General features: G+C 38.8%; 2 protein-coding genes across 2 annotated transcripts; both read right to left on the reverse strand.

The window, feature by feature from the left end:
• Window positions 1-27400: 27400 nt before the first annotated feature.
• Window positions 27401-28770, reverse strand: LOC149197399 (membrane protein PM19L-like). The gene is made up of 4 exons (XM_089403907.1): window positions 28562-28770; window positions 28218-28437; window positions 28001-28046; window positions 27401-27877 (listed from the first exon to the last, which is right to left on the reverse strand). The coding sequence occupies exons 1-4, from the start codon at window positions 28686-28688 to the stop codon at window positions 27701-27703; spliced, it is 570 nt and encodes a 189-aa protein (XP_089260033.1). The 5' UTR covers window positions 28689-28770; the 3' UTR covers window positions 27401-27700.
• A 20783-nt stretch (window positions 28771-49553) lies between these two features.
• LOC149197400 (membrane protein PM19L-like) lies at window positions 49554-51015 on the reverse strand. Its single transcript, XM_089403908.1, has 4 exons — window positions 50682-51015; window positions 50338-50557; window positions 50121-50166; window positions 49554-49997 (listed from the first exon to the last, which is right to left on the reverse strand). The coding sequence occupies exons 1-4, from the start codon at window positions 50806-50808 to the stop codon at window positions 49821-49823; spliced, it is 570 nt and encodes a 189-aa protein (XP_089260034.1). The 5' UTR covers window positions 50809-51015; the 3' UTR covers window positions 49554-49820.
• Between the last annotated feature and the right edge of the window lie 21074 nt (window positions 51016-72089).

A 72089-nucleotide genomic window follows, 5' to 3' on the forward strand; every position in this document is an offset into this window, starting at 1 on the left:
CTGGAAATATCACTCAGAATTTGTTTAATTACACTCTGTTTTGCACAATTAGTCATTTGCATGTTTTCCTCTGATACCCAGATTTGAGAACCCTTGATTGCTCTCCCATCCCGATTGACTTCTTTCATTCCTTCCAAAGTCCGGCCTAGGGAATCCTTAATTTCTGCCTAGATCTGATTTGAAACCATTCCACCATTTAGCCTTTGAGATCTGCAGTAACTCATCTATCTCTCCCTGTAGACACTGTTTTTAGAATTGAATCCATTATTATTTGTTTGGCATTAGACTCCATAGCCCAATGGTAGAAGAAAACCTCTTTTCATCTAAGTAAAGTGATCCCACCACCCAATTTCAAAACAAAACCCAAGTGCAAGCAATAACTAGCATAAAATCATCTTAACTAGAACAAAGTTCAATTATAAAGAGAGAACCCTCTCTGAGCATCAGGAAGGCTAGGCCCTGATCTCCAAAAGTGGTTTGTGGTTACCTTTGACTTTTCTTTCTTCATTAACTTCAAAAGAAATATATGAGTGATAATAGTCGGTAGGCCTGCACAATGGAATACATCTCTTTTTCATAAGTGGAATACTTCCAAACTGTGTTTGAAAGTGTCTCACTGTGATATGCCACTAGATGCCCATGTTGAGTGAGGATTGCCCCAATAGCATAGTCAGAGGCATCTATCTCGATCTCAAATGGTTGTTGCAAGTCTGGTAATGTGAGAATTAGTGCCGAGCAGAGGCAATGTTTCAACTCTACGAATGCCTTCTGTTGAGATTCATACCAAAAGAATTTTTCTTTTGCTCCTCCTTTTGTGACTTGACTCAAGGGCCAAGTGATATGAGAGAACCCCAACACAAACCTGTGGTAGAAATTGGCAAGACCTAGAAAGTTGCGGAGCTTCGTCAGAGTGGTTGGGGCTGGCCAATCCCAAATGACTTGGATCTTGGCTGGATCCACATGCACCCCCCATTCATCAATAATGTATCACAGATACTAAACCTATGTCATGCCAAAAGTGCATTTCTCCAAATTTGCACACAGGTTGCGTTGCCGTAGTGTTTGAAGAACCTATCGAATGTGGTAGAGGTGCTCTTCCCAACTCTGGCTGAAGATCAGGATGTCATCCAAGTATACCACTACAAATGACTTAGTGAATGGCCACAAGATGTCATTCATAAGCCTCATGAAGGTTACAGGCGCATTCGTCAACTCGAAAGGCATAACCAACCATTCGAAAAGGCCCTCCTTGGATTTGAAGGCAGTCTTCCACACATCAGAGGGTTTGATTGGTACTTGGTGATATCTAGACTTCAAGTCGATCTTGCTTAAATATTCCCCCCCTTGAGTTGGTCCAGAAGGTCATCAATCCACGGGATCGGGTACCTATTCCGAACAATGATCTTATTCAGCACTCGATAGTCAATACCAAGTCTCCAAGTCCCATCCTTCTTTTGTACCAACATGATCGAGCTCCCACAGTGTTATAGACATTTTTGTGCCTCGCGTCAAGGAGCATGGAATGTCAATAATTATAGGGATCCTCAGTCCCTAAACATGTTGTTCTTACCCCTAAAAGAACAAGGTCATCAAACAACAGCACTTCCAATCAGTTCTCCACCTGAAAACACTTCAAAACAGGCTTATTTTGGATCATGTCAGCTGCTCCACTGAGTTTCTGCGCTGGAATGCAACTGTCCCTCCTTGTACCTGCGCTGGAAGTCAAAAGTAATGAAGGCTACCTGCGCTGGGCGAGATTGGCCAAGTGGCACAGTCATCCTGCAAGGTGTCAACTGCCCAGGAAGCTTCCAAACTGACACTTGGTTCATAAGATTCGCCCTGTGATGAGTAAGAGGTACTTGATCACCATGTGTAACCAAGAATCTCCAAGTGGACTCAAGAACTAAAGATGAACTGAAGAGGGAGAGGACACAAGGCAGCTTCATGTCAGTCTCAAGCTGACTCATCCTCTCTTCTTCTCTCCTATATATAGAGCTCTTCTATGAGGTCTAAGGGGGCTGGAATTTTGTGTTAAGCAAGGAGGTGCTGTTGGATTACAGTTAGAGCTATTGGGTGATTGTTTTACTAGAGGTGAAGAAGAGAGTTCTTGCTGCTGGGGAGGTGCTGCTGGATTGGAGCCATCATTGGTTGTAACCTTCTCAGAACCCTGTTACTTCTATCAATAAAGTTTTGCATGTTCTCCTATATACTTGTATTGCATTGATGTATTGTATTTACATGTATATTTGATTCACCCTAATCCATGCTTCAGTTATGAGTACATGTATCTTGTAGTTTCCTCTCTTGTTTTGTGCAGGATCTGTGTGTAGCTGGACCGGCAAAGAGAGCAAGGAGCTGGGGACAAGAGACAAAAGAGAGAGGACAAGGATCGACTAAGCGAAAGACACCAGGTTGGTTGACCTTCTTTTCATCTCTCTGTACTTTCATAAAGGAAATCATCAAAGCTTTACTTTCAGTTGTTGCTAAAGACTGTCACCTTTAGAGTAGGGATAGGGTCATCCGCATCGAATACTTTTCCCCACAACAAACTGGCGACTCCGCTGGGGAGCCTAGTATCTTGTTGGTGTTTGTAGTATTTTGCTATTCATTTCTTGAAGAAAAGAGTACCAAATCGAAAAGCTTTTGACTATATCAAAAGCGAAGTAGAGGGACTGCTACTCTTGCTCATTTGCTGAGCAAATTCAAGATTTGAAGAGCTTATCTACAAAAGACTCTTTACTCTTTGTGATAGATCTTCATCCTCTTGATCATCCCTTAGCCTGTACTTGACCTATAGCTTTTTATTTCAGCAAAAACAGTGCATTTTTTAGCTTTTTATGACCCGGAATTCTTTGTAGACGAAACTCTCGTGAGTCAGTGCAGGCTGTCCACAGGCAGCCTGCATTACAGCGCAGGTGCTCCCTTCGGGAACTGCGCTGAGAGTCAAATTGGCAGACTAGAACCTGCGCTGGTCCAGTTAGCCATTGTCTTGCTCAGCTTTCCCTTTGTGTCTTGGCCCTGTTTTCACTTGTTTTTTGCTGATTGCTTGCTGGTCATTGTACTTGCTGTAGACCATTCTCCTTGACATTATTCCGCCTCAGTTGTGTGATGAAACTGTGAATGTTCTTTCAGTATTTCTTGTTTCAGTTACAGTTTCCCATTGTGAAAAGCGAACCAGTATAGCTGTGGCCTCTTAGATCCTGAACTGTAAAAGTGTCTTTGTGATCTTATGAGCTAGTTTTATTACTGTTCATGGCTGTTTGAGTTTGTTTGTTTTTCACTTTATGGTTTGAATTCATATATTTTTAGTGTTGAAACAAGTACCTGTAAAGCGTCTTTTCATTTTAGAAAAAACTGGTTTGTTTACGCTTCAAATTGAATTCGAAAGTCATACAACAGTTTTCCTTTTGTCTACATCAACATTAAAGGAAAAGAAAAGAAATACATGCATCTTGTATTTGCATTTTGATAAGTTTGGGTGTCTGATCTAGGAGAAAGTGCATTATTTTGTGCTTGGTGCTCTGTGTGGAAAGATATTGTTTTTCTCTCCCCTCAGTAGTTAGGATTTTCAAAGCTAAAAAGATTGTGAAAGCTTGCTTATCATTTTAGCTGCATTTAGGAATTTGTACCAATACATCTCGTGGTGATCCTGAAAGACAAACTGATAAACAAGATCAACTTAAAATATATTGAATGAATCTAAAAACGCATTGTAACATAACGCTCACAATAGAGGTCTAGGTAGAGACGTGTTCCGGCGTCGTTAAACGTAGTGACTGTCGATCTCTACGAAGGTGGGTGATTCCTCTTGAGGGACGATAGCACTAATACGGACTTGAGCTCCCGCGTACCGTCGCGTATATTGGGAGACCCCTATAGGCAATTATCCTTTATCCTTAGGAAGCCGTGTCGACCGCCCTACTGATCGCGATGCAGTGAACACAGCATTCACGAAGATCGACCACCCGTACCGTAAAACATATTCTGTGGTTTCGCGAAAGGTTTGGCACACCCTCTGCCTAGATCTCCAGAGCAGTTTCTTTTGGCCCTTTTCAAACTCTATAACTGAAAAGGTCCAACCGAGCATTTGTCACTTCGGGCTCGTTAATACATCGAAGGCGACTAGAGTCATCTTTAGCTTTTTCTCGACTCTTAAAACATGAAAAAGCAAAGTTGTGTCTAAAAGCGTCTAATAAAATTCATTCAATACGGAAACATAATTCCCCTTTTTGTATTTTAGTTGATCAAGTAATCCGCAACCATGGAGGAAAGTCAATTAAAACCCCGTCGTTCAGGGAGGCTTGCGAGTCAACCACCTTTGTCTCCGGAACCGAGAGTAGTACGGACGAAGCGAACTCGCTTGACCAGGTCAAAATCTCCTTTTAAAGTTAGAACGGAAGTTCCAACAACATCTGAGATTCTGGTCACTCCCAATATTTCTGGAATCCCTGCCTCTATTGAAGAAGTTCAACAGCAACAGAAGGACAGTTGTACTGATCCTAGTCTGAAAACAAGTACTTGCATAACTGAACCAGTTCCATCTGAAACCGGTCCACAGAGTCTTGTTGTTCAAACAACTGTCGCTGTCGAAGCAACCCCTTCTTCGGCACCAGAAATTTATTACGGACCTGACGGTCTGCCTCTTCCTCCTGGTCTGATTGCAATAGAGGAAATCGTAGAGGACCAGCAAGCAAATACTCCAATTCATTTTGGAGTAGGTACCACTCTTTTTCCTTCTGCATCAGAAGTTTGTCCATCGCCACTGGAAGTTCCTGAAGAATCGTTAGGAAGTTTATTGGATAGACTTAAAATGTCTGAACAACCGTCGACATCTAGAACTGTGCCAAACGACACAGCGACAGCAGAAGTTCCTGCTGCCAATCCAACGATGTTTGCCGGCATACCAGCCGTCCCGACTAGCTCTCATCAGCTAGAAGGAGTCCACCCAGGGACTATTATGACAACTTGGTCTGTTCCAGTTTGTTCTTCCGGTATAATACCCGGTAATTCTTATGTTGAAACTAGACAAATTGATCCCTTTGGGAATCATTTTGGGCCATCCAGTCCTCAAAGGCCATCTATGCCCTTGAGCTCCGGATTGTTACCGTATGGGGGGCAATATGCCCTTTCACTTCCTCTTCCGGGAGGATACCCATACGGCAGTTTTCAACCACATTCAGGTTTGACTGAAGTAACGACGAGTGGTTGGGTACCTATGTTACCCCAACAACCGAGAGTTGTATATTCTATGCAACAATCTGTACCTATGTCTAGTATCCCGACGATGCCAGCAATTGTAACCGTGTCGCAAGTTCAATCGATGCCTGTTGTATGTCAACCCCAAGTTGTAATGCAACGGCCTATTGACCCTGCAACACAACCACAATCGCCAACTGCCGGGATGACACAGATACAAACGGGGACCACAACCCCGCATCTTGGTCCGTCGGTTAGTGTCGCACAGCAAAACATGGCTTCACAACCATGGATGGTGCAATACCAACAACCTCAGTTTCAACAGGTGTACCAAGGATCTGAGCAACAGATCTTTGCGAATAGTGGGCAACCCTATATTCAGAACGGGTTAAATCAACCACTTTACAGTGGCCAAGCCCACCAACCATATCAGTCATATCAACATCAGTTGCATTATGCTGGTGTGCAAAGGCCTACTGCTCAGGCGATTCCATCGTATCCTGGGTACGCCTCGCCAAACCTGAATCAGCAGTTGCCATTCGTGGCGACCTTAGAATTACCAGATTTACATCGATTAACGAACGATCCAATCGCCTATGCCCATTGGTGGCCAGCGATTCCTCACAAACTTCCTTCGGACATTCCTAAATTCAATGGAAATCCGGGCGAAGACCCGTCGAATCATGTGATGAAATTCCATCTGTGGTGTTCGTCGAATACCTTGAATGATGATTCGATAAGGCTTCGTCTTTTCCAGAGGACATTGACTGGTCCGGCGGCCAAATGGTATATTGAATTACCTAGAGCCTCTTTCGACAATTTTAGTTCCCTAGCCACGACTTTCTTAACACACTTTCAGTTACCTATAAGGTACGAAACTGGAACAGAGTTACCTACACCCTTCATCGACCAGATAATTGATGAATGCGCCGGATGTGAAATCTTTTCCTTTATGGATGGATTTTCCGGGTATAATCAAATAAATATCCGCCCACAGGACCAGTCTAAGACTGCATTCATCTGTCCGTGGGGCACATTCGCTTATCGAAAATTACCCTTTGGTTTAAAGAACGCAAGGGTGACATTTCAGAGGGCAATGAATTATGCCTTCCATGACATCAAGAACATTGTTCAACCTTACCTCGACGATCTTCTGGCTCATTCGCGGAAGCGGACTGATCATCCGCGGCATTTGAGAGCGATATTTCTACGTTGCCGACATTATAAGATAAGACTCAATCCGCACAAATGTGTGTTTTGCGTCGGTTCTGGTCGTTTACTTGGCTTTGTTGTCTCTAAGGATGGGATTCGTCTCGACCCCTGTAAGGTTCAGGCAATCATTAATTTGCCTCCACCTTCAAATTTGCTTCAGATTCAGAAACTCCAAGGGAAAGCAAACTTTCTGAGGAGGTTCATTCCAAATTACGCAGAACTTGCCAAAGGTTATACTCGTCTTTTGAAAAAGGATGTACCTTTTGTCTGGGACCAGGTTGCGCAAGCTTCCTTTGACGCTCTGAAAGATTGTCTAGTAAGAGCATCATTAATGTACGCCCCGGACTATCAAAGAGATTTTAACCTGTATCTAGCTGCAGCAGATACGACCATTGCGATGGTCTTAGTGCAAGAAGTCGATGGAATTGAACATCCTATTTATTATTTAAGTAAAAACTTAAATGATACAGAAAGTAAATATTCCTATGTTGAAAAACTAGCGCTTGCTGCTGTTCAAGCGATTCAAAGATTTCGACATTATGTCCTCTTTAGGAAAACTACCGTTCTGTCAGATTGCAATCCCATGATGTATATACTGTCGCGACAGTTGCTTGGGGGAAAATATTCAAAATGGATAGCCATCCTTCAAGAGTTTGATTTAGATTTTGTAAAATCCAAATCGAAGAAAGCCCTAGTTTTCGCGGAATTATTATGCGATCTCCCATCATCGTCCAACGATGAAACATCAGAAGAGTCAATCGTGGATGAAAATTTGTTTCTGATATCAGTAAGCGATGAGTGGTATGGAGACATCATTGTTTATCTCCAAACCCAAAAATTCAGGTCTAATACCTCACACTCAGAACGGAAACGTATACGATACCAATCAAAAGACTACATGATCGTCGGTGATACACTTTACCGTCGTGGTGTCGATACGGTTCTGAGGAGGTGCCTTACCCATGAGGAGGCCGAAAAAGCCCTGAATGATTGTCATTCAGGCGCGTGCGGGGGGCATCAATCTGGATATGCAACAGCACAAAGAATCTTACGAGCAGGATACTTCTGGCCAACTATGTTTAAAGATTGCATAATAGCTGTCAGAAGTTGCCATGCATGTCAGATCTTTGATAGCAAAACCAGAAGACCGCCCGCACCCTTACAGCCGATAGTTGCTGTTGGGCCCTTCGCCAAGTGGGGCATCGATTTCATGCAATGTAACCCCACCTCGACCGGGGGGCATGGGTATATTATAGTCGTTGTTGACTATTTTACCAAATGGGCCGAGGCGATGCCTACATTGGATAACACTGGTGAAACAGCTGCCCTTTTCTTTTTCAATCATGTAGTCGCCAGGTTCGGCGTTCCGCAAGCTATAGTGACAGATCATGGATCGCATTTTCGCAATCACATGATGGTTGAGTTAGCTGCCAAACTAGGGCTATCGCACGACAGCTCTACCCCATATTATCCACAAGCCAACGGACAAGTTGAAGCAATCAACAAGGTCCTGAAGCGTATGTTGCAAAAGATGATAGGGGTTCACAAAAGAAGATGGCATCTAATCCTGTACTCAGCATTATGGGCTTACCGAACCTCGGTAAAGAACGCCACTGGATTCACACCATTCCAATTGGTGTATGGCCTAGAGGCAGTCTTACCGATCCAGTGCGAAATTTCGTCTCTTAAACTCGCAATTGACCTCCTCCCCGGAACCTCAGAAGAAGAGGCTCGTTTCCTGGAATTGATCCAGTTGGATGAAAACCGTCGTGATGCTGCTTTGGCAAACGAGGCTCATAAGAAACGAGTCAAAGCACAGTTTGACAAAAATGTCAAACCGCGCAACTTCTCTGAGGGTGACTTGGTTTTGCTTTACGACCAAGAATCCGATAAATTAGGAGCAGGAAAATTTCAGTCCTTATGGATGGGTCCCTATATTGTTAAAAGGGTGTTAGCAAAAGGAGCCTACGAGTTGATGGATTATGACGGAATACCACTGGCGCAACCCCGTAACGGGTTGTTCCTCAAGCGTTACTATGCCTAAATAGTAACCTGAGTGCTTTTGTTGTATTTTGTTTTCGCTAAAATGTTTGTTTCGGTAGTAATCCACCCTTCTCGTTTGTTGCAGATGTCGAATTATTCTGATACATATGTGGGATATGCTGACGGAGCGAGTCGTAGTACGCGGAATTTGTCCTCCGCTGCCTGGGCCATTTTTGATCCAAGCGGCGAGTTAGTGAGTTTCAGAGGTGTGTGTATTGGACGGTCAACAAACAATATCGCTGAGTATAGTGCGTTGATCGAACTCCTCTCTGATACCATCGCTCATGGTATACGCCGACTAATTGTTAGGCTAGACTCACAACTTGTGATACTACAACTCACTGGTATATATTCAGTCCGCAATCCAGCTATTTATCGTATGTTTCTAAGAGTTAAGATTTTGGAAAGAGAGTTTGATTCAATTCAATACCAACATATTTCCAGAAACTTGAACACATTAACAGATTCATTAGAAAACTATGTATTAGATAGACATTTACAACATATATAAAAAGAGATACATCGGTGCTATGTAAGTGGATCACAAATAAACTGAAATAAACTCCGAAAATCAAAATATATAAAGCTGTTTATAGTTTGTACATAATGTGCTGTAATCAAAACAAAATTGGTCATATGACCTAGAACTCAAAAAAGATGCTGGGGGGCACCCTAGCCTAGTGGTGCTCATGAAAGTACGTCACGGTCTGTGCGATCATGCGCAAGAGACGAGTCCATCGTCTAGGCACACCGATGGTGTGTCGCTGCAACTGTAAAGGTAACTCGTCAATCTGTACATCCGGAAGGCCACGAGTAAGGCTCTCAACCTGCTCCTGCACAGCTGCAAGTATCTCAGTATCACCAAGGTCGCGAATAACAACTCTCCTAGCAGGCTCTGCTGCTGGGGCAGCAACTGGCGATCGTGGACGAGCTACTGGACGAACAGGACCGACATCTGCATGCACCCAAGAGTTTGATCAGTTTTGAACAGTAAACATCATGAATGAAAACAATAAACAGTGATATGGTCAGAGATTTTACAAATAGCGCCCCATTGCTCGCCATCCGGAAGCACCAAGTCCGGATCACCTCGGTAGTCCATACCCACATATGGATACTCAGAAAATGCCATCTCCTGACGCTCGAACCACCTAAAGAAGGACTCAGTGAATGTAATATGAGGTTGACCAGCATGCCGGGACATATGGTCAACCCACCTCTGCATGCGTGGCTCGGTCGAAGAAGGCACATCAAGCAAGATGTACTGAGGTTGCATCAATGGGATTTTCTCCAAGACAAAGGCAGTCAGAATAGAACCAAATCCAAAGTTCTTCAGCCCCCCGTCCTTTACCTTGGTCAATTGACTTTTCATCTGGATAAGTACTGCATCACACCAGTTAAACACTTTCGGTTGGAGACACTCCAAGGCGTGCTGCATATAAGATCTGTTGGCAACATGTAAAGCTGCGCTACCGGCCATCCTACCAATAGTAAACAGAATGGATCTGAGAGACCTGTCAGTAATGTCACGGATATTGATCTTGCCGTCTTTGCTCGGCTGTGAACCTTCCCGGCAATACTGACGAATATAGTCTCTGGTGGAAGTAGTCCCTCGAGCCGTACCTGACAAAGAAATGGGAGCACCTTGCCTTGACAACCCAGTCAAGAAGTACATGTCCTCTATGGTCAAGGGGAAAGACTTCCCCCTAATCTGGAAAACTTGGTTAACAGGATCCCAAGCATCAAGCATATACTGCAGTAAAGAAATCTGTGCTCTCATGCTAGAGATACGGAAGAACTTCAGCAGGCCACAGTTCCGAAGCACGTTCACCGTGACTGGGTCATGGAGTGCAACCATGTCCTCTGCTTCGTGTTCTCGTTCTCGCCATGTAAGGGACATTTTGTCCAAAGTTCCCTACAATCAAACAAGAGAAGGAGTAAGTTCCTGATTTTGATGAAAATCTGGCGAAAAATCATCAAAAAACTCATGCAAAATCAGCCTTTTTAGGCCCAGCGCAGGCAGAGGGTCTTCCCCCTGCTCTGGAACTCAGTCTGCCTTAAGGCTGCCTGAAATACAGCGCAGATTTCGAAAGGGGAACCTGCGCTGATGCCAGGGCGCCCTAATGAAACCCCTGGGGCCCAGAAACTATGAAAAACATGCATGAAACTGAAAAAGGAAACCATGAAAGTGAAGGGCTAAGGTTTAGCTCCTACCTGGTCCAAACGGCGCTGAAAATCGTCCACAGAATCTCCCGGAATCAGCTGGTGAAAATCAAGGAAGAAGAGGCACCTCCAGAGCTCCAACAAGCAAAATGCAAATGAAATGGTAAATGAGAGGTAAAAACCCCTTTTATGACTTTTTACACAGTTTAAAGTTAAATATTAGGGTAATAATCTCGTTTTCATGCAAATATTGTCCATTTCTAACAAAATTTGTTGCAGCAATTGAAGATGAAGTACTACATTTGAAAAGAGAAAAGCTAGTAAAAGTAAAAAATTAAATTTGACCATGAATCGAGCAGTTTTACCACGGAATTTATGCTCGTTAAAAAATAGAAAAGTGTGAGCAGAGTTTTTCCGCCAAAGTTCAAGCTCATTAAAAAATGAACCTATCTCGGTAAATAACCATTGCGATCGTAAATTTATTAGCCTTAAAAGCCTTGGTCGTGTTTTCATCCATCACCTCCATTTCATTTGGCCGATCGTTCACCCCCATATGTGTGTTTACCTATTTTGAGGAACGGCTGCGAAGAGTGATTTCACCTAGCCATCCTTGTGACACTACCGTGATTGGAAAATTCCAATTTGTACCTGGAATCAGTTGCTATCCTTGTTTATCACTCGTTCCTCAAAAGACGAGTCTTCTTTGAGCTCTTTTCACTGACTCGTAAAATATGAAAAGTTTGCCGAGTTTTTTGGCCTTCTAGCTCGTTAAACGACCGAAAGCTATCCCTCCTCTAGATTTTAATCTTTTTGGACCTGAGGGATTATTGCACAAAAAGATCGAGCGCTTGTCTTGTTCGGCTCGTAAAAGTACCGAACAGCCATCCCTTCTGTATTGTTTTATACTTTTTCGGACTTAAGGGATTAGATGACGAAAAAGGAATTATGGAGTTGACTTTCTGTACCTTTTCAGACTCTCTAAAAATGAAAAGGACCGAGTTTTCATTGTCGTTAGACTCGTTAAAATGATTAAATAGCGACAAACTTGTCTTTAGACGAGAACGAGTTTCCCTATCGCTAGGCTCATTAAATCATAGCGATGGGCTTGCCCGAAGGGCAGGTTATAGAACAAGCATATGTTATCCTCCTCAAGCTTGACAAAAATAAAGAGGTACTGGTCAGAAATGACTGGGGAAAAATTGGGAGAACATTCAAAGTTTAAAGGTAGCAAGTCACTCTTGAACATGACACTTTTCCTCCGTACCACATCGGGTTGGGTTGTTTCATTCACCGGTCTCATCACCATGGTCCTCGCCACACCATCCACATTTGGGGTAATGCTACCGATCCATCGCATCAGTGTCGTTATATGTTCAAGAGGGGTCATTCTGAAAGTGTCAACCGTGTCCCATCCACTACCATACATTATCCTTCATCCATTCATGATCGCCACCCTGAATCATATTTCACAGTTTGTTTTCGCCTCCACTAAAATCATTAGCTCCGTTCCGTGTCATTGATGTGGGATTCATTAAGGCCCTCCCTTGATGGATCACTTCTTGTCGACTTCAGCTCATTATCCAAGAAGTTGATCTAGGAACACCCCCATCAGTACTTTGAAGCTTGCATGCCTCAATGGCAAGTTTCTCACTTCCGGCGACAGGTATACATCAATGACCTTCGACCAGAAGATTTTGCGTGGCGTTCGACGCCAAGTCCTTTATTCACGCCACGTGAATTGTACTGCAGTACCTTGAGGGTCATCGTCATTATTGGTGATTCCTCTCGCGCTTGTTAACGGTTTTCATTATTGACCGGTAATCAAGCGATGTCTTTCCATGTTCGACTTCAGCGCAATTCTCACATGGATCGACTTGTACTTAGAGTGAAGATCGAACGAGTTTGAAGACCCCGGATCTAGTTTCATCCATCCGGGATGCGATATATATTCAGGAAATATAAAAGCATTTGCCATGTACATCATTGCAGCAGATGATCATCCTATTCAAAGGATGATAATTTCAGCAAAAAATTATCAGTCTACCTTCAGACGATCGTCTGTCATATGTACCAAAATGTATTTATAAAAGCTGAGCATGGGAATGCTCGCCTCAGCTAGATCATGAAAGTTGAATGAAAAATAATGTATTGTATTGTATTGTATTGTATTACAGGGCACTCTCCTCAGCACTGGAACGAACTTCGGACCCTCTAGCTAAAGCATTTCACCCGATAAACGGCCTCATACTTTAGGGGGCAACTGTTATAGACATTTTTGTGCCTCGCGTCAAGGAGCATGGAATGTCAATAATTATAGGGATCCTCAGTCCCTAAACATGTTGTTCTTACCCCTAAAAGAACAAGGTCATCAAACAACAGCACTTCCAATCAGTTCTCCACCTGAAAACACTTCAAAACAGGCTTATTTTGGATCATGTCAGCTGCTCCACTGAGTTTCTGCGCTGGAATGCAACTGTCCCTCCTTGTACCTGCGCTGGAAGTCAAAAGTAATGAAGGCTACCTGCGCTGGGCGAGATTGGCCAAGTGGCACAGTCATCCTGCAAGGTGTCAACTGCCCAGGAAGCTTCCAAACTGACACTTGGTTCATAAGATTCGCCCTGTGATGAGTAAGAGGTACTTGATCACCATGTGTAAACAAGGATCTCCAAGTGGACTCAAGAACTGAAGATGAACTGAAGAGGGAGAGGACACAAGGCAGCTTCATGTCAGTCTCAAGCTGACTCATCCTCTCTTCTTCTCTCCTATATATAGAGCTCTTCTATGAGGTCTAAGGGGGCTGGAATTTTGTGTTAAGCAAGGAGGTGCTGTTGGATTACAGTTAGAGCTATTGGGTGATTGTTTTACTAGAGGTGAAGAAGAGAGTTCTTGCTGCTGGGGAGGTGTTGCTGGATTGGAGCCATCATTGGTTGTAACCTTCTCAGAACCCTGTTACTTCTATCAATAAAGTTTTGCATGTTCTCCTATATACTTGTATTGCATTGATGTATTGTATTTACATGTATATTTGATTCACCCTAATCCATGCTTCAGTTATGAGTACATGTATCTTGTAGTTTCCTCTCTTGTTTTGTGCAGGATCTGTGTGTAGCTGGACCGGCAAAGAGAGCAAGGAGCTGGGGACAAGAGACAAAAGAGAGAGGACAAGGATCGACTAAGCGAAAGACACCAGGTTGGTTGACCTTCTTTTCATCTCTCTGTACTTTCATAAAGGAAATCATCAAAGCTTTACTTTCAGTTGTTGCTAAAGACTGTCACCTTTAGAGTAGGGATAGGGTCATCCGCATCGGATACTTTTCCCCACAACACACAGGGCGATGAAATCAACCAAGTGTGACCTTTCTGTAGCCACTCCTGAATTTTCCTCTTGATTTCATCATTCTCCAAAACGGAGCACTGATAAATTGGTCCAATGGGCAACAACACACCTCGGGTCAAATCAATGGAGTGTTTGACCTAGCAGTGCAGAGGCACCCCTGCGGGGGAGGTGAGATGTCCTTGTACTCCTCCACAACCTTGTCCATCTATTGTTTTCGTGCGGAGGGGACCTGTCTGGAGGTCATGGCCACCATCTTATTCTTTCCTTGGAGGGCATATCATCAGGAAAACAAATTTCCTGGTTTTTGAAATGAGCTTACTGCATTGTTTTGCAGTAACCAGAGAGATGGTGATAGGAAGTGCTACCTTCGGTATCCGGTACAACTTATTTCCCAATGCAACAATAATAGCATGATGGCTTGACTCATACACAACATTTCACTTCCACTAGTATGGTTGGCCTAATAATACATCACAAACATCAAGGGGAGAAACATCACATAATACATCATCTGTGAAGGGCTTGATGTTGTACAGAAGGCGACATTGTTGGCTCACACACAAACCCCGTCCATGGTGAAGCCACCCTATCGTGTACAATTGTGGGCATGATGTGGTCGGTAAGCCCATTCAATTCATGAAATTTGTTGAAATGAGGTTCTTTTGGCTCCCGTTGTCAACAATGAACTGTAATGGGAAACCCTTTACCCATATTTGGGAGTGGAAGAGACGCTCCCCCTCCTATGGATCTTTGAGTTCCTCCTTATAGATCTTTGTGGTGGTGATGGTGACATTGGGATACTCATCAATAATCTATTTCCTTTTGTCATTCCCCTTCTCGGGTTCCGACTTAGAGTCGGAACATGCAACTGATTCTGAAGCCTTCATTTCGGCCACTAGTGACTGCATGGCCCACCACTCACTTGTTTTGTGGTTGGAGCTCTTATGGAACTCACACCACTTTCCTGTGTCCTTGTTCGGCTTCACAGTGTTGTCCTTTTCTTGCGGCCTTGGTGGGTTGTCTTGGGATATCCCGCTCTAGATTTGTCCTTTGTTCTGCGGTTTGGGGGCACCTTTCCCTTGCTTCAGATTGGCAAATCCACATTCTTGCTTCTTCTGTTTAAACTTATTCTCGATCTTTATGGCGTATAGGTACACTGTGTTGAACCAGGATATGTCTAGGAACTCCATCTTGTCTTGGACGTATCTATGTAGACAGCCGTGGTACTTGAGTACCAAATGTTTCTCATAATCCTTGATACCCAACTTCGTGCAAAGGATATGAAAACAAATTGTAAACTCTGGCACATCTTGGTCCCTTCCCTGCCGCAGCATGGTCCACTTTATGTATTTGTCCTCGTAGCTCTCAACAGGGTAGTACTACTCCTTGATGGCATCCTGGAATGAATTCCAAGTGGGAGTAGCTAAAATCAATGAGGTCATCCTTTCATCCTTCTGCTCACAATATGTTTCCCACCAGTCCTTGACATGGGGGGTGGCTTTGAGAAGACTAAAAGTAATCTTTTCTTGGCTAGAAAATCATGAACAGAAAAATATCCTTCAAGTAGATTCAACCATTTATCTACTGTGTTTGCATCTATTTAGCCCTCAAATACGAGAATTTCAAAGTTTACTTATACCTTAAAAGGTGTGGAGCCTCCAAAATGGTTGTTGGATGTGGATGCATCGACGGTGGGAAACTGTTGAAGGATCTAGGAAACGTTATCCATCATCGCGTTCCTCTGTTTCTCGAGGGCCTCCTCGAGCAATATCTTGATAGGATCTCCTGCTCCCTTGTATTTCTTTTTCCCCCATGGGAGGCAGTCAGGACTTTCAAGGCTGGTCTTGCAAGGGTTCAACTAGTTTGAGCCCTAACTCCTTATATCTCGACCTCGTTGGGGACATGCAAAGAAAAATAAAGAAATAGAAGACTTCTTTGATACCACTGATCCGAATTTAAATAGGAACGCAAAAAATTATAGATATAACCATAAATATAGAGATGCAATAGAAATAACACTATCTTTCATTAATATCAAATAATGGAATATGCTTACAAATAGAATGGAAATGAGACTAGCTCGGGTGATGGTAGCTTATCTCTGAGAAGAGAAGTGGTGGCCAAATGGCTTTGAACTGAGTTACAATGAGGCTCAAGGTCCTTTTTATTATTGAACAATAAGAGAAAACTCGAAACAACCAAAACCCTAACTCGAAGAGATGTAACACCAAGAGTTTATGGGCCCCGTTGGGGTTAGTTGGGCAACCAACTTCCCAGGGTCGTAACTTGGTCATATTATCTTTGTTTGACGCGCATGATACCTCATTGGAAATATCTCTCCGAGGACTAAAACTAAAAATGTGATTTCGTTGAAATCTCTTGTAGTAATATTTGTATAATTTTCTCTACAAATCAGCGAGCTCATTGATATCATGTAGAAATTTCACCTGCAGATCAAAATAATGTATGCAATGTACTAAAGCATAATACTAGATCTACATCTACCATAAACTTTGTGGAAGCTAATCAACCGTGAGAAACATCAAGCATGAACACATATAACTGATAAGAAGGAATCAATCACACATAACTCAGAATATATCACTAGGGAAAGCACCAGCATAAAACCCCAACACTGTATTATCAATCAAGTGGAGATCCTCAACAACATACAAAAAGAATCAGCTCAATAGCTATCCTGCTCTCTCTGTAATTAGAAGATCCTGATGATCTTCAATCAAAAGATGAAAATCATGGACTACCTAGGCCTCAATATATAGGCCAAGAGTCCTCCAATCTCCTATAATAGATCCTTCTCCATGCAAGGAATACTTACTAGAAATATCCAAGCATATGATAGTACACTGTTCCACATCTGATCTCAACTGGGTCTTTGATATAACTGACATGCAACAGTTATCCATGAGTGAATCCTTAGTTATCTAAAATAATAGTTGTCACATGCATGCAAGCATTAACAAACTATATTTTATTACTTTAACAACTTGTTAAAATAATCTAACTGGACTTGACTACTTAAAACTAAGTCAACTGATTCTGTCATTATAGAACTCATACTTATTCCCTCAATCAGTGGAGGAAACTCATGTGCACGCTCACAAAGACTTCAAATTCGAATTTCCTTAATTAATTAACTCAACTGAATTAATTAATTAATATTTCAAACTGTTGTTAAGACCAAAATTAATTTTACTTCCTATAGATACACTAGGGACTGCTATAAATAGGAAGGGACCTAAAATGTTATTTTTAGCAGTTTCACCTCTCACCCTATGTGGCCAATGACCTCACTGGCCAAACTTCTATTTTAGACATGTTATTTTTAGCAGGTCTATTTTTAGCACATTCTAAATTTAACATTTCTCGTTGCACATTTTTCAACACTCCCTCTCAACAAGAAAGGCTTCCTCTCAAACCTGATCCTGTAACTATAGAATGTTCAGCATGCAACACATCTACCCGATCCACTTGCTCCAACAACACTTGGAACAAAAACACTCCCAACTGACCACTCTGCTGGGCTAGGAACATACTCTGACGCTGAAGCTCTAGTTGCTGCTGACAAGTGCTCCCTCTCTAACATTTGTGCTACTGCAACATCTTCATGCATCACGCACCATTGCACACCTCTCTGTGCCACCTAGCACTGTGCAAAACACTTGTGCCTCTTGCATTGCTGCAACCTACTAGCTATGCGCTGTCCTAGGATTCCTTGCACTGTCGCTCTCTATGCCGCTCCATCCGCATCTGTCTCTACCCAATTAGTCAGTTCCTGCTACTCCACATCGGGGCTCCTATAGCAAGTTCTCATCCGAGAGGTTGGGTACCTCAAGGATCCTGCCCCTTCTCCTGGGGATGATCACTCTATATTGCCCCACCTCCTACCTGGAGGTATGGTTGCATGTGATCCCTCAGCCCACCTGGCTCGAAGTTTCCCCCTACTAGAGATCTCTGCATGAGTATATGTCTCTACTCGATCTCCACTCAGCTTCCCCTGTTGTAGCTGCTCCACAACCTCCTGAAGCTGCTGCACCAATCATGGCTCCTCCACAATCGTCTGAGACTTCTTCTAGCTCTACATGTTGATAGGTAATATACCCTCCCTCTCAACCACCAATTCTCCATCAATTGCCTTGCTACTCAAGGCTTTGTATGCATCTTGAACCTCAAGGGCATACAGGTTCTTGACCCGTGAACCAACCTACTTCACCTGTCTAGTGATGATGTGTCTAAGGAAAACCTTTCCCTTACTGAAGACTACATCATAGCCTCTGTCTTCCAACATCGTGATCGACACCAAGTTTCTCTTCACTCCTGGTACATACTTGACATCGGTCAAGGTAAGGCGAGATCCATGCTCCCTCTGAAAAAATAACCGTGCCTACACCTGAGACACTATACTTCTCATCATTACCCATTGCTATGAGTATCTGGAGATCTTTCTCCTCCAAATTACTGAACAAACTCTTTTTGCCGCTCATGTGGAAAGAAGCTCCACTATTAAGAAACCAACCACTTCCCACCATGGATGAAACCATGCATGCGAAGAGTGTGAAATCCAACTCAAACTGTGAAGCAAGTGCCTCACCTTCAGATCCTTCCCTAGATCCCTTGTTGGATTTCCTCCATGGAAAATTTGTAGCATAATGGCCCACCTCATGACAACGAAAGCATCGAACTTTCGATTTGTCAACCTTCTTTCCATCATTGGAAGAACTGGATTCGGAAAGAGAAACCTTCTCCTTCCCCTTCTTCGCCTTACTCGCTAAGGTACAATTCTCCTCATCATGCATAGATGAAGAACTATCTTTGGTGCTCCGCCTGATCTCCTCCTGCATCAAATCCGATCATAGTCGTTCCCAATTTGGCAGTTTCTCCCTTCCATTCACTGAGTCCTGGTAGCTATGCCAGCTCTTGGGAAGGCCAAGGAGTGCTAGACTCACCATATCCTCCTCCGATGTCACGACCCTTACACTTGCAAGCTCATCCCTTTCACACTTGATCTTTCAAATTTTTTTCTTCAGTGCCAGCTTCCTTTGATCACTGCTATTATGATATAAATCTTTCAATGTTTTCCACATTGAATGCGGAGTTTCCTTCCCGTGGAGGCTCGAGACAATGTGATCTCGCACTCCCTCCAAGGGAATTCTCCTAGCTCTAGCCACACACTTCCTCCATTCCACCTACTCAGTCTTGTCAGTAGGCTTAGGGATTTCTTGATCAATGAAATCCTTAAGACCATTATCTTCCAAAACTGCCTCCATGCGATCCTTCCAAGCTATATAGTTTGAGCTGCCATTAAGGGCATACTGAAGCCTCAAACCATTGAACTCCATCGATGAAATAGATGTGATAAGAACTTGATATCTATATCCTGAATAATAAACCTCGAATTTCTCCTGCTATTATACTATTCTTGCTTGATCACCTGTGCTCCGATACCATGTAGAATTTTGTAGAATTTTTCTACAAATCAGCTAGCTCTGATACCATGTAGAACTTTTTCTACAAATCAGCTAGCTCTAATACCATGCAGAAATTTCTACTAAATTTAACATTTCTTATTGCACATTTTTCAACAATATTGCCAAAAAAATCGTTTAGGGCCTCAAAACGGTTCCAGACATTTAGGACTCGAAAAACTGCCAAAAATAGTAAATTGTGCTACAGTTAAGGAAAATGAAAAACTAAAAGAAACAATGGTGGGAGTCCATGTGGAATAGGTGGATGGCCATCATTATCCACCTTGATCAACTTATCCTTTAATAAATCCTTAGTTTCTACCTTTGCCCTTATTCTGTATGCACTCTCGATCAGTTTGCACACCTGGAAAACACCCAGTGCCTTGTCCTCAAACAGGTACACATACACATAGTGTGCATGTCACACATACATCCACACATGACATACAACACCATGAACACACACATACATCTGACATACCACACATACACCTACACCTAGTTTACAACACAACACAACTCCTACATCTGGGGTCCACCATAACACAATACATACACCTACACCCATTGTACAACATAACACAAATACGTACACAGAGTATAATATAATGAATGCATGTGTCATGATCTGATGACTACACTGCAATCGAGAAATATTAAGCACTAAATCAAGTAATTTTTAAGTGCTCGATTGAGCAATTTTTAAGTACTCGATTGAGTTATTGAGGCACTTAAAAATAGCTCAGTCAAACCCTCGATCAAGCTATTTTATAACTCGAGTTAATGGCTCAAACAAGATTTATGGTTTGATCTGGAGTTATGGCTCCATCAAGCTATATTTTTCGATCGAGCTACCATTAATAATGTAATAGAAGTTGGTAGGGGGTTGGTGGGTTAATCCTTTTAATGGCTCGATCAAGCCACTAGTTAACCATGTATACGGCTCGATCGAGGGTTACTTTAACACTCAATCGAGAAATTTGATTTTTTAGTCTAAGAACTCGATTGAGCATTAGAAGAGATTGATCGAGTTCCTCAAGTACTAAAAATTACAGTTTCAGAACACCTTCTGTAGATTTCTCTACAACCCCATTTTGTACCCTAGCGGATTTAGGGCAGAATTTATCCTTAAGTGGCAGAGTTTACCATGTTGGATTCGTGAAAGAATCTTCTATCCAACAACATATGAATTTTAGACTTTCGAATTCATATCATATTTTTCATCAGAACCTTTTAAAATATAACGTTTGAAATTTTTTTGGACAGTTTCAAAGGGGATGAATAAATAATCAATAACATAAAATGTACACAACAAATTAAAAAAAAAAAATACCACTATATTCGTTAATGAGTCCTATTTAAAAGAGTAATTTTGGTTTTTCAATTTATTTAAAGAGTTGGAAAAAAATCTTACGTGAACACGTGTGTCTCCAAAATGCAATTGAAATATTACTTCCCAACTTCAAAAAATAATGAAAAATGTATTTTTTCATAAAAGAATAAAATTTTAATATAAAAACTTAGTTCTCTCTGTGTATGGCATGATCATATGTGTGTGTGTGTGTGTGTGTGTGTGTGTGTTTATTTAAAATTATACATTTTAGACTAAGTTATGCCATGTGAGCACACACATACATCTTAATTTTGCGAAAATTTCCAAGGACATATATTGCATTTAATGAAAAATTGAGAGATTATACGACACACTAAATTTTTTTGTAAAAAATATCATTAGGAAAACAACTTCATTCTCCCAATATTCATTTTTTACTCTGAATAAAAATTTACAATGCTTATATGAATTTTGAGGGCTGCAATTCGATAAAAGAGGAAAAACTTGAAATTTCGTTGCCACATTTGGCCCAAAAGTGTAAACCATCTTCATGAATTTACCTAAGGAAGACAATATATATTAAACCAAAATGAAGTAGGATTTGGTCATACTTTAGGACCAATCTCTTACATGAATTTCCTAAAACATGTATCTTGCCTTTTTAGTAAAGTATTTTTTTTAATATTGAAATATTTCATTTTGTCAATTTATCAATTTTAACTTTTGATCACCACAAGAAGAAGAAAATGAAAAACTTTGAATTCAATGAAGCTTAGTTTAATGATGTTTGGATCCATTTTAGATCAATTAAGCACCACTATTAAGGAATATTTATAATATATAAATTGTGAAGAAAATCAGTGTATTTTGTAAATTTATGTCCTCTTAGCATGTAACATGTCACTTTAACGATGAAGGTTGACATTGAGTTTATTATTTTAGTATATATTATGTTAGAATGTCATAGATGAGCCATGGTTAGTTTAGTTTTATTAGAGTGTCACTGATGAATTATTTAACCCCTTCTTATCTGTAGTCACTCTTTAAAAAATATTTCAATGAATGATATTGATAGTATAATTTCTAATATCATTATACCATTATTCATCTAACTTCTAGTTTTTTCAAATTATCGATCTTATTCATCCCATATTTTTTGATAAAATTGACATGATTTTAGGTTGGAGTACATTGATATTTTCATGTACTTTCAGTTTATTTTATGGTGAATTTATTGAAAGTATATTTTCTACATATTTGTCTGATTTTGGTTTCATTTCAAAATCAACAATATCGACACTTGATACATTCAATAATCCTCAATTTTTGATACATTCAATAATCTAGGCAATCCAAAACATGATAAAAATAATAGTCTTTTTTCCCTACAAAATTTATCTCTCATTTTATTTTCTTTCCTAAAGAAAGAAATAAGGCTCTATCTCAACTCAAGGGCTAGAGTGAGGTTGTTGGCACCATGTCGACCTACAAGTATATTCAAGTGTTCATAAAGCACGAAGCAGTTACAACAATGTTCATCATGTCGCTAGTAGGGATTTGAAATTTGGTGGGGAAGTTAACAACCATTCCACCCAACCACCCAAGATAACCCCAATTGTTAGCTCTCATTTTATTATTTTAACTCTTGTTTACATTATTTTCCTTATTAAACATATTCTGAACCTCAAATTTCCCCCATTTGGTTGGATAAAATAATAACATTTTCATTTCTCAAAGTTAACCTAATTATTTAGGTTAGGACTATTTTGATTTTTGATTTCACTCTGTGGGGTGGGAAATAAGCTATGTGAAAAAGTTAATCCCTAGTGTAAAAGTTTTCTTATATTTTTCTCATTCACATGGAGGAAAATGGTAGCTCATGAAGAACTTCTCTATAATTCCTTTAAAATTGCAAATTTAAAAACATGTCTAGCCATTCAACTCTATACAAAAAGAGTTTTCAAAAAAATCATAACCAATATTTCATCCATATAGTTATTTTATCATTTATTTCCAAATCTACACACTTCAACATACAACTTGGATTTTGTAACACCTCACCCTACATTTACCTACTTTAACTTGCTCACCAGAGTAAACATGAGATGAAAATTACTATGTGTGACCCAATTTCCAAGATGCACTTATAGAAGATGGGATGTACATGTCTAGAACCGATTGCAAACACCTAATGACACATTATCACACTAGTATCAACCTAACTTGACCCAACACTATTTCCTTTTACTTTCCTTTCCTTAAATTTAACACAACTTTCTATTTTTTGCAATTTTTTGAGTCCTAAACTTATGAAGTCGGTTTGAGGGCCTGAATGACCTTTTCAGGGAAAACAAAGAGACTAAAAAAGTGCCAAAATATCTGTCACAATTTCTTTATTTTAGTGTCATCATGGAAATCTTTGAAACAAGGTATTATCATAGTCAAACAAAGATCATATGCCAAAGTTACAACCCTAAGAAGTTGGCGGTCCAAAATCTTCATTTATCAAAATACTTTGGATACATAGTACCTATAGGTCATGAATGGATAGTTTATTCATTAATTTTTTGCTCTCAATAATATTTGTTTCCCTCTCACACTAACTGCAATAAAACATAGATTAGCACATGAATTCATATAAATTGACCATGATTCATCAAACCATGAATTAGATTTAGATCAAAAGCACATCATATAATAAGAAATATACCAATGTGCATGTAACCAAGATTTAACCAGAATGAATTCATGACAAATCAATCATAAAATCAACACAATAATCAACAGATGTGTTCATTCATCACAATAAGGAACTATCACATATTAACATATGAAAATGCCAACCAAGTCAAGGACTTCCATATACCACCTGACCATAGATTGGGTTGAACCAAATCTCTCTTTCATACAATCACCCCCGTCCCATATTTCAAACATGAATGTGAAATTATATAGGTTAAAACAAAATATAACCAACTAGGGCTTCTAGAGGCCAATCCACCACAAACCTCATCCGCAGTGTTTTCACCTAAACTAGTCCAGAAATCACTAATAGCCAAAACAAGATTGGATGCCTCCAATTTCTTCACCATACCAAGAGAAATTTTCCTATCTCCACCCATATGTCAAGTGTACTAAGAGAAAACCCTTCTTCACCCTCAACCCTTGGGAATTTTCCTGAGACGACCTCACCATGATCCAAAGTATACCGGCCATCCAAAACTTCAACCAAAACAAAAAACCCACTACACCATGGCTATTTAGGAAATGGAAAGACAAAGTTGAAACCACTGTTATTCCAGGAAAATCCCATGCCAATGACACCAAAAAACCAAAATAATTAAATGCAAATGTGATGCATCCAGATGTTAGGAATGGAATCACACATGCAACCTGTTACATACAACGTCAACCTGCTATAACTACTATTCCAACCTTTTTCTTCGTTGCCCACGAATTTCGCTACTTTCTTGCTTCCTTCTCTCCAAGTCCAAATGAATGCTAGAATGCTCCAAAAATGCTCTAAGTGTATATGTGGGTAAGAGTGAGTAAGTGTAGCTAAGACTAACCAAGAGAAGTATACAATGCTATCCCTCTCCCTTTGTTTTTTTTTCCTTTTTACCTTCCTTCAATTTCCTTCATTTTCCATGCATGCGTATACTTGTATCCACGTCTTCCTTTTCTACTATTTTCATTTATTTCTTCCATTAATTGCCATTTGTTGTCTTTTCCTTTGCCAGTGCCAATGGTAATTTCCATAGCCAACAATAAACCACAATTTATGCCCACTATATTGTTTTTGCCTCCATTCAGCTTGGAATATATTACATGTGTCCCATGACCTTGGTCTTATTTTATTTACATGGAAAACCAACCCGGGGTCATTACAAATTTTAACCATAAATAGCAAATAAACTACTTTTATGAGACATCAATTATCTCCAACTACAATATGATGGAATCCACTATCACTCTTAAATTTTCATTTCCCTTGTTTTTTTTCGTTGAATTTTCTATTGAAGTTTGTGATTGGAATGGAAAATTCTCCTAAAACCTATTGTTCTTCTATGTTGTTTCTCTCATTGCATTTTGTTGTATTTAGTTTTTAAGCTTTGGTTTTCTTATCCTCTAGTGAACATGCTTAAATGAGCATTTGGTCTTCCCAAGCTTTCAATTTGCACGAGAATTCTTTATTTTCACAATAAAAATATAAAAATAGCACATTCCATTACTTAACCCTCAAGTGGGATGAAAAAAAAAATTGAATTGAATGGATACAATGTGTCCTCACCAAAATGGTAGTTAGTATGATTGGTTTTTGATATTATTTTTCAGAATAGGAGCAAGTCAAGGTCTAGTTGAATATTTTGTTTGGTCACAGTATAAAAAAAAAACTAGAAACTTTAGTGAAAGTTTGGCCCAGAGAAAAGAAATTTCTCATATTGGTCGTCATCCAATGACATCTAGATTTGGAATGCATTGTCATTTCAATTGCAATGTAGAAAATTTCATGGAGATTCAAATTAGGACCTAGTGCAAGAGTTGTCTAGCCAAGTTGAGGAGGGATGTAATGGAAAATGGAGGTATACTCTTGTTGAAGACACAAAATCCATCACCCTAGCTATAACCATCGCAATATAAATAGAGGGGCTTTATTGGACAAGCATGAAACGAGGGAATCCATCATTTTTCTTTTCTTTGGCTACGACTAACAACAAAATTCATAAAAAAATGTTATACTCTTGCCAAAGACACAAAAGCCATCACCTAAGATATCACCATTACAAACATAAATTGTGAACTTTGTTGAAGAATTATGAACTCTACAATCCATTGTTTCACTTGCAGTAGGATATGGCTAGTGCCACACTTTAGATAAAAAATGTTAACACAAAAATGTTAGACTTGGAATTCAAAATAATTAGTGAAAGTGAAAGGGATTTTCCCATCAAAGTGGAAAAACTTCAACCTCTTATCAAGAGCAAGAGTGAGTAGTAGGTGCCCATTTTGTTGAAATCCCCACATTACATTCACTGTAATTGTGCAACAACTTTTTCTTGATTTTAATGGAAAGGTCATAATTGCTCTTTAATATATCATACTTGGATCTAGTAAAACCCATACTAGCCCTTAACAAAGTTTCAAGTTCTCAATCTCGATCAAAATCTAACTCAAACTTTTTATTTTCAGTATTTAAGCATTCCCACTCAACATAGGGTTTAATTTGGCACGATGTGACCTTAACATATTGACATAATGTATTTCTAAAAATTCAATCCTGTGATTTATTCATAATCTGCTCAATCGTGATATCCACATTTGTTTTTTTTTTTTCCTTAATTTATCTTCACTTTGCAACTTCAAATTGTCTTCTTCATATGCACTTATTTAGGAAAATTGTTTTTATCTATAAACCATGAACCATATAACTACCTGCTTCTCTTGCATATGAATAGTTTTCAATCATGAATGCCACCAAACAAAAGAACCATATAAACCATGAACCATATAACTGCCTGCTTCTCTTGCATATGAATAGTTTTCAATCATAAATGCCACCAAACAAAATACCCACCTACCTGCTTCTCTTGCATATGAATAGTTTTCAATCATGAATACCACCAAACAAAATACCTCTATTGATGCTTAACCATTTGAAAAGTTATCTTAATACATTATTGGTAAACTCTAATCAATGGACTGATCTTTTATTAATTATCTCTGAATCATTTAACGTATATTGTTCCTATCTTCAAATAATGTATAGTTATGATTCACTTTGGGATTCCTTTGACAGCATGGGCATGCTAGTCTAATTTCAAAATGAAGTATTTCAAAAAAAATTACACATATATAAAAGTCGATGAAAATATTATTGGAATGAAAATTTGTACTTGTTAAAAAAGGAAGGAAAAAAAACAAACCGGCCAACTTCTGAATGTTTATCCCAGATAAGTGAGTTTTTCTAGTTCCATCCAGTGAGACAGAAAACAGCTCCATTGGGGAATTCGAAGCCAAAGTAGGGGCAAAGGCAACGGCAAAAATTAGTAGTAGCCATCCTAACCTCCAAATTCCATTTCCAAGTTAATCTGGAAAGCTATATTCAATTTCCAAGTTAATCTGTAAAGCTAAACTGAAACGAAGCACGAAGTGGTGCGAGTCAATCATAAGCAAAGTGTGGCAAAGATATTCTCTTGTGATATTCGACGTGACGAGCCTACTGTTCATTAGATATAATAACCATTTGGATTCAAACCATCATTCTGTGGTGGGACTTCCAATTTAAAGCAATAGGCTTTGTCGCCCATTATTATATGGCTTTAGATAGCGGGACAGTAGGGAATGATTCCGGGTTTCAATGCTGTGCTGTAAAGTCACGATGGGAATTCTTTATTGAGGATGTTATTCGCAGAAGCGCCGAACAGACTTATCTTAAATTTGCGGTAGAAAATCTGATGCTGTGCACAAAGTTCCATGGAAAACATAATGATTGATAAATCAACTAACGTTATATTGTTTTGCCTGGGCTGCTTCTTTGTTTGCTCTTGTGCTCTTTTATAGCTAACGATTTTTCAATCATGAAAAAGTTTGAAGGCATGACATATTTTTTATTCCAAGAGTGACAAGTTTCCATAATAATGATAGAAGATTTATATATAACAGAACCGCATTTTGATGACATTTATACAATAACTTTGATTCATGCATTCTGCAATAACAATAACTTGCAAGCAGTGTATAGAAACCTCACTTCAGTCTGTCAACACCGAACCTACGATATTGACAGACAAAACTTCACAAAATTTTCCTCAAATTCAAAGCTAGTAGACTCTTTATCTCTCGCATGCATTAATTACTTTACTAGTCACGCCACACAAGCCATCTCCTGGTAAGCTTACAAGCTATTATCAAGGCTCTTTGGACCATCTAACACTAAACTGAAGAGGCCGCAGGCGTGCGTCCCTTCTGAGGTTCCGCTGTAGTTGTAGTTGTGGTAACATAAGTGTCCTCATAAGAACAATAATTTCCTCCAAAAAATCCAGCGTGGATAAGTAAGATATAGAAGAGTTTTGTTGCAGACACAATAATAAGAAACGATTCCAACGTTATCTGCACACAAACCCAAACTCACCAAACGTTATGAGTCATGACAGTCTGAAAACTCGAGCAGAGAATTGGACATTGGCGACGAATATGAGTGTCTGAATGAAATAGAATAACAGTACTACGTACCAACTTTGTGTTTCGACCTCCTATATAGATCTCCTTGCATCCCAATCTACAGTTTTTGTGAGTGAAAAATCATTAGCTCATTCTCAATTTGTGGATAAAATCATACTTTTATTAATCTCTCATATATATAATGTTAGTATACAGTATGTAGCTAGTAAGTAGAAATCCCTATAGTACTTAAAGAACTTATACTAGTTATATATAAATACATACATACCCCATAGCAAGTAATGTGAGAGCCCAAGCTGTCATGGAGGATCCAGTACTGGAAGCCAAACTCTGTGCATTCCAAACTCGGAGATGATGGAGCCCTGAAAGGCATGAAGCAGCTCCTACTACGGTGGCTATCAAAGCAAAAATAATCATGAAACCCGTCGCTTCATTCCCCATTGGAAAATACAGCGGAAAAAATCCCACAGGAAGAGCTCTTCTGCGACCTGCAAATCAATCAATCAATCATGATATAAAGCAGAAAAGAATATTATGCACACTAGAAGTCCTATATTATGACACATGCATATGCCTAAGGAGATTATTTATGGTTTAGAGATTAACAGGTACCAGTAGAGTAGGTGTGGTCGACGGCGTTGTTGAGAACCCATCCGGCAATAGCACCCACAGTCAGATATATGCACAAATTCAGAAGCAGGAGAAATCGCGCTAGAGACTTCACCACTCCCAACGCCATTAGAACTATACTATAGAAATTAGAAGTACTGAGCAAACGGAGCTTAATTTGGAGACAGAAAAATATAAATTACCAATCTGGACTATACCTAGATGCTTGATGGCTAGTTGCATGTTTTGACACTTATCTTTTAAATTCAACATCAAATTCCTCTTGGTGAGGACTCTTTTGACTTCCAAAATTGTACCTGTCTTATTAGGTATCTCAACCTCTTGTAGCTCATACTTATTCTCATAGTTGAGGAAGTGGATGATTCTTGTTGCTTCCTCTGGCATATCTCCAAGTTCTGTTTAACCCTTTCAATGGCTTCTGTAGCCTCATTTATTAAATCTATCTGCTCAAATATGACCTGGATGGATGGCCAAATATCATTGATAGAGTTAATGATATTGGCCCGCAATTGCTCTTTAGCCTTACCTATAGGCTTAATCAATGTCAGTTCTTTCTCCAGGCTTTTAATCCTTTCATTCATCCTTGCATCCTTTTGTTGTTCTTCTTTATGCATGATCTGGGCAAGCTTGCAATCTGTCTCAAGGCTGCTGACTTTCTCCTTCAGTTTGTTCATCTCATTGGTCTGAATGGACATTTCTTCCATTACTTTGACCAGTATGTTTGCTTCTTCACTTGCAGAGGTTGTTGTTGTTGATTCTATTGTTGATGTAGTATGTGCATATGTTGATAGTGCAGTGGCTATTGGAGTAGTGGGAGCTAATGCTGCTGCTAGATTAGAAGGTACAGTTGTGGTCACTATTGGAATGACAATTGCAGGAGCATCATCAATGGTAGCTTTTTTGAGCTGGATCATGCTATCCAACTCCTTCTTCATCTCGTTTAATCGGTCATTCAGTTGCAGCACCAATTCCATCATCTCCTCATGATTGGTCTGGCTTTCTAGGACTTATTTTGTCTGTGGGTGCTGCAAAAGAGGCAACTTGAGCTGTTTCTTGAGGGCTGCATGTCGTCATTCTTCTTTTTAATCAGTTTCTTTGTGGCCTTTACATCACTTGGGTCATGGCCCGGTTCAATAGCCAAGTCCTCCAAGGAATTTATCCTGGTGTCTTTAACCTGTGAAGAGGCACTCTCCAGCTTGAATTGAGTTGTTATATTGTCTAATGAATCCTGCAACTTGTAAGCAGCCATGGCCTTTACTGTGAGGGTGAAGTAGATCAATTCTCCAGCCTACTTGTGAAATTCTATCTGATCAATGGGATGAACATCCCTGAACAAGACCTCAAAATTTGTCTTCTTGTAGTCTGCTGAGGTCTTTGGTTGTTGTATAGTGGGCTGCAAGAATGAGACCTGCATTTTTCCTTCTTTGATGTCAAATGCTAACATTAGTCTGGTCTGGTTTGGCAGTGTGAGCTTGAGATATTGGGCATATGTCTTTGCCTTCAGTATCTTATTCCTCATTTTGATTTCTTTAAATCTGTCTTTGATGTCCTTTTCCTTGTTAGCTGGCCTGACATAGCAAGAAATCTCCATACTCGGCTATCTATCTATCAACTGTGTGTTGGATGTTGAGGGCTGCTATGTTTTCCCTCATGTAGCTAGTTCTTTACCTTTCTGTACCATTGCCTCAATGTCAATTATTTCTTCTGATGCAATGTTATCCTCCTGTTCAAGGACATGATTCATGAGATGAGCCATTTGCAGTGAAGTACTTTCTTTGTGTGATTATGTTACCTCCTTATGTGTTTCATAATCTTAAATGTGTTCTAAATTTGAAATAATTAATTGGAAATATCACTCATAATTTGTTTAATTACACTCTGTTTTGCACAGTTAGTCATTTGCATGTTTTCCTATGATACCCAGATTTGAGAATCATTAATTGTTCTCCCATCCCGGTTGACTTCTTTCATTCCTTCTAAAGTCTGGCCTAGGGAATCCTTAATTTCTCCTTGGATCCGATTTGAAACCATTCCACCATTTAGCCTTTGAGATCTGTAGTAACTCATTTGTCTTTCCCTATAGGCACTATTTTTAGAACTAAACCCAATCTTATTTTTCTGACATTAGACTCCATAGCCCAATGGTAGAAGAAAACCTCTTTTCATCTAAGTAAAGTGATCCCACCACCCAATTTCAAAACAAAACCCAAGTGAAAGCAATAACTAGCATAAAATCATCTTAACTAAAACAAAGTAAAATTATAAAGAGAGAACCCTCTCTAAGGATCAGGAAGGCTAGGTCCTGATCTCCAAAAGTGGTTTGTGGTTACCTTTGACTTTTATTTCTTCATTAACTTCAAAAGAAATATCAAAGTGATAATAGTCGGCAGGCCTGCATAATGGAATACATCTCTTTTTCATAAGTGGGATACTTCCAGACTGTGTCTAAAAGTGTCTCATTGTGATATGCCACTGGATGCTCATGTTGAGTAAGGACTGCCTGAATAGCATAGTCAGAGGCATCTGTCTCGACCTCAAATGGTTGTTGCAAGTCTGGTAATGTGAGAATTAGTGTCGAGCAGAGGCGATGTTTTGACTCTGCGAATGCCTTCTATTGAGATTCATACCAAAAGAATTTTACTTTCGCTCCTCCTTTTGTGACTTGACTCAAGGGCCAAGTGATATGAGAGAACCCCAACACAAGCCTGTGGTAGAAATTTGCAAGACCTAGAAAGTTGCGAAGCTCCATCAGAGTGGTTGGGGCTAGCCAATCCCGAATGACTTGGACCTTGGCTAGATCCACATGCACCCCCCATTCATTAATAATGTATCCAAGATACTAAACCTAAGTCATGCCAAAAGTGCATTTCTCCAAATTCACACACAGCTTGTGTTGCTGCAGTGTTTGAAGAATGTGTCGAATGTGGTGGAGGTGCTCTTCCCAACTCTTGCTGAAGATCAGGATGTCATCCAAGTATACCACTACAAATGAGTTAGTGAATGGCCACAAGATGTCATTCATAAGCCTCATGAAGGTTACAGAAGCATTTGTCAACTCGAAAGGCATAACTAACCATTCGAAAATGTCCTCCTTGGATTTGAAGGTAGTCTTCCACACATTATAGGGTTTGATTGGTACCTGGTGATATCAAGACTTCAAGTTGATCTTGCTTAAATATTTTCCCCCTTTGAGTTGGTCCAGAAGGTCATCAATCCGCGGGATCAGGTACCTATTCCAGACAGTGATCTTGTTCAGCACTTGATAGTCAATACAAAGTCTCCAAGTCACATCCTTCTTTTGTACTAACACGATCAGGCTCCCATAGGGCGATGAACTCGACCAAATGTGACCTTTCTACAGCGACTCCCGAATTTGCCTCTTGATTTCATCATTCTCCAAAATGGAGCACTGATAGATTGGTCCATTGGGCAACGATGCACCTCAGGTCAAATTGATGGAGTGCTTGACCTGACAGTGCAGAGGCACCCCTGCGAGGGAGGTGAAAATGACCTTGTACTCCTCCACAACCTTGTCCATCTGTTGTTTTTGTGCAGAGGGGACCTGTCTAGAGGTCGTGGCCATTGTCTTATTCTTTCCTTGGAGAGCATATTATTAGGAAAAAAAATTTCTTGGTTTTTGAAATGAGCTTACTACATTGTTTTGTACTAATGAGAGAGATGGTGATAGGTAGTGCTACCTTCGGTATCCGGGACAACTTATTTCCCAATGTAACAATAATAACGTGATGCCTTGACTCATACAGAACATTTCGCTTCCACTAGTATGGTTGGCCTAATAATACATCACAAACATCAAGGGGAGCAACATCACATAATACATCATCTGTGAAGGGCTTGATGTTGTACAGAAGGCGACATTGTTGGCTCACACAGAGATCCCACCCTTGGTGAAGTCGCCCGATGGTGTACGATTGTGGGTGTGCTATGGTCGGTAAGTCCATTCACTTCATGAACTTTGTTGAAATGAGGTTCTTTTGCCTCCCGCTGTCGACAATGAATTGTAACGAGGAACCCTTTACCCATATCTGGGAGTGGAAGAGACGCTCCCCCTCCTATGGATCTTCGAGTTCCTCCTTGTAGATCTTTGTGGTCGCGACGGTGGCATTGGGATCCGCATCAATAATCTACTTCCCTTTGTCATTCCCCTTGTCGGGTTTTGACTCAAAGTCGGAACATGCATCTGATTCTGAAGCCTTCATTTCGGCCACTATTGACTTCTTGGCCCGACACTCACTTGTTTTTTGGTCGGAGCTCTTATGGAACTCACACCACTTTCCCGTGTCCTTGTTTGGATTCATAGTGTTGTCCTTTGCTTATGGCCTTGGCAAGTTGTCCTGGGCCATCTTGCCTTAGATTTGTCCTTTGTTTTGCGGTTTGGGGGCACCTTTTCCTTGCTTCAGATTGGCAGATCCACAGTCTTGCTTCTTCTGTTTAAACTTCTTCTCGATCTTTATGGCGTATTGGTATGCCGTGTCGAGCGAGGAGATGTCTAGGAACTCCATCTCATCTTGGATGTATCTATGTAGATAGCCGCAGTACTTGAGTACCAAATGTTTCTCAGACTCCTTGATACCCAACTTTGTGCAAAGGATATCAAACAAATTTGTAAAACTCTGGCACATCTTGGTCCCTTCCCTGCCGCAGCGTGGTCCACTTTATGTATTTGTCCTCGTAGCTCTCGACAAGGTAGTACTGCTCCTTGATGGCATCCTAGAATGAATTCCAAGTGGGAGTAGCTGAAAAAAGTGAGGTCGTATTTTCATCCTTCTGCTCACAATAGGTTTCCCACCAATCTTTGATGTGGGGATAGCTTTGAGAAGAGAAAAAGTAATCTTTTCTCGGCTGGAAAAATCATGAACAGAAAAATATCCTTCAAGTAGATTCAACCATTTATCTACTGTGTCTGCATTTTTTTAGCCCTCAAATATGAGAATTTCAAAGTTTACTTGTACCTTAAAAGGTGTGGAGCCTCCAAAATGGTTGCTGGATGTGGATGCATCGACGGTGGGAAACCATTAAAGGATATGGGAAACGTTATCCATCATCGCATTCCTCTGTTTCTCGAGGGCATCCTCGAGCAATATCTTGATAGGATCTCCTGCTCCCTCATCTTTCTTTTTTCCCCCATGGGAGGCCGCTGGGACTTTCAAGGCTAGTCTTGCAAGGGTTCAACTAGTTCGAGCCCTAACTCCTTATATCTCGACCTCATTGGGGACATGCAAAGAAAAATAGACAAAGAGAAGACCGCTTTGATACCATTGATCTGAACTTAAATAGGAACACAACAAATTACAGATATAACCATAAATACAGAGATGCAATAGAAATAACACTATCTTTCATTAATATCAAATAATGGAATATTCTTACAAATAGAATGGAAATGAGACTAGCTCGGGCAATGGTAGCTTATCTATAAGAAGAGATGTGGTGGCCACATGCCTTTGAACTGAGTTACAATGAGGCTCAAGGGCCTTTTTATTATTGAACAATAAGAGAAAACCCTAAACAACCAAAACCCTAACTCGAAGTGATGTAATACCAAGAGTTTATGGGCCCCGTTGGGGTTAGTTGGGCAACCAACTTCCCGGGGTCGTAACTTGGTCATATTATCTCTGTTTGACGTGCATGATACCTCATTGGAAATATCTCTCCGAGGACTACAACTGAAAATGTGATTTCATTGAAATATCTTGTATTAATATTGCCAAAAAAATCATTTAGGGCCTCAAAATGGCTCCAGACGTTTAGTACCCGAAACACTGCCAAAAATAGTAAATTGTGCTATAGTTAAGGAAAATGGAAAACTAAAAGAAACAATGGTGGGAGTCCACGTGAAATAGGTGGGTGGCCACCATTATCCACCTTGATCAACTTATCCTTTAATAAATCCTTAGTTTCTACCTTTGTCCTTATTTCGTATGCACTCTCGATCAGTTTGAACACTTGAAAAACACCTAGTGCCTTGTCCTCAAACAGGTACACATACACATAGTGTGCATGACACACATACATCCACACACGACATAAAACACCATGAAATACACACACATACATTTGACATACCACACATACACCTACACCTAGTTTACAACACAACACAATACATACTCCTACATCTGGGTTCCACAATAACACAATACATACACCTACACCCATTGTACAACACAACACAAATAACTACACAAATTATAATATAATGAATGCATATGTCATGATCCCACGAATACACTGCAATCAAGAAATATTAAGCACTAAATCGAGTAACTTTTAAGTGCTCGATTGAGCAATTTTTAAGCACTCGATTGAGCTATTGAGGCACTTAAAATTAGCTCAATCGAACATTTAAACAAACCCTCTGTCGAGCTATTTTATAACTCGAGTTAACAGCTCAAACAAGATTTATGGTTCAATCTAGAGTTATGGCTCGATCAAGCTATATTTTTCAATCGAGCTACCATCAATAACATAATAAAAGTTGGTAGGGGGTTGGTGGGTTAATCCTTTTAATGACTAGATCAAGCCGTTAGTTAACCATGTATACGGCTCGATCGAGGGTTACTTTAACGCTCAATCGAAAAATTTGAATTTTTAATCTAAGCACTCGATTGAGCATTAGAAGAGATTGATCGAGTTCCTCAAGTACTAAAAAGTACAGTTTCAGAACACTTTCTGTAGATTTCTCTACAACCCCATTTTGTACCCTAGCAAATTTAGGGCAGAATTTGTCCTTAAGTGGCAGAGTTGACCATGTTGGATTCGTGAAAGAATCCTCTATCCAATGACATATGAATTTGACATTTTCGAATTCATATGATATTTTTCATCTAATTTCTTTCAAAATTTAACGTTTGAAATTTTTTTGGACAGTTTCAAAGGGGATGAATAAATAATCAATAACATAAAATATACACAACGAATTTAAAAAAAAAAACCCACTATATTTGTTTATGAATCCTATTTAAAAGAGTACTCTTGGTTTTTCAATTTATTTAAAGAGTTGGAAAAAATCTTACGTGAACACATGTGTCTCCAAAATGCAATTGAAATATTACTTGCCAACTTTGAAAAATAATAAAAAATGTATTTTTTTATAAAAAAATAAAGTTTTAATATGAAAAACTTAGTTCTCTCAGTGTATAGCATGATCATATGTGTGTGTGTGTGTGTGTATTTAAAAATATACATTTTAGACTAAGTTATGCCATGTGAGCACACACATACATCTTAATTTTTGCGAAAAATTCCAAGGACATATATTGCATTTAATGAAAAATTGAGAGATTATACGACACACTAAATTTTTTTGTAAAAAATATCATTAGGAAAACTACTTAATTCTCCACATATTCATTTTTTACTCTGAATAAAAACTTACAATGCGTATATGAATTTTGAGGGCTGCAATTCAATAAAAGAGGAAAAACTTGAAATTTCATTGCCACATTTGGCCCAAAGTGTAAACCATCATCATGAATTTACCTAAGGAAGACACTATATATTAAGCCAAAATGAAGCAGGGTTTGGTCATACTTTAGGACCAATCTCTTGCATTAATTTCCTAAAACATGTATCTTGCCTTTTTAGTAAAGTATTTTTTTTTAATATTGAAATATCTCATTTTGTCAATTTATCAATTTTGACTTTTGATCACCACAAGAAGAAGAAAATGAAAAACTTTGAATTCATTGAAGCTTAGTTTAATGATGTTTGGATCCATTTTAGATCAATTAAGCACCACTATTAAGGAATATTTATAATATATAAATTGTGAAGAAAATTAGTCTATTTTGTAAATTTATGTCCTCTTAGCATGTAACATGTCACTTTAGTGATGAAGGTTGACATTGAGTTTATTATTTTAGTAGATATTATGTTAGAATGTCATATATGAGCCATGGTTAGTTTAGTTTTAATAGAGTGTCACCAACGAATTATTTAACCCCTTCTTATCTGTAGTCACTCTTTAAAAAATATTTCAATGAATGATATTGATAGTATAATTTCTAATATCATTATAACATTATTCATCTAACTTCTGGTTTTTTCAAATTATCGATCTTATTCATCCCATATTTTTTGATAAAATTGAAATGATTTTAGGTTGGAGTGCATTGTTATTTTCATGTACTTTCAGTTTATTTTATGGTGAATTTATTGAAAGTATATTTTCTCATTTTGGTTTCATTTCAAAATCAACAATATCAACACTTGATACATTCAATAATCCTCAATTTTTGATACATTCAATAATCTAGGCAATCCAAAACATGATAAAAATAATAGTCTTTTTTCCCTACAAAATTTATCTCTCATTTTAATTTTTTTCCTAAAGAAAGAAATAAGGCTCTATCTCAACTCAAGGGCTAGAGTGAGGTTGTTGGCGCCATGTCGACCTACAAGTATATTCAAGTGTTCATAAAGCACGAAGCAGTTACAATGTTCATCATGTCACTAGCAGGGATTTGAACTTTGGTGGGGAAGTTAACAACCATTCCACCTAACCACCCAAGATAACCCCGATTGTTAGCTATCATTTTATTATTTTAACTCTTGTTTATATTATTTTCCTTATGAAACATATTTTGAACCTAAAATTTCCTCTAATTGGTTGGATAAAATAATAACATTTTCATTTCTCAAACTTAACCTAATTAATTAGGTTAGGACTATTTTGATTTTTGATTTCACTATGTGGGGTGGGAAATAAGCTATGGGAAAAAGTTAATCCCTAGCGTAAAGGTTTTCTTATATTTTTCTCATTCAAATGGAGGAAAATGGTAGCTCAAGAAGAACTTCTCTATAATTTCTTTAAAACTGCAAAGTTAAAAACTTGTTTAGCCATTCAACTCTATACAACAAGAGTCATCCATATAGTTATTTTATCATTTATTTCCAAATCTACACACTTCAATATACAACTTGGATTTTGTAACACCTCACCCCACATTTACCTACTTTAACTTGCTCACCAGGGTAAACATGAGATGAAAATTACTATGTGCGACCCAATTTCCAAGATGCACTTATGGAAGATGGGATGTACATGTCTAGAACTGACTGCAAACACCCAATGACATATTATCACACTAGTATCAACCTAACTTGACCCAACACTATTTCCTTTTAGTTTCATTTCCTTAAATTTAACACAACTTTCTAATTTTTGCAATTTTTTGAGTCCTAAACTTATGAAGTTGGTTTGAGGGCTTGAATGACCTTTTCAGGGAAAACAAAGAGACTAAAAAAGTGCCAAAATATCTATCACAATTTCTTTATTTTAGTGTCCTCGTGGAAATCTTTGAAACAAGGTATTATCATAGTCAAACAGAGATCGTATGCCAAAATTATGACCCTAAGAAGTTGGCAGTCCAAAATTTTCATTTATCAAAATACTTTGGATACATAGTACCTATAGGTCACGAATGCATAGTTTATTCATTTTTTTGCCCTCAAGAATATTTGTTTCCCTCTCACACTAACTACAATAAAACATAGATTAGCACATGAATTGATATAAATTGACCATCAGTCATCAAACCATGAATTAGATTTAGATCAAAAACACATCATATAATAAGAAATATACCAATGTGCATGTAACCAACATTTAACCAGAATGAAGTCATGACAAATCAATCATAAAATCAACACAATAATCAACAGATGTGTTCATTCATCAGAATAAGGAACTAGCTCATATTAACATATGAAAATGCCAACCAAGTCAAGGACTTCCACATACCACCTAACCATAGATTGTGTTGAACCAAATCTCTCTTTCATATAATCACCCCCATGCCATATTTCAAACATGAATGTGAAATTATATAGGTTAAACCAAAATAAAACCAACTAGGGCTTCTAGAGGCCAATCCACCTCAAACCTTATCTGCAGTGATTTCACCTAAACTAGTCCAAAAATCACTAATAGCCAAAAGAAGATTGGCTGCCTCCAACTTTCTTCACCATACCAAGAGAAATTTTCCTATCTCCACCCATCTGTCAAGTGTTCCAAGAGAAAACCCTTCTTCACCCTCAACCCTTGGGAATTTCCCTGAGACGACCTCACCATGATCCAAAGTATATCGGTCATCCAAAACTTAAACCAAAACAAAGAACCCACTACACCATGGCTATTTAGGAAATGGAAAGACAAGGTCGAAACCACTGTTATTCCAGGAAAATCCCATGCCAATGACACCAAAGAACCGAAACAATTAAATGCAAATGCGATGCATCCAAATCTTAGCAATGGAATCACACATGCAACCTGTTACCTGCAACGTCCACCTGCTATAACTGCTATTCCAACCTTTTTCTTCGTTGCCCACGAATTTCCCTACTTGCTTGCTTCCTTCTCTCCAAGTCCAAATGAATGCTAGAATGCTCCAAAAATGCTCTAAGTGTATATGTGTGTAAGAGTGAGTAAGTATAGCTAAGACTAACCAACAAGGAAAATTTTAAGGATGGAAAATTTTCTTGAAGTTTAAAACATTGGCGAATCTCACTAATCCCTAATATGCAAATTATAAATGTTTATTGATATATTTGTAAAATTAATCAAATTTATAATTATTTTATATATAGTCTCTATATAATGTTGGCGATTTTTAAGGTAAAATAATTTTATATTCTAAAATTTGGGCGAATCGTCTTTTATAAAATTGGAAATTGGCGAATCTTTTTTGTGGAAAAATCATGGAAAATTAGCCCACTGGGCGAACATTAGCCCCTAAAATTTTCCATGCTAACCAAGTGAAGCATACAATGTTATCCCTCTCCCTTTGTTTCTTTTTCATTTTTCCCTTCCTTCAATTTCCTTCATTTTCCATTGCATGCGTATTCTTGTATCCACGTCTTCCTTTTCTACTAATTTCAATTTATTTCTTTCATTAATTGCCATTTGTTGTCTTTTTCCTTTGCCAATGCCAATGCTAATTTCCATAGCCAACAATAAACCACAATTGGTGCCCACTATATTTTTTTACCCTCCATTCAGCTTGGAATATATTGCACATGCCCCATGACCTTGGTCTTATTTTATTTACATGGAAAATCAACCCGGGGTCGTTACAAATTTTAACCATAAATAGAAAATAAACTACTTTTATGAGACATCAATTATCTCCAACTACAATATGATGGAATCCACTATCGCTCTTAAATTTTCATTTCCCTTGTTTTTTTCGTTGAATTTCCTATTGAAGTTTGTGATTGGTATGGAAAGTTCTCCTTAAACCTATTGTTCTTCTATGTTGTTTCTGTCATTGCGTTTTTTTGTATTTAGTTGTTAAGCTTTGGTTTTCTTATCCCCTAGTGAACATGCTTAAATGAGCATTTGGTCTTCCCAAGCTATTCAATTTGCACGAGATAGTATAGTAAAGGGAAAAACATAAGTTATCCATCTCACACAGCGAACAGGGGGAACGATGGAGCAGGTCAAGGTTTCGATTCCTGGGCAATTGACGGAAACGCGCACAGGTTTGGGTTAGGTAGAGCGGGTCAGTAACACTGCACAGATGCCGTCGCGAGGGACCATTGTTCAACAAAGAAGACGGGCAGGTGTAGGTTATAGCTGCTTTGGTTTGTGCATCTAGTTTATCTTGTAACCTAACCTTTTTACTGTCACTCTTTTATCGCCTGGGTGCCGTTTCCAACCACCAAGATCCCGTGAAGGTAACCTACAGTTCTTTGTCGGTGGTCGTGTATCAAAGGAACGGTTCGAACCATGGTTAACCCCGCCGATGTTTTAGCACTGGACCCAGAAGTAGAAGACATCCTCTCCATGTGGGGGAAGGATATAACGGCGCAGAACGTGGAACATTACTTTGGGCCCTTCGATTTGCCAAGTCTCGAGACAGTGCCACAGGTGGAAACTCTTCAGTTCTTATCTCATGGAAAGGATTCGGGCAGTGTGGTTCAAAATGCGGGTTCATCGGGCGACCATACCCAAATAGCGAAAGAAACTGAGTCGGGCGAGGTGAATGTGGAAGGTCTGACAACAGATCCAAAGGGCAAATCTCAGATATCACGGTTTCCAGCATCCAAAGGTTTAGAAGACATCAATCTTTTAGGGCTTTCCGCTGGATTCGAACAACCTAGGGCTTCAGGTTTCTATCCCTCGTTTACGAGGGTTTCTATTCCAAGAGAACCCCAACTCCAAATAGGTGGTGCAGCAAGCGGCCCCGGAGTTTTGTCAGCGGGGGAACAGGCAGGTCCTGATGGTCTGGAGTCGGGTTTCGTTCCCTCTGGGAAGGGCGCCTCGGGTCCTTTGGATAAAAACCCACCACAGTTGGAGACAGATCCTCTTTTGGGTACAGCACAATTAATATCTGAAAGGAATGATGGTCGAGGAGGATTAAGACAGTCGGAGGAGGAATCAAGATATAAAGGAGCGAAAAGAAAAAATCAAAGACCCATTGGATCTCAGGCGATAGCGGGCAATCTAGTCCTAGGGATGGAGGTGTCTATGGTAGAAGCCCTAGCAGTGGCGGATTGTACCTTGGTCGGCAGAGCTAGAGGTAAGAAATTTACCTCTGATTTCCTTCAAGATTGGGGTGAGAAATGCTTTGTAACAGATAGAACTTTACAGTTTGAAGCCCTAGTATTGGCAAAGGGATGGTTTAAGTTAAGATTTGAGGATAGAGAATCGGCAGAATGGGTTCTTCAACGAAACTGGCACATAGGGAACATTCTAGTTCTGATGAAGAAATGGACCCCTCTATTTGATGCAATCAAGGAGAGAACGGATGAATTTCCGGTTTGGTTGCGTGCTCCAGGCCTTCCATCCTTTCTGTGGACTGAGGAAGTCTTCAAATCAATAGGTAATAGGTTGGGGGTTTTCATGGAGGCAGATATGACCTACCTGACATCGAAAAACAGGGCAATAGCGCGCATTCTAGTCTTGCTCAGTCCGAGCGGAGGATTGGCACAAAAAATTAACCTCCAATTCAATGATTATGTATATGAACAGATACTGGACTACGAATATTTGCCATTTAGATGCCATATGTGCCACGAGTATGGGCATTTGGCAAAAGATTGCCCTCAGATGCGAAGACGGAGACATTTCCGAAGGAATACAGTTCACAGGGGAAATGCACAAGCAGATGTTCAGATGTCGACGGATCTCGGTTTGCCGGAGTCGCAAGATCCAATAAATATGGAGACAGAGGAGGTGGTGCAGGGTACAGAGGTCGAAGGTGAACATCTTCAGAAGGATGCTAAGGCAGAGACAATACACCCGGGGGCGGTAGTGGAGGACAGAGCTAAAGGAGCGGTAGCTGTGGAAGGGGCCGCTGAGAAAGACAAGACAAATCAAACCATACTCGACGATTCGGCAAAGGGTATGTGCTCAGGGTCCCATACCTCCTCTCTTTTTTCTCCTGAACAAAATTCTGAAAAAATAAATAATGTATCCTCCTCATTCCAAGAACAAGAAAATAATAATGGTGAAAATAGGGAATTTCAAATGTCTTGCCCGAATGTGGAAACTATAGTTGTAGCTTTACCGTCTCTGGATTTAAATTGTGAAGAAATTTGGCCTCCTCTTACATCCCCTGTAACGAGGCCTCCCTGCCCTTATAACCTGAGATCCATGGGAGGGAATCATGAGGATCAAAGGTCTGTAGGTGGATTGGGACCGTCCCTTTCACTGATCTGTTCTAAAAACAAACGAGGCCGAAAATCTGATATATCCAAGGCTAAGCTAAAAGCAAAATTGGATGTTGCAGACGGTAAACAATATTCTATCCCTGGGGTTCTTAGAGCAGCTCAACCCCATGAAGGTGTTATCAAATGATCCTGACATCCTGGAATTGCAGAGGTTTGGCCAGCAAACCTAAAAAAATGGCCTTGAAAGAATGGATTTCTAATTCCAATTTAGATGTTATTTTCTTGCAAGAAACCCTGGGGAAGGCATCGGAGATTGAATCTATGCTTAAGTCCCTTCTGCCTGGGTGGGTTTTCTTGGCTTTGGATGCCTCTGGTCATTCGGGGGGCATTGCTATTGGTTACAAAGAAGGGCGGGTAAAAGTCAACAACCATTGGGGGATGAAAAATGTGATAGGCATGGAGATGACATCTCCAGATTTCGCTTTTCCCATTACCCTAGTAAATATTTACGGGCCTTGTCTGAGCAGGGAGTCTTTCTGGGAAAATTTGATGTCCAAATCTATTATGAAATCACCTTTGATGATTATCGGAGGTGATCTAAATTTCTCAATGGGCAGAGCGGAAGCTTGGGGTCCAGCTGCGAGAGAAGACCCCCTAACTGACTTTTTCTATAACCTCATCTCAGAGTATGATTTAATTGATCCCTCCCCGCTCAAGATTAAGCCGACTTGGAGGAATCGAAGGATTGGAGAAGACAGAATTGCAAAAAGAATAGACCGTTTTCTGTTAACGGAGGCTTTATCTGCAAAAGCTCCTTTGATCAGACAGTGGGTCGAGGAAATCGGGAACTCGGATCATTTCCCGATCTTCTTAGACATATCATCTCCTCCTCACAAACCTCCTGGTCCTTTTAAGTTCAATCCTGCATGGCTCCAAGATTCTTCTTTCTGCAAGATGTTTATAGATACTTGGATACACCCTGTTCATAATGCAATTGAGGATAAAAGTTTTTTGTTCATGGAAAATTTAAAAAGACTGAAGAAAGCTACAATTTCATGGGCAAAGGACAGAAAAGTTAAACAAAATGCGGAGATAATCAGTATAAGGGAGGAATTGAAGCAGATGGAGAGTATGGAGTCAGATGGATACTCCACTCAAGCTTCAAAAGACAGAATCCTTCATCTGGAGAAGCAACAAAATAAAATACTATTGGAAAGGGAAGAAGAGTGGAGGATGAAGAGTAGGGCAACTTGGCTGAAATCTGGGGATGAGAATACTAGATTTTTTCACAATTATGCAAAAGGAAGGAAATCCTTAAACACTATTTGGCGTCTAAAAGATGAAGAAGGAAGAGAAGCCAGCACCTTTCACGAGCTTTCAGGCTTGGGAAAAAGGCATTTTCAAAACATTTTTGCAGATCAGGGAGTGGCAACTATTGCAGAAGTCTTTAGTACTGTACAAAGCTTTCCTAGATTCATAGAGGAAGATGAAGCAGAAGACCTCACCAATCCGGTTACCAAGGAGGAGATCGAAACAGCTATGAAGCTAATGGGAAAAGATAAAAGCCCAGGCCCTGATGGCTGGACAATAGAACTGTATCTTCACTTTTTTGAACAAATTGGAGATGAGATAACTGAAGTGGTAAATGAATCTAGGCTGAAAGGGTCTGTCTATAGACCTTTTAATTCAACTTTTATTGCTCTTATTCCTAAGAAGGCTGAACCGGAAAGTTATGAAGACTTTAGACCAATTTCTCTATGTAACTGCATCTACAAGATTATTTCAAAGGTTATTGCTCTCAGAATTGCTCCAATCCTCTCAAAAAATATTTCTATGGAACAGTTTGGGTTTCTGGATGGTAGACAGATCCACGAAGCTATAGGAGTAGCCCAGGAGGTTATTCACAGTGTACAATCGAAGAAAAAGAAGGGAGCTGTTCTCAAAATCGACCTATCCAAAGCCTATGATAGGATTAGCTGGCTTTATCTAAGGATGTTGCTAACACATGTGGGCTTCAGCTACCCCTTTGTCAGCTGGATCATGGGGTGCATCACAAATGTCAGCTTTGCTGTTCTGGTTAATGGTGCAGCCTCCTCTTTCTTTAACAGCCAGAGAGGCCTCAGACAAGGCTGTCCATTATCTCCTCTCTTGTTCCTCCTTGTGGCAGAAGGGCTCAGCAGACTAATTCACAAAGCCAGGAGGGAGGAAAAGGTAAAAGGTATCGAGGTAGCAATCAATCTCTTTATCACTCACCTTCTTTTCGTTGATGATATCTTAATTTTCACCAATGGTAACAGCTGTGAACTAAAGGAGTTAAAATGCATCTTTGATCTGTTTCTAAAAGCAACTGGAATGCAGATTAATTCTGGGAAGTCACAAGCTTGTATGGCAGATTTTGATAGAAGGGAAAGAAATCAAATGGCTGATCTCTTTCCTTTCCCCAGTCAACCTATGGAAGTTCCCTTCAAATATCTGGGTTTCTGGTTAAAGCCTGCTGCTTATAAAAAAGAAGATTGGAATTGGCTCATTGCAAAGATTGAAGCCAGAATCTCACATTGGAGTTTCAGATGGCTGTCCAGAGCTGGTAGGTTGACTCTTATTAAATCAGTCCTATTAGCCATCCCAGTGTATTGGGCTGCCCTAACCTGGATTCCAAAGGGAGTCATGGAAAAAATCAGAAGGGTATGCTGCAGATTTCTATGGGCGGGAACAAAGGATACTGCGGGATTACCATGGGTGGCATGGGATAAAGTGGCAAAACCAAAAGAATGGGGAGGGTGGGGGATAAAAAGACTCCCTGATTTCAGCAATTCTTTAGCAGCAAAATCTGGATGGAGATTAATAACCATGGAAAACCTGTGGACAAGAGTAGTGAAAAGGAAGTATATAGACCCAATGCCGTTGGAAGAATGGATCCGGTGTCAAAATAAGAAGGTTAAAAATTCTTCAGCTATTTGGAAGGCCACGATGGACGCTTTCTTCGTGATAGAGCAAGGATTAGCCTGGAAGGTGGGAGATGGTAGACAGATCCGGATTGGTAGAGATCCTTGGGTTGGATGCAATGAAGCTTTTGCATTATCCCCAGGCTTTCTTCGACACCTTGACTCTAAAGGTATAATATCTCTAAATCAGGTGGAAAGAGTAGGACAGTCTACTATCTGGGGACAAGCTTGGAAGGATGATGAAGAATTAGGGCTCAATGTAAGATGGAAGCGTGAATGGGAGGGTTACATCAAAGAACTTCAGCGATCCAATGTCAGGATCAAAGAGGAACCTGATTGCCTGATGTGGGCTCAAAGCAAATCAGGGGTTTATTCTCCAAAAGAGGGCTATTCTTTTCTAATGGGTAAGAAAGGCTGGGGAGATCCGGAATGGTGGGCCAAAGATATCTGGAAACTCAAATGCCCTGCCAAGTCCAGACTTTTCCTATGGTGCATTTTAAAAAGGAAGGTTCCTACTTGGGATACCTTGCAGAAAAGATTTTTAGCAGGTCCAGGTAGATGCCCTTTGTGTAAATCAGATGAGGAAACCATCAATCATATTTTTATCTATTGTGCTTTCACTAGGAAGATCTGGGGGGAGGTCACTGACTTTCTCAAGTTTAAAGCACAGTGGGGGCAAGATCATATGGAGAATACTTGGAGGAAATGGTGGCAGACCTATCCGGAAGGGAATCTGAGGAACTTACCCCTTATTTTCTGTTGGGGTGTCTGGCTTGCTAGAAACAAAAGCTTATTCCAAGATAAGGATACACCCTCTTCTGTAATTGCTACTAATATCACTGCTATATATTCTGCCCTGCCACCACCTGAAGTAACAAAAACCAACAAAAAACAAAGTCATATCACCATACAGGAGGGCATTCCCTGTGGCTTCTTTGATGGGGCATCACAAAACAACAGGGCTGGCGCAGGCTTGTGCATACACATAACTCCGGAACATTCTTTAAAAGCTTCAGTTGGGTTGGGTTATGGAACAAACAACTTTGCCGAACTATCGGCCCTACGTTACCTTTTATGTTGGCTTCATCACCGAAATATCAATTCTGTACAGATTTTTGGGGATTCACTCAACGTCATAAACTGGGTCAATGAAACTGCTACTTGTCAAAATCAGACTTTGAAGACAATTCTTGAAGAAATTTTTTATTTGAAGTCACTTTTTAACAGGTTTACTATATGTCATATCTACAGGGACAGGAATGAAGAAGCAGACCAGCTATCTAAGGCTGGTCTACAACAGGATCCGGGCAGCTGGGCGATAGAAGAGATCAGAGAGGGGCAGTCTAACAGATCAGATCAGCCTCCTTATGCTCAGCATTTTTGACCACAGCAGTTCTTTTCCGTTTTTTGAATGCAAATTAATCAGTGTTTCTACTACAGTTTTGGTTTTTTGTATATATTATCTCACTCTAGTCTTCATATCCGGCTATTAGAATACAGTTTACAGACTCTATTTTTTTGTTATTTTTACTATCGGTTACAGACTTTCTTTCTGGTTTGGTTGGGGTCGGTTTTCCTTTGTCGAAGGAGGCCCCAGGTATCTTCATGTAATGATTTGAACTTTCGTCTTTACATCCTCCCGTGAGGAAGCCTTTATATGGTTGTTTAACAGCAGTACAGCTCCCTGAGGGTTGAGCAGTAAGTATTATGTTTGTGCTGACAGCTAGGCTTTTGAACAGTTTGTACAAAACTTTTTATGATCTCTTAATAAAAAGTTAAGCTTTTTTCCCTGGAAAAAAAAGCTATTCAATTTGCACAAGAATTCTTTATTTTCACAATAAAAATATAAAAATAGCACATTCCATTACTCAACCCTCAAGTGGGATGAAACAAAAATTTTGAATTGAATGGATAAAATGCGTCCTCACCAAAATGGTAGTTACATATGATTGGTCTTTGATATTATTTTTCAGAATAGGAGCAAGTCAAGGTCTAGTTGAATATTTTGTTTGGTCACAGTATAAAAAAAACTAGAGACTTTAGTGAAAGTTTGGTCCAGAGAAAAGAAATTTCTCATATTGGTCATCATCCAATGACATCTAGATTTGGAATGCATTGTCATTTCAATTGCAATGTAGAAAATTTCATGGAGATTCAAATTAGGACCTAGTGCAAGAGTTTTCTAGCCAAGTTGAGGAGGGATGTAATGGAAAATGGAGGTATACTCTTGTTGAAGACACAAAATCCATCACCCTAGCTATAACCATCGCAATATAAATAGAGGGGCTTTATTGGACAATCATGAAACAAGGGAATCCATCATTTTTCTTTTCTTTGGCTATAACTAACAACCAAATTGATAAAAAAATGTTATATTCTTGTCAAAGACACAAAAGCCATCACCTAGGCTATCACCATTACAAAACATAAATTGTGAGCATTGTTGAAGAATTATGAACTCTAGAATCCATTTTTTCACTTGTGGTAGGATATGGCTAGTGCCACACTTTAGATAAAAAGGTTACACAAAAATGTTAGACTTGGAATTCAAAAGAATTAGTGAAAGTGAAAGGGATTTTCCCATCAAAGTGGAAAAACTTCAACCTCTTATCAAGAGCAAGAGTGAGTAGTAGGTGCCCATTTTGTTGAAATCCCCACATTATATTCTCTGTAATTGTGCAACAACTTTTTCTTGATTTTAATGGAAAGGTCTTAATTGCTCTTTAATATATCATACTTGGATCTAGTAAAACCCATACTAGCCCTTAACAAAGTTTCAAGTTCTCAATCTCCATCAAAATCTAACTAAATTTTTTTATTTTCAGTATCTGAGCATTCCCACTCCACATAAGGTTTAATTTGGCATGATGTGACCTTAACATATTGACATAATGCGATTTTAAAAATTCAATCCTTTGATTTATTCATAATCTGCTCAATCGTGATATCCACATTTGCTTTTTTTTTTTTTTTTCTTAATCTATCTTCACTTTGCAACTTCAAATTGTCTTCACTTATTTAGGAAAATTGTTTTTGTCTATAAACCATGAACCATATAACTACCTGCTTCTCTTGCATATGAATAATTTTCAATCATGAATGCCACCAAACAAAAGAACCATATAAAACATGAACCATATAACTACCTACTTCTTTTGCATATGAATAGTTTTCAACCATAAATGCCACCAAACAAAAGACCAACCTACCTGCTTCTCTTGCATATGAATAGTTTTCAATCATGAATACCACCAAACAAAATACCTATATTGATGCTTAACCATTTGAAAAGTTATCTTAATACATTATTTGTAAACTATAATCAATGGACTGATTTTTTATTAATTATCTATGAATCATTTAACGTATATTGTTCCTATCTTCAAATAATATATAGTTATGATTAACTTTGGTATTCCATTGACACCATGGGCATGCTAGTCTAATTTCAAAATGAAGTATTTCAACCAAAAAAAAATTATATAATGCCATTGACACCATAGGCATGCTAGTCTAATTTCAAAATGAAGTATTTATATATATATATATATATATAAAAGTCGATTATATATATATATATATAAAATTCGATGAAAATATGATTGGAATGAAAATTTGTACTTGTTAAAAAGGGAAGAAGAAAAAAAAAAACCGGCCAACTTCTGAATCTTTATCCTAGATAAGTGAGTTGTTTTTCTAGTTACATCCAGTGAGAAAGAAAACAGCTCCATTGGGGAATTCGAAGCCAAATTAGGGGCAAAGGCAAAGGCAAAAATTAGCAGTAGCCATGCTAACCTCCAAATTCCATTTCCAAGTTAATCTGGAAAGCTATATTCAATTTCCAAGTTAATCTGTAAAGCTAAACTGAAACGAAGCATGAAGTGGCGCGAGTCCATCATAAGCAAAGTGTGGCAAAGATATTCTCTTGTGATATCAGACGTGACGAGCCTACTGTTCCTTAGATATAATAACCATTTGGATTCAAACCATCATTCTGCGGTGGGACTTCCAATTTAAAGCAATAGGCTTTGTCGCCCATTATTATATGGCTTTAGATAGAGGGACAGTAGGGAATGATTCCGGGTTTCAATGCTGTGCTGTAAAGTCACGATGGGAATTCTTTATTGAGGATGCTATTCGCAGAAGCGCCGAACAGATTTATCATAAATTTGGGGTAGAAAATCTGATGCTGTGAACAAAGTTCCATGGAAAACATAATGTTTGATAAATCAACTAACATTATAGTTTTGCCTGGGCTGCTTCTCTGTTTGCTCTTGTGCTCTTTTATAGCTAACGATTTTTCAATCATGGAAAAGTTTGAAGGCATGACATATTTTTTATTCCAAGAGTGACAAGTTTCCATAATAATGATAGAAGATTTATATATAACAGAACCGCATTTTGATGACATTTATACAATAACTTTGATTCATGCATTCTGCAATAACAATAACTTGCAAGCAGTGTACAGAAACCTCACTTTAGTCTGTAAACACCGAACCTACGATATTGACAGAGAAAACTTCACAAAATTTTCCTCAAATTCAAAGCTAGTAGACTCTTTATCTCTCGCATGCATTAATTACTTTACTAGTCGCGCCACACAAGCCATCTCCTGGTAGCTTACAAGCTATTATCAAGGCTCTTTGGACCATCTAACACTAAACTGAAGAGGCCGCAGGCGTGCGTCCCTTCTGAGGTTCCGCTGTAGTTGTAGTTGTGGTAACATAAGTGTCCTCATAAGAACAATAATTTCCTCCAAAAAATCCAGCGTGGATGAGTAAGATATAGAAGAGTTTTGTTGCAGACACAATAATAAGAAACGATTCCAACGTTATCTGCACACAATCCCAAACTCACCAAACGTTATGAGTCATGACAGTCTGAAAACTCAAGCAGAGAATTGGACATTGGCGACGAATATGAGCGTCTGAATGAAATAAAATAACAGTACTACGTACCAACTTTGTGTTTCGACCTCCTATATGGATCTCCTTGCATCCCAATCTACAGTTTTTGTGAGTGAAAAATCATTAGCTCATTCTCAATTTGTAGATAAAATCATACTTTTATTAATCTCTCATATATATAATGTTAGTATACAGTATGTAGCTAGTAAGTAGAAATCCCTATAGTACTTAAAGAACTTATACTAGTTATATATAAATGCATACATACCCCATAGCAAGTAATGTGAGAGCCCAAGCTGTCATGGAAGATGCAGTACTGGAAGCCAAGCTCTGTGCATTCCAAACTCGGAGATGATGGAGCCCTGAAAGGCATGAAGCAGCTCCTACTACGGTGGCTATCAAAGCAAAAATAATCATGAAACCCGTCGCTTCATTCCCCATTGGAAAATACAGCGGAAAAAATCCCACGGGAAGAGCTCTTCTGCGACCTGCAAATTAATCAATCAGTCATGATATAAAGCAGAAAAGAATATTATGCACACTAGAAGCCCTACGTTATGACACATGCATATACCTAAGAAGAGTATTTATGGTTTAGAGATTAACAGGTACCAGTAGAGTAAGTGTGGTCGACGGCGTTGTTGAGAACCCATCCGGCAATAGCACCCACAGTCAGATATATGCACAAATTCAGAAGCAGGAGAAATCGTGCTAGAGACTTCACCACTCCCAACGCCATTAGAACTATACTATAGAAATTAGAAGTACTGACCAACGGAGCTTAATTTGGAGACAGAAAAATATAAATTACCAATCTAGACTATACACTAATGCTTGATTTGTAGAGGACTAGACCAAGCTGAAAACAATGCCAGCTCGATGCGGATAGGAATTACTTAAACACTATATCACAGAACAGGTGTGGGATTGCTCCTGGCAACTTCTGCAGGCTTCTGCCAACGGAAGAGACACGTATTTATGGAAGTAAACCAGCTTAAAAAGGAAGAGCCAGCGGGGACAGAGAGCAGGCTGGCCCCACAAAAAGAACTGGCTGTGCCATGTAATACAGCCGTTAATCCAGCGATAGCAACCTTTCTATACAAGAATCCCGAGTGAATGAACGTATTTAGTGCTTGTCACCTTCAGAGGTCCCATTTGTCCATCCATGGCAGCCTGGAAGGATGTTGCAGAAGCAATTCCACGCTTTTCTATTGGAAAGGAAATCTTTTTCGTCCCAGAACATCTTTTGCATTGTATTCGAATCGCGCACACGGGATTTGAATTGGAAAAAATGGTATTCGTTACATTATTTTATTTTTCTTGAACTTTTTAACTTTAATTTGAATCATACAGGTCTACCAAAGTTGCTTTGACGTTACACGCCATCCGAGATGAATGGATGTGGGGTTCGATTCCTGGGTTTCCTTTTTGATAAATACCATCATAAATGAATTGGGTGTGGGGTTCAATTTTGGGTGAGTATAACAGAATCGAATATTTGTTATCGACCTTTTGTAAGGGAGAAGCCTTATTGTGCTATACGAACAGTATCCGTACGATATACAGTTGGTTTTATTATAAGAATACTATTCCGTATGAGAAGGGAGAACAATTATGATATTAGCAATTGTCCCAAAAGAGCAAAAGAGAGTTTGATAGGATTTTTAAATTCAAAAAATTATATTTTAATTTTAATAATCAAATAAATAGCAATTGAAACATTAAATATAAGTTTTTTTTATGTTTATTTTTTTCTTAAGTTCAAATGTCATGTGATTATAATTTGAACATTAAATACTAGATGCTCAAAGTGCCAATGCATTCTAAAAATCAACCAAAGTAGATTAATTATGTCATATTTTAAAGTAGTCTAACTAATGTTGGATTGTGTTATATTCTTTTCACGACTAGTTTACATTTTTCACGACTAGTCTACATAGTTAACCAGGGGGTTAAAGGGGCGGGGAGGAGCCCTCCTTCATTGTGCCGATTGCGCAGCGGGGGAGGAGCCCTCCTTCATTGTGCCGATTGCGCAGCGGGGGGTTACGGGGTGTTTGAGAGGGGCGGGTAGCCCCCCTCTACTGGTCTGGGGCAGTGCCCTGGGGAAATTTTTTTTGTACCCTATATTATGTTAGATGGACCTACTTATGGTTTTGTAAATGGTTTTCGCACATGGTTTTGGATGCATTGGTTTTCGGTCCATGGTTTTGGACGCCATGGTTTTCCGTCCATGGTATTGATGCTTTGACATGTATAAATATGTATTGTAACATTGAAAGGAAAATAATGGAAAATCAATGTGGTAGTCTCGTTTTCGGATCCAAGGGGAAAATCTTTTTGTATATGTGTTTTATGTGTTATGCTCTTAGCATTGTTTATTTTCCGTGTTTCAAAATTAGTATGCAGGTAATTTCTATACGGGGTTAAAACCTACAACTAATAGGTGAGAAGATCTTTTTTGAGCATTTTTTCTAGTTAATTTTGCTCAAAATTATGTATAGATTTTAAAAATTCATAAGTTGTTTAATTTGTAAAAATTGAGTGTGTCACAAATCCATTTATGCATACAAAAACATTTATAAAAAACAAGAAATTATAATGTGGTTAATCACCTTTCATTTTCCTCAATCTGTTATCAAGTTCAAATTCAGAGCTTCAAAATCAGAGCTAGTTAATGCATTCACGTTTTCATTGTCAGGTTCAAAATTAGAGCTAGTTAATGCACTCACCTTTTCTTCAAAATCAAAGCTAGTTAATGCACTCATGTTTTCATTCTCGAGATCAGAATTCTCCTCATTCTTAATTTTGTAAACCTTTGCCGATCATTGTTGTCTTCAGATATTTCTAAATTAGGTGCAGAACTATCATGCGCAATGATCACCTCTTGCAATCCTTCATTAACATTCCTTTTAGCAACAATTCCATCCTTTGCAAAAGGTGATTCTAAGAAACCATCACACTACAAAAAAATCCTGAAACTTGACCACTCTATACAAATGCAATTTACAAACACTTAAAAAAAACTTTGATACTACAATAACAATAAGTAAACCAATAATGATGCAATTCTTTTTGGTATTTTTGAGTCGAATTTCTTAAAGGATGATGAAGGATTTTATTTTTTGGAAATAGAATATATGGTAATGATGGACATGAAATTCATTTTAGTAGATATATGTAATTGGTTTGTCATTTTAATAAAAAATAAAACTTGAAATTAATAATCATATGTGGTTATTTGTTCCATCCTTAGCCTACCAAACATGGGCTCCAGATCATATTTGGTTTGACTTCAAATTGTACATGCTGTTCAATACAAGGTTTTTCCTTATTAGTCTCCACCCTTCTAAGTTTATAACAATAAAGAAGATTATTCATATTGACATAATGGAAGTTGTATCAAGCCTTATAAAAAAATGAATTGCGTTCATTGACATTCTTCAATATTAATGCCTATATTTTTTTGATTACCGCATAATTCTTTCTTGTTGGTAATGATAGTGATTATGGATGTCATTGTCTTCGTTATAGGGTTGGACTCCAATCTGCTTTCAATTCTAAATTTTAAAATTTTTAAAATTCTTTTATGAAATTTTCTTACATTAGATAGTTGTATTTGAATTCCAACATATTTGAGATCCTAATTGAACTCATTCACATATATATTATGCGTGTTGATTTTGTAGCCCTGTGTCGGATCAAGTTGTGCATGTTAATATACCTTAAAAAATGATTATGATTTTTTATATTTTAAATTTCTCTAGCGCAATCACTAAATGAAAATTTGATCTGGTAAAAAATCAAAGTTATTATTATTAAATTATCATTCATATGAACTGTTTGTAACATAAATATATTTCAACCGCATATTCAAAAGATCCATTTTCATTAGCATAAAATATATTAAATAAACGATAAGACATTTTCTATATTCAAAGAAATATGAGTAATGGTTGTGGATTTCAATACTTTGCACGCGGCAGCGAGAGATATGTGGCGATTACAGTTGAAATTGTGCAGATTTTATCGTTATAGCAGCATTTCGATCTGAAGAGGCTAGTGTCGTATGGCAGCTGCCGCCGTGAGGCTGCACAAATTGTACTGCTGAAGGATCGAGAGTTTGTTAATGCTCCCAAACTATAGGGCCAAGTGGCAGCCACAGAGATCCTAAAATCCTCGCAGCTTAAGATTTGTCATCTTAAGGCCAAATGGAAGCCACATTTTCGATTTCGTTTCAATTTGTCATCTTTCAAAGTTTAAGTTTTGGATTTTTTTATTAAAATTATGTTGTACAGATCTATTTTTGAACGTTACGAGAGACTCAGATTATGGAGATGAAACCGTTCAAATTTATAATTAAAACAAAATTAAAGAATTCCAACCAGTTAAATTTAAATTGTAACAAAAATAATCAAAACTTAAAAAGCCCTAATTTTTTTTCAGAATAAGTATTTAGAATTCTATTCTTTTTCTTAGCCTGTGTTTCTTAAATAAATATTCAATTTCTTAATAATTTTTTTATCGAATAAAACTTTCATCATTGAAACTATTCTATTAGGATTTTAGTCCATTGAAATTTTCAATGGTCAAAAGTGAAAAAATAAAAATAACACCCTATTTTGAATTTTCACTTTTAACACATAAATTTTATACTTCTGAATGCTAAATTTTTATGCCTCTCAATTCTATATTTCCATAAGAAAAAAATGTATTGTAAATTGCATGAAATATCCATTTATGATATATCCAAAAATTAGAATTATTATAACCTACCTTTCAAAGTGAATTTCAATGTATTTCATGACATCTTTTCTTACTCCCGGGATATCATGGTTTCATTCATTGTAACATGAATCACAACTTGAACTCACATAATGGGTAAGCAGTTCAATATCCACCATTTTCATCAAACACAGTACAGTCATATGGCTGGAATCTGTAGTTTCTCAAGCCAATGGCAGAACAAAAAATGATTTCAATTATTTGAGAGTAAACCAGTGAAGTATTTCACTTTTCTGGCATAAGTTTCACATTAATAAGATTCACTTTCATGATTGGTTGGTTATATAATGTCCAATAGCCAGTTACAAAATAATTAGGAAAACCTAGTTGCAACTCCAATCAAAATACTACGTACACTTGATATCTGCTCTGGTACATGAGATTTTACACTTGATATACAACTTTCGATAATTAGGAAAACCTAGTTGCAACTACAATCAAAATACTACGTACACTTGATATCTGCTCTGGTACATGAGATTTTACACTTGATATACATCTTTCGATAGTTGAGGGGAGAGGAGTGGAGTGCTCTGGATACTAATCTTGTTATTATTTGTTTGAAAATACCATTCCATTATTAATCTTGTTATTGTTTGTTCGCAAATGCCATTCTATTCACAGATTGATATTTTGGTGTTCCATTCTTCTATTGTATAGATATATAACACATGCTATGGATTGATTGTCGATTCAAACAAATTACAGCGCCAATTTCCTAAATTACAAGCCTGTCTTCAGAATTACTTCACGCTCGCAACTTGTAACTTTTTTCTCTTTCTCCGTTTTAGTCTACCTTTTCGGTTTGGTTCTATGTCCCAATAGTGGAATTTATTTGTCAAATGTTTTCACAGTAGCCACAAATGTTTCTTATTTGTTTGTGTTCTTGTAGTAAACTGTCGGATATTTATGATGTGTTGTTTGCAGTATTACTGTGTTTGTGCTGCTTTTCCTTTTCCAGGAAAAATAAAAATGGCATATTTACTTATTTCAAATATAAATTGTATATTTACTATATGAAAGGAGGAGAAATTTGAATATACATTGCAAAAGAAAAAATGGCATATTTACTAGTCTTGAAAGAGAAATTTTAATATCCAATGCAATTTAGGAAAAGTTGTTGACAAATTTAAATATACATTGCAATTCAGGAAAAGTTGTTTGTCAATATTAAAACATGACAATGCCCATCAATATTAAAACATGACAATGCCCAATTACTGCATACATCAAAGAGAATTGTCATAGAGGCTCTTCTAACAAAAACTTGCATCCAAATCTTCCCTGTGGAAAAACAAAAAAATAGAAATTATTTTTCAATATCAAAACCTCACCCAAAGAAAAGGGGATTTTTTAGCCACTTGTTGTGGCTAGTCTCCTCATTGGATGTTAATCATATAAGCACCTGACAGTGGCTGGGGTTAATCATACAGGCATATGACAATGAGCCCTTGAGATTTTTCACCACTTGGTGAGGTCTTCCATGCATTTCACATCTGCCGCTGCTAAATTTTTTTGGACAACCCCTCCTGCAAATTACTCAAACAAACAACCAAAATCAACAAAATATTGCAACATCCCCCGTTCGAAATGCAAACAGAACAATTTTCTTAATCTATAAATTATCGCCTGTCGACTTACTTGCCAGAGGGAAGGCTGTCTTTGATAGATTTCATGTGGAAGAGAGGGCCGCCATGGGGTATCAATGGAGGCGAGAAACCCCATGAAGAATGGTCGCTATCTGTCATGTCATCTGAGGAAGCCGTGGAATCGGTTGAAGAATTAGAAAATGAAGTAAAGACGAAGATAAATCTCATAATTTCGATATGAATCACTCTTCCACCATGGCTGCTCATAAAGAAAATACAGTTTCCAGATCTTAAATTTCTGGCAGTTTTAGCGTTCCCAGCTGGCAGTCTTGTCCTCGAAAATTCGAACATATAGTGTGTTCTCTTGGTGTAGAAATCTGTGGATACAATGATCGTGCAATATGGAGGATGGTTCACAACTGAAGATGGGGACATCGTCATATTTCTTTATCATACTACAAGACTTTAAAAGACAGGTGTATTGGCGGTTTTGGAGTCGGCGCATAGAAAAATAATGCCTGAAACCAGATGTAAGGAGAGAGGATCGATTTGCCAGATGTCAAATGTAGAAAGAAGTGTAGACGATCCACTGATTCAAAAGGAAGGCCTATCGGCCTAATTAAAAAAAGATATTAATTAAAGTGATTTATATAAGCAAGTTCAAATCAATGAATACGATTAGAATGGAATATGTATCAACACTATTTATAAAATTATGATCCTGAAGATTTTAAACAAAATGTTACAATATCTACATTCCACATGTACAATAATCAATATTGACTTAACAAAATCCAAAATTTACAAAGTATCAAAATGTTTTTTTTCAGAAAGAAAAGCGATATATTATATTGAGGCAATATATACAACATATTTTGTGAGAACAGAAGGAGGAATGGATCTAATGAAAGAGACCACATCTGAGAACAGATATAAGAAGACAAATAGTTGAGGGGCATACAATAAAAACATGGAGCACCACATAGGATCACAAGATGAAAACCATTAGTACCAACATTGCCAAAATGTGCTACAGATATGGCAAAAGACAAAAAGAAACCACATGTACAATCAGGGGATCCCATAACATCCGAATGGAAGCCCCCTAAAGCAGGCAGAGATCTATCCATGGCACAAAAACGAAACTTGAACATCAGACATACTGCAGCCTTCGACCTTTCTTCGGATGGAAAAGATAGAGGGCTGAGAAAGAAGACAGTACATATTTGAAGGAACTGTTTGAATCTTCAAAGATTTTAGAATTCCTCCACCTCCAAAGACACCATATTGTGATGGGAAGGATTGGGTGGTTGGAAGCTTCTTGTCTTCCCCACCAGGCAAAAGCTGCATTAACAGAAATGAAATTGAGGTGAGGAAAAGAAAAATAAGAAGCTAATTCATACCAGATTTGTTGGGAGACCGTGCATTTGAAGAACAAATGATAGTTTGATTCCTCCTCCGCTTTGCATAACACGCATCTGCTGGGACCGTGCCAAGACCGCTTCCTCAAGTTTTCCCAAGTTAAATTCTTATTGTAAAAGACTAACCAAGAGAAGATAATCACTTTGAGGGGGCATCCAAGTTTCCACCAGAGCACCGGAAAAATCTGTCTAACAGGCATAATTTTTTTGGATATGAGATCAGAGTAGATATCATTTACAGTCGCTCTGGAATGAGAGAGAGATAAAGACCACACCACATGATCATCAGTCTCAGCCCGCTTCATGCCTCCTTGAACAAGAGCGATCTTAAAGTTATCCCAAAGAAGAGACAAGGCCTGTGGGAGGCCAATATCAGCTGCAGTCTTGAGCGTAGGAGAGAGCCCCCTCCACTCCTCAATAACCCTGTTCCAAGTAAAAATCCCCGATCTGTGAAGGAAAAAGAGAAGAGGAGCTGGAACCTGTAGATTACCCCTGAAACCAGCAAAGGAGTCGAAGCCGATGAAGATTTTCCTTCCAGAGAAGATCCTCCATTTGAGATTGTTAAGGAAGTATTTCTCAATTCTCCTGAAGCTTAGCCAGATAGCAGAACCCTGTTTGATTCCAATGGAGCCAAACCTGAACCAGAACTCCAGGCTTCTTCCTTTTTGATACTTTTGGCGAATAATAGCACTCCATGGATTTGAATCAAAGATGCCTCTCCATAAGGATTTGCAGACAAGAGCTTTTCCAAATATCCTTACATCCATCAGACCCTAGCCCCCAAATTGTTTTGGCATAGTTAAGTGATTCAATTTTGATAGATGGATTTTACCTCTTTCAACTTTTGCCCTCCAAATAAAATTGGCGGAAATCCTGTTCATAGCCTGGATAATACTGGCCGGGAGCAGATAAAGGTGTGCCCAGTAGACCAACATCTCCATCAAGACTGTTTGAGTAAGGACGACTCTGCCACCCAAAGATAAAGATCTGTATTCCCATAGCGATATCTTACTAAAAAATCTTTCAACAAGTCATCTCCAATCATCTTTTGAATAAGCCTTTGCTTTTAGGTGAAAACCCAGATACTTGATACCTTCAGACAAAGGTCTAGAGTCGATTCCAAAGAGCTGGGAGATCCATGATGTCGTGATCTCGTCTGTTTAATTATGATATAGGATCGATTTGGCCTTGTTGATAGCAAGCCCAGAGGCCCTCTGAAAGCGGTCAAGAATAGACTTAATACACATCCAGGATGCTTTAGGTAGCGTAGCAAATAACAATACATCGTCTACAAACAGATTATGAGAAATATATATTTGTTTGCAGATCTTGACCGGAGCATAAGCTTTTTCCTCCACTGCGCGGTTGATGTGCAAGCTCAATGCATTTATGGCCAATATGAATAGTTGAGGCGACAGTGGACAACCCTGTCGAAGGCCCCTTTCCGCCCGAAAGAATGAAGAGGGAATGCCATTTACTAAAACAGCATAGTTAACATTTTCGATACAAACCATAATCCATCGAATAGGGCCAAGATTCAGACCGATTTTTACCAGGAGACTTTGCATATATCCCAGTCCAGTACATCGTATGCTTTCTAAAGGTCGATTTTCATGATAGCAGCATCAGTTTTATGCACAGACATAGAGTGTAAGCATTCTTGTGTACTGGCGACGGCATCTAGAATATTACGGCCTTTTAAAAAAGCATGTTGATTAGGAGAGAGACAGGATGCCAAAGTCCCTTTAATTCTTTCTGCTATAATCTTTGTAATGATCTTGAATGTTATGTTGCATAGGGAAATCGGCCTGAAGTCCAGAAAAGATTCGGGCTCTCCCTTCTTAGGAATAAGAGCAATGAGAGTGGAAGTGGTATGGCTGTGGATATTGCCCGATAGTCTGGATGCTTCCACCATGCTGAGCAGATCCAAGGATAATTTTAGGGGCGAATGTTCGCCCTTTGGTGAAATTAAGGGGTTTTAAATTTTTAGTGGGCGAATATTTTGTATCATAGTACATTTTTACAAATCACCTCAAATAGCCGACCTTATTTTAAGGGAGAGGGTAAAAAAGGTAAATTTAGCCCTTGAAATTAGGACTTACAACCTTCCATTCGCCCATTTTCAAGAATAGGTTTTATTTAAGTGAATCCATTCGCCCATTTTCAAGAATAGGTTTTATTTAAGTGAATCCTATGGGCCAAATACCGTATTTATAAAAGAGGTATGGTAAATTAATAAAAATATAAATAAATGAGAGGTATGGTAAATAAATAAAACATTTTTTATATTTACTCCATAAGTCACCTTATATACATGTAAGGGTGTAAACAAATAAAAATATAAGTAAAGTGGAGGTATGGTAAATAAATAAAACATCTTTTTATACTTACTCAAAAGGTATGGTAAATAAATAAAAATATAAATAAACTAGACGTATCGTAAATAAATAAAACCTCTTTTTATATTTAGTCCATAACCCTCATTCTATTTATGAAGGCTCAAAATAGAGATTTTATTTAAGTGAATCCTATGGGCCAAATACCATATTTGTAAAAGAGGTATAGTAAATTAATAAAAATATAAATAAACAAGAGGTATGGTAAACAAATAAAACATTTTTTTATATTTACTCCATAAGTCACCTTATATTTACGAACACTCAAAAAATGGGTTATATTTAGGTGAAACCTATGGCCAAAATACTATGGAACAAATACCATGGACTAGATTGTTATTAATACCATGCAAAAAACCATTATTAACCCTAATATTAGAACTAATAAAAATAAAAATGGCACATGGTATTGACCCATGGTATTCACCAAAATGGCACATGGTATTCACCTGGAATGTAGCCTATTTAAATGGGGGAATTAAACCAGCATGTAGCCTATGCTAAGATTCACTAGGACTTTACAAAGTTTTATTATTTAGTGAAAGACTCGCCAAGATCTTACAAGATTTTATAATTGAGTAAAATATTCGCCGTGCCTGGTGAGAGATTCGCCAAAAAATTATATATACATATTATATTATTGATAAAATCGCCTTTCATTTTTCCTATATACCATGGAGATTCGCCCATTTATTATATTTATAAATTTAGGGGGGGTTCTTAAAATTTTCCCTGAGATCCATTTTGAAAAGGTTGAAGAAATGGATCAGAAAATCTGTTGTCCATCCATCAGGACCAGGGGATTTGTCCCTCTTAAAGGATTTCATAACTTCAAGAAGTTCATTTTCAGAAACTGGTCTAAACATATCTTCATTCTTTTCTTGGTCAAACATTTCTGGCATCAAGTCGATGCTCCATCTAATGTCGCTGAAAACAATGTCTGCACTTCTACAATATTGTTTCTTGAAGAAACAGATAGCCTGCTTTGTAATGTCCTCCTGGGAGACAGCAAACCCACCCTTGTTGTCCTTTATTTTCCATATGAAATTCCTAGCTCTCCTTGCATTTGCATATTTATGGAAAAACTTGGTGTTTTTATCACCTTCCTGTATCCACAAAGCTCTGCTTTTGAGCCTCCATCTAGCTTCCTCCTGTTGCAGCAGACTGAGTTTCTCCTTCTCCAGAATCCTAATACGACACTTCATCTCAATAGAGCATGTGGAATAATCCGTTGATGCCAACACCAAATCCAGCTCTTGTTGAATCCTCTGTAGGTCCATTTTATCCTTCTGTAGTTTTTGTATCTGCCATTTTTTCACCAATCGCCTTATCTCCGCCAATTTTTCTCTGAAGGTAGAGAAAATAAATTATTTATCCTTGTCCTTTATCGATTTCCATGCATTTTGAATATATTCATTGAACGCTGAATCTTGAAGGAGACCTTTGTCAAACTTAAATGAATATCCCTTTCTGAAAAGATTTGGAGGCCAGGTTAGAAGGATAGGACTGTGATCCGAAACCGTAACATTTTCCACAGATAGCCTTGGCATACCCATTTTATCGATGAGGCTAATATGAAGAAGAAACTGATCAAGTCTTTTTGCTATATAGGCCTTGCCCACTCTGCCATTTGACCAGGACGGTTTCATGATAGCAGGATCAATATCCACCATATTCCTATTGAGCATCTCAGAATTAATGAGATCAGCAATAGCATTATTAAACTTCCCCTGTCCCCATACCTCATTCGATTTCAGAGCCGCATTCAAATCACCAGCTATAAGGAGGTTGTCAATATCAAACAGGTCTGAAGCAAAGAACCTATTCCAAAATGAAATGCGGGATTTGTATGGCGCATATAGATTGAGAATATTAATGGGAAAATCACATCCTCTGATGGAAGTCGTGATTATAATCCCTGCACAACATTTATACGCCTTTGCTTTTATGTGAGAAGGATCCCACAAAGTATCCATACCCCCAGATAAACCATTAGCCTCTGTAGCAACCATGAGCCAAGTGGGAAGCATTTTCTTGAAATAAGTGAAAGTATCCTCCTTCTTGTGCATTGTTTCCTGTATGAGGATAATTGCAGCCCTAGAATGGAAAAAGAAATTTTTTAGCGTTATGTATTTAGGATCAACGCCAAGACCCCAAATATTCAAGGATATAATGGGAATCATTTGGATGATTCGGCAACCATACTCGCTCTAAGGGGCTGTGATTCGAAGACATCAAGAATAGGCACCTCAACCAAAGACAAATTTCTAATACCTTCATTCGAAACTATAGTTCTCCCTCTAAAGTGTCTACTACCACCTCTACATTTCTTCCGGACCGTGATGTTTCTTGCCGAATCCGGGCTTATAACAGGCAATACACTTGGACCAGGCTTATGAATCGTGAGAGGCTCCAGTTCGAGAGATTCCCTATTAAGCAAATGATCCAGATCACTGTCAAAGAGATTAACAGGAGACGATGTCGGGGAATTTAAAGGAGTGGGCCCAACACATTGATTTTTCCCTTTGCTTACGTGCGGACCAGCACGTTCAGGATTCGGTGACGAGGATGAAATAGGAATGGGAATAGAACCCACAGAAAAATCTACCCCTTTCGGAAGCCCAAGATGAGAGTCTGGGATGAAATCCTTCTGAAGCATGGGAGTCGGCGATGGAACAGGGCAATCATCTCTTGGCTCTGTAAAGGGAGAGCTATGGAGCCCTGTTTTAATAGGGCTATTGGCAGATGACGGACGACCAGGGGCGGATTGAGGGCGCACAGAAGGGCCAACCGATTGATCATGATGATCACGTTGTGGCTCAGGACTTCTTGGACTGTGGAGCGGAAAAGACGGGGAGATGGGAGAGGATGGACTACCATTGACAAATGACTTTTTCCTGAACCGTCTGTATGCATATAATTTGGCACTGGGGCAGTTTTTAACTAAATGACCCGTTTTCCTGCAAGCAGCACACCTGAAAGGTATACCCCAAAAATCCAGCCTTTGATTAATGATCTGATTCTTCCAGCTAATCTCAATATGGTCTGGATAGCCGCCTCTAAACGGCTTTTGAATAAGAATCCAAGCAATTCGTTTGTCCTTTTCGCCCAGGCACCAAGGATCGACGTAGACAAAACGACCTATAGCATTTCCAATCACCTCCAAGGTTTCATTGGACCAGAGTTCCAGAGGAAGGTTCGGGCATTTTACCCAAATAAGATTATTCACTGGAGTGTTTTTCAAAGGATTAAAGCCGATGTACCATCTATACAGCGCAAGAAAACTCCTTTTGAAAACCCATGGCCAACTCTGGATGGCTTCAGCGTCTGCAACATTTAAGAAATGGAAACAATACCACTCCCTCATTAGGCTTGAAATTACCGGAACATAGCCAATGATTGGTTTCCAGAAGCTAGCCAACCATTTCCTCATGTCTATGTCAGACATTTCTGGGAAATGCCATTTCCCTATGAGTGCCTTGTTCTGCAGGCTGTCTATTCTTTTGTCAAGCTGAGCAATCTCGATTCTTATTGCTTGGAGAGGAGGGGAGGTTTTGGCTAGTTTATGCTGCTTATTATAATTGCGATTCGTTCCTTTTAAGCTGGTGCCATCCCTTGAGGTAGATGGTTTGATCAACAAGTCGTCAAAAGTTGCCAGAGTGGCAGCAGAACAGGAATGTTCAGCGTCCACGGCAGCATTGACAAGGTCTTCCGAGGCGATGGAGTCATAGACCCCCTCCATGCACTACCAAAAAGGAAACCTCGAAAAGAGAGGACAATCCAGAAAGATCCAATTCTTAGAAAAGGATCGAATATCTATTGGAACCTACCACCCAATCTGACTCACCCAAAGGGAAATAAATGTCCAAAGCAGATGAGGATAGAAAGAGGACACAGGAAGAGAGATATCAAGTACAAATCATGACAGAACCTTCTGCTGCGGTGTTCAGAAGGCAACGTCCATGCCACCCATAATCCCTAAACGAATATATTCCAGGATTTAGTTGTAAGGATACATACAGGGATTTTATGCTGACTTAACTTCTACCATAATGCCTTGACCAATTTGAACAGCCAGGGAATGACATTATACTGATCGGCTATCGGAAAAGGAAAGTCCAGGAAGCGGCACGACCAGAGATGCCAGAAGATGGTAAGGAGGTAAGGCATGTTCCAGTGGTAGCAATGGCAAAAGATGGTAAGTTTAGGGTCGAGAAATTTAACGGCCAAAACTTCTCGCTGTGGAAGATGCAGATGGAAGATTATATGTATCAGAAAGATCTATACCTACCATAGGGTGGAAAAACAAAGATGCTGACGGGTATGAAAGACGAAGAATGGAACCTTCTCGATAGAAAGGCACTCGGAACAATAGGGTTATGCCTTGCTGCGCCAGTCGCCTTCAAAATTTCGAAGGAAACCACGACAGAGGGTTTGATGCAAACGTTGTCGAAACTATATGAAAAACCCTCAGCCTCAAACAAGGTATTTCTTATGAAACAGTTATTTAATATGAATATGTTGGAAGGTGAATCTGTTGCAAACCATTTAAATGATTTTAATACAGTTACAAGTCAGTTAAGTTCTGTAGGGGTAAACTTTGATGATGAATTTAGAGCTCTGTTATTCTTGTGCTCATTACCAGAAAGTTGGAATGGTTTGGTAATGGCCATTAGTAACTCCGTTTCTGGATCTAGTACTTTAAATTTTGATGATGTTGTCGGTGCTATCCTTAGTGAGGAAATGCGACGGAAAAGCTCCGGTGAGACATCGGGAAATGCTTTGAGTGCAGAGTCTAGAGGAAGAAAAATGGAAAGAGGAAAGAGCTCAGGATATCGCAGTAAATCAAGGAAAGGCAGATCCAAGTCCAGATCGGGGATAGTGTGCTGGAAATGTGGAAAGAAAGGACACCTAAAGAAAGAATGCAGATCTCGAAAGGGAAAAGAAGGAGATGCACAGCAAGAAAACAATGATGAAGCAAATGTGACAGGTGAGGTGTTACAAGATGCTTTGATTCTTTCTTTCGAAAATATTACTGATTCCTGGGTGGTAGATTCAGGGGCTTCATTCCATGCCACACCTGATAAGAAATACTTTCATGACTATGTTCAAGGAGATTTTGGACAAGTTCGTCTGGGTGATGATAAACCCTGTAAAATCGTTGGAATGGGTAAGGTTCTTGTAAAACAACAGAATGGAAACCAATGGCTATTAAAGGAGGTAAGGCATGTTCCAGATCTAAAGAAAAATCTGATTTCAACAGGGCAGTTAGGCGATGAAGGTTGTGTGACAACTTTCACAGATAAAGCTTGGAAGGTCACCAAAGGAGCCCTGGTAATAGCAAAAGGTGAAAAGGTTGGTACATTGTATTTATGCAATGGTATTTCTAACTCTGTTAATGCTTTAACTTCCAAAGGAGCAGATGCAACATTATGGCATCATAGGCTCAGACACATGAGTGAAAAGGGGATGAAGATTCTTCACTCGAGGAATTTGTTGCCGCGTTTGAAGAATGTTGATTTGGACTTCTGTGAGAACTGCATTTATGGAAAACAGAAGACAGTCAGATTTCTCAGAGTTGGGAAAGAAAAGAAGAACGAAAAATTAGAGCTTGTGCATATAGACGTATGGGGACCTCCTCAGGTATCATCTCTCTGTGGCTTTCGTTATTATGTTACCTTTATTGATGATGCAACTAGAAAAACTTGGATTTATTGTATTAAGAATAAATCTGATGTATTTGATACTTTCAAGAAATGGAAAGCTTTGGTTGAGATTGAGACAGGAAGGAAATTGAAGTGTCTTAGATCAGACAATGGAGGTGAATATTGCAGCAAAGAGTTTGATAGGTACTGTTCAGAACATGGAATTCGCAGAGAGAAGACAGTTCCAAGAACACCACAAGAAAATGGTGTGTCAGAAAGGATGAACAGAACAATCATGGAGCGTGCAAGGTGCATGAGATTGCATGCAGGATTGCCTTTACAGTTTTGGGCAGATGCTATAGATACTGCTATTTATCTAATAAATAGAGGGCCTTCAAGTTCCTTGGATGGTGGTGTTCCGGAGGAAGCATGGACAGGTAAAAAGGTAAACTACTCTTTTTTAAAGCCTTTTGGTTGTGAGGCCTTTGTCCATATTGATAAAGAAAATAGAACAAAGCTTGAGACAAAGTCAAAGAAATGTACCTTTATTGGATATGGTGTTAATGATCTTGGTTATCACTTATATGATTATGAAAATCACAAAATCATTAGGAGCAGAGATGTAATATTCAATGAAAAGGTCTTGTATAAGAATCAGTTGCAGGAAAAGAAGAAAGAAAACGAAAACAAGGAATACGCAGTTCTTGATGACATCACTGAAAAGGTAAAGGTGCCTGAAAATTATAATAATCAACAACAACAACCACCACAACAGCAACAGGCACCCCAAACACCTGAAAGTGGTGTTAGAAGATCTACCAGGTTAAGTAGACCCCCTGAACGATACTCTCCTTCATTATATTATTTATTGTTGACTGGTTCTGGTGAACCCGAATGTTATGAAGAAGCAATGCAGGTTGAAAGCAGGAAGAAGTGGGAGGTAGCCATGGAAGAAGAGATGGACTCCTTAATGCATAACTAGACTTGGGATTTAGTCAGGTTGCCTGCAGGAAAAACTACATTGAAGAATAAATGGGTTTACAGGCTGAAAGAAGAAGATAGAGGAAAATAGAGGTACAAAGCTAGACTTGTGGTGAAGGGGTTTGCATAGAAGAAAGGTATTGATTTTGATGAAATATTTTCTCCTGTTGTTAAAATGACTTCAATCAGAACTATTTTAAGTCTTGTAGTAGCTGAAGATTTGCATCTTGAGCAGTTAGATGTAAAGACAACCTTTCTCCATGGGGATTTGGAGGAAGAGATATATATGCAACAGCCACAAGGATATGAGGTGAAAGGGAAGGAGAAACTAGTGTGCAGGTTGAAGAAGATATTGTATGGCTTAAAACGGGCTCCAAGGCAGTGGTATCTAACATTTGACAAGTTTATGTCTGAACAAGGTTATACTAGATGTCTCTCTGATCATTGTGTTTATCTGAAAAAGCAAAATGATGGCAGCTATATTATATTGTTATTGTATGTGGATGACATGCTTGTTGCAGGATCTAACATGCAGGAAATAAATGTACTCAAAAGAAAATTGGCAAATTCATTTGCAATGAAGGATTTGGGAGCTGCAAAACAAATCCTTGGTATGAGAATAACTAGAGACAGGAAAAATCGCAAATTAACATTGTCTCAGAATGAGTACATACAAAGGGTGTTGAAAAGATTTAATATGCAAAATGCAAAACCAGTTAGTACACCTTTTGCTAGCCATTTCAAACTTAGCAAGGAAATGTGCCCAAAGACCTAAGAAGACATGGATTATATGTCTAAAGTTCCATATGCATCAGCAGTTGGAAGCTTAATGTATGCAATGGTTTGCACAAGGTCTGATATTGCACATGCAGTGGGAGTTGTAAGCAGGTACATTAAAAATCCAGGAAAGGAACATTGGATGGCAGTAAAATGGATTCTCAGATATTTGAAAGGTACCACAAATCAAGCATTATGCTTTGGTGGTTCAAACATTTCTCTACAGGGATATGTTGATGCAGATATGGCAGGTGACAGAGATAACAGGAGGAGCACTACAGGATATGTATTTACTATTAAAAGAACAGCTGTCAGTTGGGTTTCAAAAAATCCAAAGTGTTGTTGCACTTTCAACAACAGAAGCAGAGTATGTTGCTGCTACAGAGGCTAGTAAAGAAATGATTTGGTTACAGAGGTTTATGGGTGAATTGGGTAAGGAGCATGATATGGGCACGTTATACAGTGAAAGCCAAAGTGCCATTCATCTTGCAAAGAACTCAGCATTTCATTCTAGGACTAAACACATACAGCTCAAGTACCATTTCATACGATCAGTGTTGGAAGATGGAGAGTTGAAGCTGGAAAAGATACACACTAGCCAGAATCCTGCAGATATGCTAACAAAAGTTGTAACCAGGGAGAAACTGAGAATATGCTCAGTTTCAATTGGTCTTTAAGGATGACGATGAAGATGGGAAACAGCCAGGTCCAAAGAGGAGTCATTGTCCAGCAAATGAAGCAGCGGTGGAGTTTCTACAATCATTCTCCAAGTGGGAGATTGTTGTGTGTGGAGCATGATTGTTCAGAGGTCTTTGTTTCAGCCGGATGTATACCCCAGGAAGTTTGTACACCCCTCCACGCGGGGGGGCTGATCCCCCCCGGCTGGGGGGTCCGGGGGCTAGCGGTCCCCCGGCGGGGGCTCGGGGGTAGCACCCCTGAAGCTAAAAACAAATGTAAAATTGCCTTGTAAAAGTATAGTAATTTCTAGTCAATCTGGGCCATTCATTAGGCAGATGATCTGATGGTAGAACTTATGTTTAGTTTAGGGTTTTTTGCCCTAGAAGGCAACCCCCTCTCTTTGTCTGAGGGCATTGTATTTGAGGCTGAGATATAGATGTGTATTCTGTGAGCGAGAAATAGAGAGGTGAGACTGTGAGAGAAAACAGAGGATATTACAACGGATTTGCTGTAGGTTGTGTCTCTTCATTTTGCCGGATAATAGAAAGGAAGGACTGGTTGTTCGGGGTGGACGTAGCCCAAACTGGGTGAACCACGTATATCTGTGTCTCTCTTGTTTTGTGCGTTTTCTGTGTTTATATTTCTGCAATATTTTATGTGTTCCATTGCTCCGTAATATATAATTTTCTAACAAAACATAGACTCTAACCACTAATACTGCACCACTAACACTCGAGCCATAATCCAAAGCTTAACAGTAATATAACTACATAAGGCTAGAACATAGAATCATACTTCCTTAAATTCTTAAAGCATTACAGGCATAAATATATATAAAAATGTAAATAAAACATAGAGCTTTGCTATGGACAAACTTTTACTAACCTGGAGCCAGAGCCGAAACACCCCAAACGTGCGCACCAAATGAAACATACAACAGCCATCCAGCCAGCGGCGCAAAGGCTATAAAAAGTTAACAGGGATATTACAGAAGTTTTGAGTCGTTACAGAGAGGGTGGCGAAGCAGAGCTCAAAAACTGAAGGCTAGTTACAGAAGGTGGCGGAACTGGGCTCAAAGCAGAAGACAAAGGAAAAGCGTGAGCTATATCAATACAGAGCTCAGAAGTCAAATTACAGAAGGTGGCATATCTGGGCCTTAAGCAGACAAACAAAAGAAAAGCGAGAGCAACGTAGAAAACCGGCATTTAACCAGTCCCTGAAAATGAATCCCGCCTCCCTCATTCTGCATGTCCGAAGGACGTGTCAAAAGTTGATGGCCCCCACATAGACTGCCAATGGTTCGAGCATTGCCGAGATATCGCGTCGTAGACCAGGATTGGGAAGCTGGGGGATGCATGGATGTTGTCTGTTCAGGTGGTTCGACACGTTGCAAGCGTTCGTGCTCCGCTCCGCTCTCCTCCCCCGGATTCGAACAACTTTCAAAGTATCAAAATGTTACATTACACTAGGAGAAATTATTGGTAGGTTTTGATTTATGAGTCTCATGATTCACCATCAAGGAAGGGGAGTATACCCCTTTTGTCCCGGCCACCAAAGTTTACCTTTATTTAACCTTGACCCCAAATTACCCATGTGATTAGCATTGGAGTTGTTAGATTTGAGAACATGGAGACATTTTCTCTTCAAGATAGACTGAAACAATGGACAAATCCTCAAATTTGACTTAACTTTGTATATGAAGGGAGTTGAATTATATTCGAGGAATCACCAAAAACAAACACCTCCACAATTCCCATGTTCACAATTTATCTCAAACCTTGATATATAAGGAAAAGGCTTCGACAACATTGTTGGAAGTGTGATCTAAATCCCAAGCATATCTATGTTATTGATTCTCAAGCATACCTCTGATGCCTCTTGTTACCGTGTAACACTAATATATTAAATTAATTATTTTTTCAATAAAGCTAAATTTACAATTTGGAATACAAAATTATAATTTTTAATATATGATTTTTTTTTTTTAAGAAACAGATAAACTGAGTATCTGTTTTATGACTTCCCATTATCCTTGGAGAATTGTATTTCGTATTTTTTCCTACTTGGGTCTAGCCCACATTTTCTAGCAGGATCTAGCATACCCCCCTCTCTTTGCAAGACATCTATTGTCAACGTCATTCTTTTGACCCAAAGGAGGAGATTCCATTTGTGTTTGATCAACCCAAGAGGGAGCCTTTTCATCTTTCTGTGTTGGTAAAACATACCTAGAGGGTTTGGAGTTTAGAGCAATGTTTTGATAAGCCCAAATAGTCTCCTTTCCAAGAGGTTTCTCTATTGAAACATTTATATTACTAGATTTCACTATGGAGTTGAAGACCTTTCCACTCTTGCCTTTCTTGAGTTGTTTTCCCATTGAAACTCCTTCATTTTTGAGAGGACCAGTCTTGTGTTCTAAAGAATTTGTGTCCTTTTGTAGGTTGACCTCATTAAGAATAAATCAAGGAGGATCCACCTTTGTAATTGAGTAATGTTCAAAAATGGTACCCTCCCACCATCTTTGTTTTCGAATGGTTTTCTTTGCTTTATTTGTACCAGCTTTGGGGAAGTTTTTTAGGGAATGCCTGATGTCATAACAAACTCTGCAATGAAAAGAAATATTTTCGTAAATCAATTTTTGTACCCATAAGTAACCAAGAGTTGTCAAATTAATTTCAGTAGGAAAGTCTTTGTTGAAATCCATATACATGCAAATGTGTGCATGTATGGGCCTCAAATAAAGTCTTTTGTCTTCACTTTGATAGTAGAATCTTCCTAACGCATTATCAATAGTTGTCAAAGTAGCAACATTCCACATATGCAGAGGAAGGTTCGGTAGCCTTACCCAAACCGGAGTAGTGATGATTGTAGACAAAAGTAGATGAAAAGTTGGAAACTAGGGTTGCAAAGGAAGCCTTTCTCTTTCAGATCTCCATTCAAGAAAGCAATTTTTGAATCCATTTGATTGAATATCCAATAATTCTGAGATACCAAGGCAAAGAGTATGTGGATGGTAGCCCATTTTTTTTGGGGGAAAAAGCCTCCTCATAGTGAACCCCTTCCTTCTGTGCAATTTTTTTGCCACAATCATGGTTTTATGCTTGTCAAGTGAGCCATCTGCTTTATACTTGTTCTTGAATACCCACTTGTAGCCAATTGTTTTGGTTCCAATGGAGGATCAACTAGCTTCTAGGTGTCATTCTTTATCAAAGCATCATATTCTTTTTGCATCACGTCTTTCCATTCATCATAAGAAGTGGCTTCTTTGAAGGAAGTTGGTTTGAAATATGTAAACAAATTCAATTCACAATCATAAGAAACATCCATATCAATCAGTGAATCAGGATTGTCTACATCACATCCATTATGTCTTGTACAACTTCTTATTCCAGTCTTTCCAACCTCATGAGGGCGAACACTTTCAAGTGTCTTTGTCAGTCATTTTGGAGGACCTTTCTAAGATGGATCACACTACTCAGTTGACTGAGATGGTGTTGAATCAAGGTTTTGTCTTCCAATTATGTCAATCACATCACTCAAAGTGTCATCAGTGCTTGGAGCTTCATGTGGGGGAGAGAGTGCTTCAAAAGAATATTCCATAGATTGATCCAGTATAGGGATCCCCCCTTCAAGATGTGGAATCTCATTAGAAAACTCTTGAAAAGGCTTTACATGTCTAGAGCTATCCAAGCGATCAAGTTGTCACTCAACAACATTGTGAGTCTTGGAAGATCCAATAAAGATCACATCTCTA

The sequence above is a fragment of the Pinus tabuliformis genome, chromosome 2_2 (assembly GCF_031772625.1).
Source record: "Pinus tabuliformis cultivar Carrire ecotype Pingquan chromosome 2_2, CPIR1, whole genome shotgun sequence".
Taxonomy (NCBI): Eukaryota; Viridiplantae; Streptophyta; class Pinopsida; order Pinales; family Pinaceae; genus Pinus; species Pinus tabuliformis.

Coding starts and splice junctions, on each gene's coding strand:
- LOC149197400 (XM_089403908.1), bottom strand. CDS start 50,808: ATGGCGTTGGGAGTGGTGAAGTCTCTAGCACGATTTCTCCTGCTTCTG. Junction 50,558..50,681: donor CGACCACACTTACTCTACTG/GTACCTGTTAAT, acceptor ATTAATTTGCAG/GTCGCAGAAGAGCTCTTCCC. Junction 50,167..50,337: donor CTCACATTACTTGCTATGGG/GTATGTATGCAT, acceptor CAAAAACTGTAG/ATTGGGATGCAAGGAGATCC.
- LOC149197399 (XM_089403907.1), bottom strand. CDS start 28,688: ATGGCGTTGGGAGTGGTGAAGTCTCTAGCGCGATTTCTCCTGCTTCTG. Junction 28,047..28,217: donor CTCACATTACTTGCTATGGG/GTATGTATGTAT, acceptor CAAAAACTGTAG/ATTGGGATGCAAGGAGATCT. Junction 27,878..28,000: donor GAGGTCGAAACACAAAGTTG/GTACGTAGTACT, acceptor GTTTGTGTGCAG/ATAACGTTGGAATCGTTTCT.